Below are 72,089 nucleotides of genomic sequence, written 5' to 3' on the forward strand. Positions count from 1 at the left end.
AAACAGAGATGGCCAATAATAACCAGCCCTCATGATCTTCATTGTAGTTGTCCTTGCTGAGAAATGACCACCATCAGGACCATCATGAAGTTCTTTGATCATTCTTTCAGCCTGGTCTATATCAAGGCATCTTAATAGGGCTCCATTAAAATCTTTTCTAAAGAGGACAGCATCAACTATGACAAATGGAATTGATTGTAATCTATACTATCTCCTTTTAGTTCTATCTAATCCTTGAGGGTATCCATTGCCTAATTAGAAATTCATCATATCATCCATCCAACTCCTTGGGTCGCTATTTCTTACCTCTTTTCTCTCTGTCAGTATCATAGTAGCTTCTTCATCAAGTTCTTAAGATGATAACATCTGTTTACACAACCCCCTCCCTCCTACGAGCTTGGTAATCTAAATGTCAATATCATATTCCATCACTTTAGTAATCTAGCTAGCTCTTTTCTCACTAATATCTTTGCTCCAAAGGAAATACTTCACACTGGCATGGGGTACTAACAAATGAATCTTGTTATGAGACAGGAGGTGTCTAAATTTCTTTAAAGCTCCGATGACTGCAAGGGCTTGCTTCTCTACATAGCTATATTTATCTTCATACTCTTTAAGCCCTTCACTAAAGAAAGCTATGGGCTTCTCTTCATTCTTGTCATTTGTTTGAGTCAAGACAACAGAGATACTTGACTCACCACCTAAAGTATAAAGAATGAAATCCTTCTCAAAGTTTGGATTAATAAGAGTAGGGGCCGAGGCTATGGCTATCTTGATTTCTTCAAAACTTTCCTTCCCTTCCTTGGTCCATGCAAAGACCATAGCTTTCTTGAGCATAGTTGTAAGAGGTTTCACCATGGTAGCAAGATTTGGAATAAATCTTCTCACAAAATTTATCTTGCCTAGGAAACTTTGCAGCCCTTTCTTGTGTTTAGCAAGAGAGAGGGCAAGTATTACTTTTTTCCTCTCTAGATCAATGGTTAAGCCATCCTTAGATACAATATGTCCTAATAATTTTCCTTGGTTAGTGGCAAAGACACACTTGGTTGGATTAAGGGAAACCCCAAACTCCCTGCATCTTAAGAATACCTGTCTTAGATGATCAAAATGATCTTTTACATCCTTTGAATACAAAGTGATATCATCAAGGTAAACTAAGACAAACTTGTCAATCAATCCATCACCTTCTAAAATGTAGCACCTACATTGGTTAGCCCAAATGGCATCTTACAATAAGCATAGGTACCACATTTAGTGGTAAATGTAGTCTTGTACCTATCAGACTCTTAAACCAGCACTTAATTGTAGCCATAAAATCCATCAAGAAATGAAAATCTCTCTGAACCACTGACCTTGGAAAAAATCTGCTCCATAGAAGGGAGAGGATGGTGATCTTTAAGGGAAGCTTGCTTAAGGTCCCTAAAGTCCACACACAATCTAATTTCTCTATTCTTCTTCCTAACAGGGACAAGGTTTGCTACCCATGATGAGTGCTTGATGGGAAAAAATATATTGGCCTCAATCAACTTGGATAGCTCTTTTCTCATTAGGGGTTCAATCTTAGGATTCACTAGTCTCTTTTTTTGTCTTACTGGTTTTACATCATTAATTAAATCTATGGTATGTTGAAAAAACCTTGGGTCAAAGCCCTTTAAGTCATCATATGTCCAAGAAAATACATCATTAAATTCTTGACATAGATGAATAAAATTTTCTTTTTCAATTTTAGAACATACCTTACCCATGTTCAAGGATTTTCCATCAACAACCATGACTGGAGTGTAGTCATCTTCATTAGTAGCTAGGTTCATGGCCCTACCTCTTGCTTGGTCATCAAGATTAAAAAAATTCTCTAATGTAATGAGACCCTTAGGCAATTTTTTAGAACTGAGATGAATGATCTGATCACCATACTGATCCTATAGTCTCAACTAGTTCCTACCTGAAAACTCTACTTCATTCTGTAAGAAGCTGATGATTTGCTCATCAGATTCAAACACTTGCCAATGGATGTTGTTATCAAGGATAGTAGGCCTTACTACCACTCTGATTTGTTGCTTCTTCACCTCTTCAAGATTCTCTGGCACATCATAAGATGCACCTATTGCTACAAGTCTATCAACATGTCTGTTTTCTTTTCTAGGGATGCTTTGAATATTAAATGCATTGAAACCTTCAAGAAAATCCCAACCCTATTTTTATAAGACTTGAGAAAACCATTCTTGGTGGTATTTTGATTTCTCACTTAATTAACCACCAACTCACTATCTCCATACACCCTTAAGGCTTGGATTCATCTTTTTTGAGCAAGTAGGAGACCTTGAATAAAGGATTCATACTCGGCTACATTATTAGTGCAACTAAATTGGAGCCTAAAGGAGAAGTAGTACCTTACTTGTGCAAGAGAAATCAACATCACACTAGCCCCTGATCCAATCTTATTCCTTGATCCATCAAAGTACATACTCCATATCCCACTCATATCTTCTTTAGTCTCCACAAGATTGGGAACTAGAGCATCTTTCTCCAATATACAATATGTACTGAGACCTATCTCAAGGGTTTCTGGCATAAGATCAAATTGATATACGTTAGCCGACTCATCCAAGAAAAAATTAGGTATCTTTGCTAGGGAAGTGGTGGGCTCATTCACTATGTCATTCTCATCCATCTCTAGAATAGGGAAATTCATGTTGATTGGGTTGGGGGTGTAAGATTCAGTATGATGGAGGGCTTGAGGCTCTACTCTAATTGAAGCATTGGCTCCATATCTCATTTTAAAAGACATATATGACCAATCAGAAGATATGAAACCACCTATTTGGGCCATGAAGTCCCTTGACAAATAGATGGCAAAATATGGCTTAACCTCAGCAATAGAGATATCTTGGGTTATAGTACAACTAGGGTATGCATGTAAGGCCATCTCCACATTCCTAAGAATCCCTACAGTCTTGATAGTACTACCATCCAACTATAATAAATCCCTAACAATGGGCTCATATTTCATTCCTAAAGCATCAGCAACACACCTAGGCATCACTGAATTGCTAGCCCCTAAATCAATCATGCAATTATGGACTAGTTTGCCCCCTATAATTAGAGCAAGCATAAAATGGAGGATGTCTAACATTTTTACTTATTTCTACCTCCCTTGATGGTTGTACTAGGCTTGTGGCATTTTCCATACTAAGTGTCTAATCCTTTGGTTCAATTCTTTCCAATTCTTGCTGCAGTAGCCTCTTTTGCATGGGTATACCAGCAATAGCATCCCACATGGAGATATTCACATTTGACTTCTTCATTTTCTCTACCACACTAAATGACATAGCAGGTGTTTTGGTAGAAGCTTTGGGAGCTGCAATTGTATGAGGTTGAGATGGAATAACCTGAGGATCGCTTGTATCTTTTTTGCCATGATTTTGCCTTTACTATTGAAAGGTATTTGATTGATTATTTGTTGCTTGCTCATGAGATATCGCATTTGAAGTTGAGGCCTAATTGGGAGGAGGAGGGAAAACATCTTCCATAGCTCTTCTTTTGCTTCTAGTGTTATGAGCAATGCAATCCTGGTTTACATTGCAATGCTCCTCCATCTAATGATTCATAAAAGAGAAATTGCCTTGTCTTTGCATATCTAAGGCATCCTTAAATTGGTCCTCCCTATATGATGGTTGTATTGTAGGCTCTTGGATGGTCAAAGCTAAATAACATTCATCCTTTTGACACATACAATAGGCATAGGAGTAGTTATAGGAGGGACAAAAAACTTGATCTTGAGCCATATTGTTTTGAGGGACTCTGGACTTACTTTGGTTTACATTTGAGGTTCAAGCATGGCCACCCTACCTACTCTGATCAAAAGAATTGCTCCAATGATTAGGATTTGGAGGCCTACCACTGCTTGGAGTTTGATATTGCAATTGATGAGGCTTACTACCTTGAGCTCATTGTCTTTCTAAAGTCACCATCTTATTACTTACTTTCTGCATCATAGAGGAGTTATCCTCCAGCTTCTTCCCATAATCTTGCAATCTTTTCTCTAGGTTCTTTTCTCTTTTATCCATGTTCTACATCAGAGATTGCATCATCTCTTTGATTTCACCTATCCCATTTGAAGATGTGCAAGCTTGAGGGACTAGGACAAGGGGTTGTGATGTAGAAGTTGTGAGAAGAGGAGCCATTGTTGGTTGATGATTTGGAACATCTGGGAAGAAAGGAATAGGAGGCCTTGGAGCTAGCTTACCTCCTTGTACTAGGATGTTCTCTGATTTTATTGCTATGTCATAAGCATTAGGCAAGGTATCTCCTCCCATAGTTTGGATTGTAGTGGAAATATCACTGTTAAAAGCTCTAAGGTAATGCAAGAAGGCATTACCAGGGGTAGGCTTCACTGAAGTAGGTATTCTATCCCATGTCTTTTGAAATCTATAATTAAAATCAGTCATACATTCATGGGGGGCTCTTTTTATAGTAGTCAACTACTCTATAAGTGACAAATAATCACTTTTATCAAAATGTTTGCATAGTCCTGCTCCTAATCCATCCCAATCTATTATAGAACCATGAGCTAAACCTCTATAGCATTGTAGTGATTTTCCTTTCAAGGAAAAGGCTAGGAGCCTAACTGCAACATCATCCTTTGTAATACCATGGGTATTGCAGACATTTGCAACCTCTTGAATGTGTTTTGAGGGAGAGATATAAGTTTCACCAGTAAACTCTTGTATACTTTTGAGGGTAGCTATTGGTATTTCATGTATTTGGGCTAATAAGAGAGGGCTCCCACCATTAAAGGTGGCAAAACTATGAGCTCTAGGCAACACCATATAGACAAGTGATCTATTCATATGTATTCATGGTAGTCTAGGCTAAGATCTAATAGCAAGAGGAGTAGAGATAGATCTTGTAGGTGTATTTGTTACTATTGCACTCCTAACTGGTGATAAATATATTCTAGTCTTCCTTCTTCTAGGGTTTGAAAATGAAATCTCTTGATACTGAAACTTACCTCTAGAAGATTCCCTTGTTTCAGCTTTGGGCACGAATCACTGCAACTTTAGTCTAGAACCAAATATGTATTTGAAGCTCAGAGTCACCAAGAACTTGAAGGATGAGCCTCTTAAAGGCTTAAACATTGAAGCCAGTACTATCTCCTCGGTATTGATCTTGAAATCTTCCCTTTTGACACCAGTAGGCTTGAAATTTTTTGAAAAGTGTCCCACTGGGTGTGCCAAAAACTGTTGACACTTAGGTTTGCACCCTTGTCCAAAGCCTATGCATGAGGACAACCTAGTGAAACATGGAAACAACCTTCAAGCTATGGGACTTGAACTATGAGGTTGAGTCTCCGAAGAAGGACAACTTCCTCTTACAATCAGGCTGCACCTAACTACTCTTGGAGAGGAAAAGGGAGAAAGAGAGCATGAAAGAAAATCTACCTAATCTAATCTAAAGAGGTGATGCACCAAAATAGAGTGTTCATACCAATCTCTACCCATATATGCACTTTTGAACTAGAATGAAACTAAGGATATACACATTCAGACTTGCTTTAATCTAATAATCATATGCAAATTAGAAGACCAAGATGAATGACACAAGGAAGGAGAGATTCACTTATATTATCATTCATAGGCCAAGGAGATACAGTCATGCAGATCATAGATCTCTACAAAACACCAGTAAGAGGCAAAGAGTTCTTGCACTTTCATACCAATGGTTGAAAGAGATAAGACAGAAAATCATGTAGTTTAGAGGCACAGGGGAATTTATACTAAGAATCTGCAGAGAAGTAACATAGAAAATAGAGAAAAGTCAACCCCTTCAAATTTTTTAGAAGTTTCCTTTATAGCTCAGGCATAACTAAGATTTTCTCCAACTGGAGTTACTCCCCAACCACTACATTGAAGTCCTATAGAGAACAATCATGGGGATTCAGAAGAAAACCTAATCTGAATATAGCTTTTTGGTACCATGAAATCTAATTTTTTAACTAAGATAGGGCCTCAAAAAGATAGAAATGACACCATAACTATGCTCTGACCAGGTAGATAGGTTGGATTGGGGGGGGGTAGAGTGTTCCTCTTTGTTTCATATTTACTCCAGGGTGGTTGGAATTGATCATGAAGATCAGATTCGTGTAAAACCTCAATTTCTTATCATTTTTGGTGCATGAATTAGCAGAGTCAACGAGTCAGCCAAACACTGTAAGTGAAACAAGCAATGTGGACCAATCAGTTCATTTCTCTTTTCCACCCACAAGGTCTTCCTGAGGTTGACCAATCTTTCTTTACTAACTATGCCACCTTGCAACCCTGACTACGATAGTCACATTAACTGTTGGTCACTAACCTTTACTGCCTCCATCGGACCCACTGGGACACGTGTCACCGAGGTGCTATGTCACTATGCATATCCTCTGAGCAATTTTCCATAGCAAGATAGCACCTACCATGGATCCAGACTAATCTGATGATCATGAAGACTTGTTGTATTACTGCGCTCTACCCTTAAAACTTTTGGGCCCACGAACCAACATCAGCACACTTGGCATCTGACTCGGCCCAATCTGGTATGATCCCTATAGTTTCATAACACTTGGTCCCACACTTCCATGCATCGTTGAGGTGCTATGTCATGATGGGTAATATCCTTGCAACTTTCCATTGTGAGATAGTGCCCACCATTGATTTTCTAAGATCTGGTGGCAAGAAACAAAATTGTACAACTGCACATCGAGTTGGCTGAGTGGACCAATGAAATATCACCACTGTATTATGACCCACGTGACAACTTCTACCTAAGTGAGCCATAATATTACTTTGGAGAAGGGCAGGCCCATAACATCATCTGTGTCATGCATCACTGAGGTGCTATGTCTTTATGGATAATATCCTCGTAGCTTTCCATAGCAAGATAGCAGCCACTATTGATCCAGATTGATCCAAGGGTGAGGAAACCTTCATGCATTTGAAAGGGGCGTGGGTCCAGGTAACTGCTGACGTTAAAAGATTTTCACAATTGGCGATGAATCAAAATCCTCCTTCGATCGCAGTCACTTTCCCACATTGCTTGAGGTCCCACCATGTTCTTTTACCAGTTGGGCACTATGTCGCTAAAGGCGAGAAGAACAAATTTCTTGATAGCACCATGGCGCCCTCCGGTGCCATCACTTTGCTGCCCTCATGATAACCTTGGTCTTGCAAATTTTGAACCCACCTACCACGTGGCGAGAAGGTGCTATGTCGCTATGGCAAAGGACCATGCAACTTTTCATAGTGAGATAATGCCAACTGTAGATATCTTTTGATATGATGATGGAGAAGCTGCGAGCCTACAGAAATGAACCTAGGAAATAAGGAATATCATAAGGTTCCATCGTTTAATTTTTTTGATATTCTTGGGATGTTTAAAATAACATTAAACCGAGAAGTGACCGTTGGGCAGGCAAATATTTAATATTCAAATATTTGGTGGGGGGCACAATATGTAACAGTAACCTTAGAGTTGGCTCATGTGATGATACTTTCCCACATGCATATTAGGTTCCCTATGTGTCTTTATTTCCTCTAGGATTAGATGTTACTTGTGTACTTGGTACCTTTGAGATAGATTTCTATCATAGTTTCCTTGCCTATGATTGTTTTATGATTATCTTTGTTTGGATTATACATTATCTCTCCTACATAGTGGGAGTGGAAGCATGATTAGCCTCAAATTTGTGGATGTTGGATGCTCATTGGTGTAGTTGTACTATTTATCAATATTATTCATACATTGGAGACTTCTATTCAAATGATCTATATATGTCTACATGTATCTTGTATTTGGATGTAATTGTATCTATTCACGCATACCATGAAACATGTGTAGTGGATGTTATTTAGTAGATGTGTTATGTTAGATGTATTTATAATTTTTCTTATGAGATGATGTATATTTTATTTCTCAATGATCATGAACATGTACTTGAAACTTAAACTGATTATTATATAAACTTCTTAAATGTGACTCAACATGAAGGAACCCTTGAATAATGGAAAATTTTATTTGTAATTACTTATGTGTACTTGATATGTATGTGTATATTGCTTGTGCATTGTTATTTTGATGTTGTTTAAATTATTTATTAAAAAAATAGATCAATAAACTTTGTAATATATTAGATTTATTTCTTTTGGATTCCCAAGTGGGGTAGTACATTTGGTATTAGAGCTCAAGTTTCTACATTGGGAGCTTTCTAGTTGTCAACTAGTTAAATTGAAATGAAACTTAAACAACTTTATGTATCTATTATAATATGAACACTTTGAACTTCAAACTCATTTTCTTGAAACATAGAAAAGGAAAAACTTGAATGACTCATGAGTTGGATTTCAAACAAATTTTCTTGTGATTGTGATTTATGGTGGTGTGCCTTTGTTTACTTTATGAGCATTTTTTTCTTGCTTAAGTGTTTGCAGTGGAGTCTTATCCCCCTACACAAGGGAAATGGTCCAATGGGACCTGCATAGTGAGTTCTAGAGTTTTATCTTTCTTGTAGGTTTCTAAGAGTAAGTCTAAGTCTAGGGGGTGGATGTAATGCCTACCCCTAGTTTTCTTTTCATCTTGTTTTGCCAAACTCTTTTAGGCTAGTTTTATGGTTATGTTTTATGATTGTGGTACTTGGTTACCAGATTTGATTAGATGTTATTTCATATTCAGTTGGCATATTTGATGAACTATTTGATACTTAGTTATTTCATGTGTTCATGATTATTCAATGATGATACATGAATGTTTATATAGTGATTTCATTTATTTCATGATGATAGTTAGATAGAATCCATACTTGCATGTGTATGGTGTACTTGTATGTTTTACTTTATGATTAGGATTATGATGTGGTTGAGGGAGGGAGTTGTAATCACCTACTAATCGAGATCTACATGATGCACCACTTCCTACCATTTCCTATTTAATTTAGATTATATGTGTATATACATGCTTGAATTTTATGCTAATTATAAATACCAAGCATAGATTTCCTTGAATTGCTAGGATAAGCATGCCCTATCATAGTATCTCAATGATAAAAGAGGGGAGATAATTCTTGAGTCCAAATTCTAACCCTAAGCCATTTGTCCTAGAAAGTAGGACAAGTATCTGAGTTATTTACCTTTCCAAATTTGTCAAGTGATGTGTATTCATGATTTTGACCTTGGAGTTTAAATATTTTCCTTGTCTTTCAGTTGAGTTTTTATATTTAATCTTGTGGGTCAGTTGTGATTTTCAATTATAATTAAATCAAATTAAAAGATAATTTAATGATTTAATTTGATCAAAATTTTATAAAGAAAAATCAATATTTAAAATGATGTACTTAATTGAGAAATTAATTAAATAAAAAAATTAAATTTAAAGATTTAATTAAAGTTCTAATTTTGGCATAATCATATTTATTTAATTTAATAATAATATATTTAGAGTTTCATTTTTATAATAAACTCTAAATATTATTATTAGTTAAATTAATAATATTTTATTAAAAAAATCTTGTGATTAAATAAGAGAGAGAAAGGAAATGACTTAATAAAGTTATTTTAATTAAATTGCAAAAAGGTTGCACATGAAAATTAAAATATAACAAAATAATTAAGAAAAAAGTTTTGTGTGATTGAAAAATAGAAGCACTAATTGGAAAAAGCTCTTTATTAAAGAATTAGAGCTCATTTCTCCACAGACAAGTTTGGACGAGCCAATTTACAAGAAGAGGTTTTTGAAAGAAAAGGAAATTTCTTGTGAGTTTTGTGCATTCAATTGTTTAGCATCATATCTAGGTAGGATCTTGTGGGTTTTGTGCCATAGTTTCATTCTTTTGAACTCTATGTCTTCTCCTTATTTGTAGTGGATTGTTTTCAAAATTTAATTGGGTTGATACCCTTATTTGTGAATTTGTTTTTTTTCTTTTTGAAAACATTTGTACACAAATTTGAGATTGGAAACCTTGTTTGATGAATTTGGAGATTCATATTTGTAAATGTTAAAATTAGGATGAGGGTTTGGAAAAGATTACCACAAGTTAAATTGACAAATTTGATGGGTTGTGCTTATTTTTGCATCAAATCTATATATAATTGAAATTGCAAAATTTATTGAGAGGGCATTGTTTTTGTTTGTTTTAATATTAGGCAAAAAAAAAAATTTAAATAAAATAAATGAATATTGAAATTTGTGATTTTACATGGAAGGGTGTCATTTTTAATGTTTTTATAAAAAATATTTTTTTAAAAATATAGTGAGGAAGGGCCATGACCTCCCCCCCTCATAACTGCCAAGGTAGCTCAGTTGTGATAACAATGAGCACTACCAAAGCTATTGATGTCGATGAGGCAATGGAAGTTGCCAAAGCAGCGGTTGCCCTAGGCAGCCGACTAATTAGCGGCCTCCCCTTTTGGGGAATGCATTTGAAACACATGTTTTACTTGCAGTTTATATTTTTATATTTTGATTTTTTTATTATATTATTAATAATATTAATAGTATTGAATGTTATTAATATTAATATTATTATTGTTGTTGTTGTTGTTATTAATAATTTTTATATTGTTAAATTTAATGATTATTTTTATTATTAAATAATATATTTATATATTATTTTATTAGTAATTTAATTATTACTATTCATTTGATAATAGTTAATAATTTTTTTAATAATAATAATTAATTATAAGGTTGTTGTAAATATATTTTATAAAATTAAAATTGAATTAATAATGTATTTTCATTCTCAGTTCTTTCCTACCAGTGCCCATTTGAACAGAGTATAACCTGATGTAATCTTTTATTATATTAATAAAATTTATCATGGCCTTAGCCGTTTACCAATAAAAAAAAATATTAAAAAATAGTGTATTTTCATAATTATATTTTTAGAAAAAATATTTCCTATTTGAAATTTGTTAAGTATTTGAGGTTCTTTTGGTCTCAAAGACCCTAGCAAATCGAAGACTTGAATTAGTGAGAATGTGAACCCTGGTTATAATCGAAAAACCCTATCAAACTATAAGACTAAAAACAAAATGAAAATGCGAACCCTGTTTGTAAATCAAAATCATGTGTTTTCAAAGCCAAACAAAATTATGAAACTACACTGCTATGTTGTAGGTTTTTTTTGTGTGTTGGGTTTTGAGTTTGACATAGCATTTTGACTAGTCAAGATGTCTACCAGAGGCTTGGGGGTTTTGTTCTATAATGATGTTATGTATACAATCATTTATACTTGATCATGGTGATGTGTCACATAATTTCTATGATTAGTTTGATTAGATGTTTGTAGTGCTTTCTAGTTTCTTGTGTAGAATTGAGGTAAATGGTGGGACTTTTTTGGTATAACCTTTAAGTCTTTGATCAATTATCTTCTAATGATTTCCACTTGCTTGTATAGGACTTAGGTGACTATTGTGTTTTATCTCTTGGTGCTTTCTAGTTGCTTGCATAGGACTAAAGTGATTTTTGCAATTTGTCTTTAGGTGCTTTCCAATTGCTTGTAAAGGACTAACCTGATTAGTGTGTTTCAGCTATAGGTGCTTTCCAACCACTTGTAAAGGATTGAGGTAAAAACTATGATTTTAAGAGTTGTACTTTTTATGAGCCTAGGGTATGTAATATGTGTGTATTTTGGGAAGTGGATTGCAATGGAGGCCAAAGCCCTAAGTGGTTGCCTAGGTAACCCATTGTAAGTTGTTTGAATAAGTCATAACATTTCATTAAATGGGTTTAAAATAAACTAATAAGAGTTAGTATTTTTTCTCGCCCATGCCTCGAGTGCTAGTACAGGCTAGGATGGGAGTAGAGAGGATTCTTGGTTGTGACCTTGCTTCATTAGTATACCTTGTCTATATAAAAGGATACTAGTGTTGCATAGAGAAACTAGAGGCTAGAGTCTAGAGAGGCTGCCAAGGTAACCTTAGAGTTGGCTCATGCAATGACACTTGCCCACTTACATAGTAGATTTCCTATGGTTCTTGTTTCCTCTAGGATTTGATGATACTTGTGTCTTGGTACCTTTGAGATATATTTCTATTAGGATTTCCTTGACCTAGATGTTGGTTATGATTTGTGTATTGATATTTCTTTAGGACTTGAGATTATCTCCTTGACATGGTGGGAGTGGGCCATTTAGGTTCTATAAGGTTGGTTGGTAGTGCATTTTTCTTATACCATTAAGATCCAACAATTGGATGTTGTTACTAGATGTACTTATGCAGTTGTCCATTTCTTTTTGATGTTGTATTTCTATTGGATAGTATTATTCTATTTTATTTTATTTGATTTATTAGAGATCTTATAAAATGATGTATTGTATTGATGATGTATATTCTTTGATCTTTTCATACCTTATGACTTGTATAGTGGATGATTATTCATTCTAGTTATGCCAAGTGGCATCCTTTGTAATTGAATATTATTTATTGGGTTTTTACTTGTGATTATTCAATGATGTAGATTTTTTTTATGTATTAGATTTAATATTAATAAACTTTTACATGTGATTTAATGTCATGGAACACTTAAGAGATGTAATCTATTTTGGATGGTTGTAGATATGTGAATTAATGCTTCGACTATGTTATCTGTTTATGTTATTATCTTTAAAAAAATGTTTAGAAAATTTAGTAAAAATTTAGGTTAATTTCTTTTAGGTTCCTTGGCAAGGTGTTACAAGTGAGGCATCTCTCATCGAGGAGTTAGAGCTCTTGCAAACAAGCAACTTGATATTCTTCTTCAAACATCAAATTCTTGAGAGAGATTCTAAGGGAAGAGAGCTCAATTTCAATGAGTAATAGAGCCTCAAAGCCATAAACAATAAAAAATGGAGTGGATCTTGTGGGATTATGGATGGAGGTGTGATAGGCCCAAAGAGTGGGAGAAATTTGGAGGTCTTAGTCATGGCCAATGGAATTAATTATTTCCTTAAGGATTTTCAAAATGGTTTTAATGGTGGCTTCATCTTTACCATTGAATTAAAGGAAGTATTTGGTTGAGAAATGTTGGGTGACTCCAAATTTCCTACACAATGTGATGACCTTCTAATTTTTGAAAGGAGACCCATTATCAGTCATGATGTCTTGGGGGATTTTGAAATGAGAGATGATGTAGTTCAAGATGAACTTGATAGCCTTGACCCACTTTGTGAAGTACTTGGTGGTGGCAATAATATAGTTGTGGCCATTTGTAGAATTTGGATATATTTGACTAATAAGATTGAAACCCTACTAGGAAAAGGGCCATGGTGTGATGGTAGGCTAAAGGTCTTGGATGGGAGCATGTATCAAATCTTCATGTTACTAACAACGAACACATCACTTCATAAAATGATAGGCATCAACTTCTATAGTAGGCCAATAACAACCCATTCTAAGGAGTATTTTTCTAATGTAAGTCCACTGGAATGGACCCCATATATTCCTTGGTGAATCTCTTCTAACATCATTCTGGTTTCATCTAAATTGAGACATCAGAGGAGGGTTGCATCAAAGTGTTTTCATAAAAGTGTGTCACCTATGATAGTGTAGTGGGTAGTGCAATGGATGAAGGTTTTACTTTGGTTTCTAGAAAGGGATATGGGGATTGTTTTATGATGAAGGTAGGCACAAATGTGAGAGTACCATGGAGACTCAAGACTAACCAATCTCACACACTAGCTCTGATTTATATTTCTTGTAAGTAGGAATAAAAATATTCTCAACAAGAAATTCACACTTGGGACTGTATTTAGGCATAGCGATCATGGAGGCTATGGTATTCATGGCATTTGGTGCTTTATTATTTGTCCTTCGTATCTATTGGAAGACTGTCATAGTGAAATATTGTTTAAGTTCTACTATTTGGTGATATGGTAAGAAAATTTCATCCTTTGTTTGATATTCATCTATAACTTGTCTAATAACCAACTGGGAGTCTCCAAAGACTAGTAGGCTCTTGATATTCGATCAAATAGCTTGATGTATCTTTGTTATTAGTCCTTCATATTCATCTATATTATTTGTGTAAGAGAATGAAATTTTGTAAGACTTAGGAATAAGGTATCCTTGTAGTGTAACAAATAAGATACCTACCCCCAATCCTTTATGTCTGAAAGAGCCATTGAAATAGAGCTTCTACTACATAGTTGGGGTAACCATCATAATTGTGTCATCTAGAAATTCTACTATGATAGGATGGTCTCCTTGAAGAGGATATTTTGCAAGTTGGTCAACAATGGCTTGTCCCTTTATGGCCTTGCAATCTACATAGACAAATTCAAATTCACTTAGAATCAAGACCCATTTCGTAGCATGACTATTGAGGGAAGCTTTTGATAGCATATATTTTAGAGGATATATCTTAGCAATGAGGTACATAGTATGATTGAGGATGTAATGGCATAGTTTCTATGTGCAAAAAAACTACCACCAAGCAAGCTCTCTCAATAAAAGTGTAGTTCAACTCATAGCCAACTAGAGTTTGACTAAGACAGTGAATAGCTTCCTCATTGCCATTATCATCTAGTTGTGATAAAAGAGAACCCAGTGCAACTATAGTAGCATAAATGTAGAGAATTAATGGTAGACCCATGATTGGAAGAACTAGCATTGGTGGATTAGTTGGTATGCCTTAACTTGTTCAAATTCTTTCTAACATAGGTGATCCCATTGAAACTTGGTTTCTTTTTGAAACAAGGGTTGGAGTGGATGGACTTTATTTTCTAATTGGGACACGAACCATCTAGTGGATTGTAATCACCCTTGAAAGATGTAGAGTTGTTTCAATGTAGTAGATGAGGCATTTCCATGATGGCTTTTACTTTTGTAGGGTCTACCTCAATGCCTCTTCTTGACACTATATAACCTAACAACTTTACTTGATTAGACACCAAAAATACACAAATTAGGGTTAAGGAAAACTTTGTATTTCTCCAACCATTCAAATATTGTGGTAAGAACAACAATGTGTGAATTGCATGTCTTGGATTTTCCTAGGATGTCATCAACATAGTCCTTCATTATTACATGTAGAAGATCATGGAAGATTGTGGACAGTAGGTGTTGATAGGCCATACCAGCATTTTGTAAGCCAAAAGACATGACTTGATAACAGAAAGTTCCCCATGGGGTAGTAAATGTCATTTTCTATTGATCTTCTTTTATAATTCTAATCTAATTATAGCCAAAGAAACCATCCATTAGAGACAAAATTTCATGTCCAATAGTCAAATCCACTATAATGTTTATGTTTGGTAGTGGAAAATTATCCCTAGGACATGCAAGATTCAAGTCTTGAAAATTTGAAAATATGCAGATGCCCCTAGAGGCTTTCCCTATAGGAATAATGTTGGAAACACACTCAAGATAATCAACACGTTGTATAAAATTCTCTTCTAACATTGTTTGTAGTTCTACTTTTACCAAGAGTGCTACCTTAGGATGCATCTTGCATAGCTTTTACTGAATAGGTCTAATCTTTGAATCCACTACTAGTTGATGTAAAACTAAGTTTGAGTCTATGCTAGGCATGTCTTTGTGTGTCCATGTGAAATTAATTTTTCCTTTCTATAGGAACTAAGTCATGACTTCTTGTTTTTCCATACTTAGGGTAGTCACAATGTAGGTGATTTATGAATTATCCATAGTACTCAAGTTAACTTTAATTGTGTCTTCATTCAATATAGATGACTTTTCTAGTGGTAGATTTATGAATGGAAAGTCAACCTCTCCCTCTTCTAGCACCTCTAAGAGGTTCTCACCAGAAGATGCATCCTTTATTTTATCTTTTCCTTCATCCAACACTAGTAAATTTAGGCCTAAATTTTGATGCGAAAAGGTTGAAATTTCAACAAGAGTAGGTCAATAAGGTGACCAAGCTTGTTGTTAGTCTTTTTTGGTCGATTTTTCACCACATACATTTTGCATTGAAATTTTGACTTCATAACGGTGGACTTACTGATGCAAATTTTGTTGATTTCCCTAGTCCAACCTGAATTGTTATTTCCTCATTTGTGGGTATTGCTGGTCGAAATTTTGATGTAAACCTACACTAATTTGGCATCTAAATTGTGACCAAAACCCCTTACTTTTCTACATCGGTGCCATACAAGCAACGTCAAAGGTGACCAATTTGGTGTTGAAATTGCAACCAAAACACCTTACCTTTCTACACATTTGCGTAAAAATTGAGACCAAGATATGTAGAAATTTTGATGAGCTATCCTAGTTATTGTAAAATCTTTTCTCTCATAAAAGCCTTATAAACTGCACAAAACTTGATTCTAAAGCGTAATTGCTCGGTGCATGAGAGTTAGGGTATCATGCACATTTCTACCTCCACACCATTTTTTTGTTCGTCACATGATTTATTTCATACAAAAAAATGGGGAGGAAGAAATGTGCACAATATCCTGAGTCTCCACCGAGCAATTATGCTCTACAACTCAAATTTTGTGCAATTTAGAAGGCTTCTATGAGAGCAAAGCCTTCACAATAATTGGCACAGCACATCTAAATTTTGGTTCCTATGGGGAAGAATAAAATTAGGAAAGAATTATTTATTAGGAATGAAATCCAATAATTTCATCTATTTTCCAAATAGATAAACATGACAAAAAAAATTATAGTCCCAATCACATCATCATAAGAATACATTTATAACTATAACTATAACTATGTCTAAAACCAACATAATTTACAAATATCCAAAATTCAAATATTATCCCTTGATGTTTTATTTAATTTAAAGTTTTAATTGAACTATGTTATTGCCCTGGATGTAATACCAAACTGTCATTAGGCTAAAGACTGCAACAAGATTTACGATTTACAAATGCAAGGAGAACTACCCAACCAAAGTAGAAAATGACATGAAAAGTTAACAATCTATCAATTAACAATCTAGATGAAATATTTCTAGCAATTAAACTGTATGTTATAGAAACAAAAATTTTCCTTAAAATTGGCACCTCACCAATTGTTCATTTGCATCTGTAATGGCTTCACAAAAGTTGAAAGCTTACGATTTGTCAAGAACACAAAAGGTACTTGTAGTTCAGCTACATCAATAAAACTAAAGTAGTTTATTTGCATGGTGAGGGCAAGAGACTATCAATATTAATTGTGGAGTTGCAGATAGGTAAGTGATAAACATAAAAAGGTAGTACAAGATTTTAATAGCAATTGTGACCTTCATAGTTTTTCTCAATAGTTTTGGGTCATTAAATTGGATAGAAAATTGATAGTAAAATGTGAAAGAGAACACACATAATGTCACATCAAAATAAGTTTGCATCCTACATATGAGTATGCATCAAAACTAAATTTTTACCTCCTTAATCTATCTATATCAATAAATAAATAAGACATTTTTTTAATACAAAATTCTTGAACCCTATTCCACTGTAATCTTTCAAACCTACAAAATTAAAAAAAAGCCATAAGAACTAAAATAAAAGGATTTATTTCTAACAAACTATCACAAATGCTTTGTATATACCTTACGACATGATACAAGCTATTTCACAAGCAACGCTTACATTCCAATTTTTTTCTCATTTACTAGAGTGATGATAAACTATATGCAAAGTAGAAATAGTGCAGCATAATAGATGATTAGTATCTACAACTTTTAATACTAAAAATTATAAAGAATATAATACTCACAAGTGTCACTGCCTAAGAGAATACAACCCAAGTTTATCATGATCTCTGCAGCATTCATTGCATTGGGAATATCCTACTTATTTGCAAACACCAGTTTCATTGCATCTCATAGTTCATCTTGCAAGAACAAGAAACTTAAATGATAAAACAATTTCTACGGATAACATGAAAATAATTGTTAAAAGAATGAGGCCAATTTTACACTATTATTAATAACCAAATTTGCCATGAGAAAGACATGAAATCTTCTTGATCCATTTTTCTGGACAATATTTTTTAGGACAATTTCTAGCAAATAACAATTACATGTGGTAATCACAATACTGCGTAGGGGAAATATGTGGATAGATTACCTAACCCAATGATGAAGAACATGCATTGATAAAACTGGAAAAAAAAAACCATTTTATGGTTTCTTGTATTATAAGAAAGCTTGTAGATTAATGAAGAGCATAGAAGCATAATCCCTCACTATGAATGTGAGCATCATTAAGTTTCTAGATATCTTGATATCTATTTGTAGAGAAATGAGAGCACAAATTTGGTAACTAAAGTTGAGAAATGTATGTTTTGGTTTTTAGAATCATTTGCAAGAGAGATTACTCATAAGTTAACTAGATAAAAGAGTCTAATAACTAAAAATGGCTGATCTAGTTATGGTAGTGAAATATGTAAATAGTAAGTACAAGATATCAGTAAATTTTGATGTTTATTTTTTGATGGATAAGAGGTCGAAGCTAAGATTAATTATTATTATATGTTTTATTAATTACTATTATTATTATTTATTAAATTCTGGTAGATTTGAACCCAAAATCATAAGAGGCTCACAATTTTATCCTTGTGTTGTAGGTTCTTGCCTAAGTTATGAAAATGGTATATCCATGTACATGACCATATGTTTATTTTCTCTAACAAATGCTAGCTAATAGAAAAAATTAGTATGCTAAATCCTTCTTTCATGAAGTTATTGTTGGATATTACAATAATTATAACAATAAGTAATGTTGATATAATGTGCCAATAGATACAACAAGCAAATATAAAACAATAATAAATTGTGAAACCATTATATATCTGAATGATATAAGTTTTAAGTAATATCATAGTAAGGCATGACACAAATTCTCAAATATAAATAATAGTCAACTATCATTTTACTTAGATCCCTATGAAAATGTAGCACTGAAATACAATATACATTGGAGTTAGGAATTTGGTTGACAACCAAAATCAATTGAATTGAAATAAGAAACTTCACCAAAGAATCAACTAAATATGTATCTTTAAGCATATTTTTCTACTCAAAATGTTACAACTTCTTCCTTCTTGACCTTAAACTTGTGACATTTTCTACTTTTACGAGGGGAAACATGATCTCTACAACTATTAGTTCTAAATGGCTTCCACGTTAGGTGTATAGGGTCTTTGAACTAGATAGTTAAAATACACAACCGTGCTAAAGACCATGGAAATAGAGGATAGCATGGAAAATATCAAACAACAAGTTGGATGATGATGAAGACTACAGTGAAGGTAAAAGATCCCAGACATCATCAATTAATACCAAACTACTAAATGGAGTATTCAAACTTGAAAAGATAAGACACACCTTACAACTAAATGAAACTCTAGAAGCTACCATCAAATGGCATGGCATTGAATAATTACAAATAAATGAATACAACACAGAGAAGCTACTAGATATAGTATTTCTATTCATTTTTCAAAAAAAAGAGTGCAGTAGGTATGCAACCAGGACTAAAGAAAGTGCAATTTCACACCATTTGCCATGTTCTAATATGATGATAATAGATGCCCAATACCCTAATCTAACAATGTTGTATTGTCACCCAAAATAGAAAAGTAAATGATAATAGATGCCCAATATCCTCTTTCATTTTGCACTCTTCCCTTAAATCAATATTTAATTCCAGCAATATATCATAGGAAAATGTTTTTTTTGTTATTGAAATTTGTTGGTCATTAACTCCTACCATGGTATATGCTTTAGAAATTGCACCTACACATGCAATCCTTATATGTGTCTAATTTCTCACAAATAAAAACCATTTTTAATATTTTTTGATGTTATCTTTATTATGTAAGACTTCCATTAAGCACAAGTGCTTCTTGGAAAAATAGTTATACAAGGCTTTCTGCATTCAAGAATCAAAACAATAAAAGAACTTGAAAGCATGATTTTATTAGGAACTTAGCCACTTACTCGTCAATGAACAAGTAAAAATATAAAAAAAAGTAGCTTTGGCTTCTCCTTTCATAGCTTATCCAATCATCATTTTCCTAGTACCCTAAGAGCAATTTAAATGTACTTTATTGTAAATAAAAATGAATTTTTGACATATAAAGAATAGAGAATAAATCAGACTGACTTATAGGAGGGCCAAATAAGAGGAGCCCTTTGCCTAGAGAGTGACAACCTTGAAAGATATCAGGTCACAACAGAGGCCATATGACCATTTTTGTCACACACTTTTTGGCATGCTCTAGCCCAGCTTCAGTGTAATTTTGGGAAAATAAATATTAATGTTAATGGGTACATAGAAATAAAGATGAATAATATTATCATCAATTCATTCAACCATATTAAATTTACCAATATCATCCCACTGAACATTGGGATCCTAGTCCATTATCTCATTGCTAACATGCTCTATCAGACATGATTCCAAGTTATGCAGCTTATTAGGAAGCTCACCATCAGGACCAACAAGCATTTCTAAACTGAAAATATTGGACAGAAAAGAAACAACCATTAGCATGCTTCAGACCAAATCTGCTAGAGATGGTTATTTATTTAGTTAAAATCAAAATTAACTGATCCTATTCAAAAAAAATGGCTATGAGTTATTGTCAAATTATCTTTAGATTTGCAATACTTATCTTAGCACAAGATATTTTTATAACCAAATAGTTTGAAGGATTGTGACCAGAGCAAAAAGCCCAAGAAACCAAGGTTACCAAAGACAACCAAAGGTAGTTTGTTATGGAATATGCATGTGGATAGAGTATTTCCCAACCTGTCTAAACATTTGAGTTGCAAAAAGATGTTGATTATATACTTTACACTACAAAAAAATAGTATACACAGACCAGGTTGAATAGGCACTATAGCAACATATTTAGAAATAGTCAAACATCCAAATCACCATTAAAGAAAGGAATCATACATGAATAACTCCACTGCCATCTTAAGATGAAACATTGTTGTCTCATCTTTTGGCTTAGAAGAATTGCTATCATTTCCTAACCACAAAATTATTGTAGTATTCAACTATGTTCTTCATAGCCTATAAAAGCTGACTAAGGTTGCAACGTTTATAATGACTACAGACAAAAATATAAATTAAAACAAGCAATGTTATCATCAATATTTTTAAATGTAGAATGAAATGGTTTTAAGTATGCATTTCTACCACATGAAAATGATGTTGAGATATAGACCTATGCAATCCAATCTCCCAACGAATAGACAGTACCACTTATAGCCATCTTTGCCAAAATAGGATTTGTCATAAAGTGATGTTAGAATAGTTACTAAAATAGTAATAAATTATGTTGTTATAGTAAAAGAATACTTTAGCTTAAGAAAAAAAACTATACAATATTAAAACATGACATCATGCTTTAAAAACTAAAAAGGTACCTATAATGAAGAACTTCATTTTCACTTGTTAATTGGTTGTCACTATTAATGATAACTTTATTTTAAAGTTTGAGCTTCACTTGGTTTCAAGAATAGTTAAATATTCTCTACTTAACAAGGCCAACCATGTGAAGGTGGAAGCTCATTTGGCCCCTCCCCACCCCCTCCACCCCCCAACCCTAACATCACTCTAAATTCCCCATTAACATTTAATAACATTCAATTCATCCATTTTTGAAATATAACATTCAATCATTATAATCACATCATGACATTCATTAACACATAAAATTCATAAACACACAACATTCATGAATAATTCATTAACACGCAACATTCAAGAGTAATTCATTCATGAATAATTCATTAACACAGTATTCATTAACACCCAACATTAATGAATAATATTCATTAACAATATTCAAAAGTCATTCATGAATAATCATATCTTTTTTTCTTTCTTGTGATTTCTTTTTTTCATAAAATTTCTAAGAGGAATATCAATGTCCTTGTGATCTCCCTCCTCTACTAGTTCTAACACGTGTCTCCTCCTCATCCATTTAGGAACATCATGAGGCCACTGCACCAAAGGGGGGTCCACTAAAATAACAAGTACTTCATGAGTTAAATTCGCACCATTTTATATTAGTGAATTACAAGTTTTTATTTAAGTAAAAGAACTATAAATCAAAAAATTAATTTAAAAGCACAAAACATAGATTTTATTTACCTGAATGTGTGACATGATCTACCTACTGACCAGTCTGAACATCCTCTAACACTCATTCAACACGACATGATTCTATATCCTCAACGCAAAAAGGTTACACCAAGTTCAATTAAAGATGTTAAATTGTATTAATAATTACATAATTAGTTTTAAATAACAAATGAGCACCTCCATAGATAGTATGATGCACATCAGGGGCTTCATGATGCTGCGTATGATCTGTGTCATGGTTAATAGGCTGCATTGCAATGTCATGCACATTATTATCAAATAAATTGTTTCTCAAGTATTCAATTTCTAATATATTTTTTGGCATATTTACCTGTACACATGATGTAGGAGACTGTTCGGTTGGGGCAATGGAAGCTTACCATAGGTGTTTAGCCACTGCTACATAGCCTTGCTTGAAGGCAATTTTTTTGTGTTCTTGTGTGGCCTCTAGGTTAAAATCAGCACCCTGCATTTTTTTATTAATTAAAAAAATTATTTTCATTTTATAAATAATTTTTCTTTGCAATTCATTTATTGCTACTTAAAATGCGTGCTTTAATTTTTGAATATCCCCTAGAGCCAAGTTTGTGCTGCCCGACCTTTTGCAGCCTTGTCTTTGTTCCCTTTGATGTGTCCTGCAACCTATGAAAATTTTGAAATATGTTAGATGATATAGATATAAAGATCAGTACTAATTAGTGGATTATTATATATTGGTTTCAAGGATTTAGCATAAAGTAGCATGTTCCACCAAAAATATGAAAAAAGGGAAGAAATTATAGCATCATAACTTTAATTGACATGTGTAATCAAGCTATTTATCCATGGAGTTCATGATGTATAGGGTATAATTTTTGGAACAATGTCTAATAAACAAATAAAAAAAATTGATCCAATCTCTTGCAATTGCATGACTTGTAGATTCTGGGAAGTGAACCACTACAAAGGATAAGTATCTTTTGAGAGCTCAAATCCTACAATACACTCAGAAACACAATCGTTGGATTTCAATTACTTATAAGATTGTGGTTTAATTTAGGAAGTCTTGGAGGTTTCTATTTGTATTGTGATGATTGAATAAGATCTTGCCATAGTCAAACCACCACTTTGGTGTTCCCATCTCCATGGACAACGAAGATAGATGGAGATACCAAATAAAAGGCAAGGTATTATCACCTAAGAAAGCTTCAAATGTGTAAATTACTAATCCTTTAGAAGAGGAAGACCAAGTATCCAAAGACAGAGTTGCCTTCATAGAAATGTTGCAAGAAAGAAAGGGCAATCTCAAAACTTCAACAATAATCTCAATGTAGCAATAAGAATTATGATATGTTACTGCATGTGGGAGAGGAGCAACAATGCAGATAAATGCTAGAGTAGTTGTGAAGGAGCTTCATAGAGTCTCAATCAATGATTAAATAGTAGAAAAATAGAGGTTTTACCATTAATATAGCAGGTCTAGATTCATTTGTGATGCCTGGGAGGGCTGACAGAGGTGTGACACTGCTAAAACACTTGAAAGTGGAATGTTTTAGCATTAAACCCAGTTGCAAATTTTTTGCAAGATGCTGGTGCCACATGCAGATGTTTATATGTGGTAAATTTTTCCATGAAATGATTGGGCTAAGAGGTTGGGGAGAAAAACATATTTTGATTGAATTAAGGAATATTCATCAAAGGGTTTTTACAGTATGGTTTATGAGAACATAAACTAAAATAAACAAACATATAAATAGAAAATTAACAACTACCATCTACATATCATTTCTCATCTTGATAACGAATTTGATAGATCACAAAAAGTAAACCAAAACATTCATGGCAAAATCATATTTTGTTATTTTTTGATAACATTTTTGCCACCATATGGATTACAAACAATGTTAGTCCTTCTCTTGCCATTTGTCCTAATGATGAATCATAGAATTTGATCCAAAATGTAGGCAACAAAAAATCTAGATGGTTTAATACAAAAGGGAAAAAATCTTGAAATCGTAAGGACTCTAGAAACTTCACAAATTTGATATTAACTCTCACCCATTATTTATCTTCGTTGCACATAACTATATGATTGGTAGACCATCAATCAGACAATATGCATCTTAGTAGATATCAGGTACCAGTGTAGTTGGACAAAATACATCTTAGATACCTACAAGTACAATACTAGTTTAACATCCTATAACTTAACTACACCATACTATTAGGAGAGTGCTCAGTTGTCATTAACTTGTGTTTCTAGCATTGAACGTGATGCTTATTACTTTTAGGAGAGTGACCATTAGTAAAATTCTTGCAAAGTTTTCCAAAAAAAGTGTACTTGTCATTACACTAACTAAATATCATTTATCACCTATACTGCTAACACATACAACTATGGTACATATAGTTGAGCATTACTATATTTTCAAGACATAATATAGCTATATGTGAAGTTATAAGCGCACTATTTATATCTTATGTAGGATTTATTCCTAGATTGAGATGTATACAATTGTATATGGGCATTCTATATGCAATCAACCACCATAGTTTATTAGATGCCCAAATTTTAGAGAGCATTCATAATAGGGTGAAAGCAATTATGTCAGCATATGAATTACATACCTTTCATCAATAGATAGATTGAATTGAGCTAGTTGAAATTGTTGATACTAAAGTTGAACCCTAAATTTTCTCATTAATGTACTAGTAGTTAATACTATTGCATACCTTTCTAGATTTTCTGGTGTAATTTCTTTTGGATGTTCCCCTTTCTCCTTTGCATCCAAAATGAACTCATTCCAGTCCCTCACTAAAACAAAGGGAGGACGCTCGTACTTTGGGTTTAGGATGAGACTCTTTCTATATGTGTCCCTCACAACCTTAAGATGTCTCGAAGCTTTTTGTAACAATTTATTATGATAAAAAATATTACTACCAAACTCATGCTCTATATCTTTGATGAGCTCATCTTTTAATTTTTTATCTTGGTAGTTCCACCTTTTAAGAAAAAACACAAAATTGTTAGATATAGCTAGTATAAGAAAAGACCCAAATGAAAGGAAAATGTTGCACCAATTAATGATATGAAAAAAAATAGTGGGATAAAATTAGTTCAGTTATGATGTTCCACCTTTTACGTATGGTGGGCCCGAATCTTCTCAGCGTGAGGTCATAAAGCCTCCTATAAAATGTATCGTTTCCTACAAAAAATGTCATGGGATAATTAATAGTAAGAACCATTAAAATGAATCATGCGAAGAATACTTTTCATAGTGAATAACAAATACATAAAATGAGATACATTTCATCTTTTTAGTGATCTATTTCAGGGTTGGAGGATCAACTTGACTAAAATTGACCAAAAAAGAAGTTTGGAAAAAATTTTAAAATGTCTAAAACTAGTCAAACTCTACCAAGGTTCTGTTGCTGATGTTTTGAAACTAAAAAATGTACTGTGACTATATTAATTAGTATACCTTGAAAACAAATATAGTTCATAATACATATAACTTGTCATGACCTTCATTTTTTGTCATTCTTAATTGATGTTGTCACTGATCATACCTGGGATATTATGGAAAACAAATATTGCTAAAATAGGTAGTGAAGTTGAAAGTGAGCACTCTAAAACTCTAACAAGCAATAGCAATGATGTGGGAAATCATTGAAAACTGAACATTGAATATGAAAGAAGACTCCCACTTTTGGTTCTTTGTAGAAAAATTGGTTAGTATCTTCTACTGAAAGCATGAAATTTCAATGTACCAAATTACTAAACTAGGAAATTACTGGTATAAACACATTGATAATTTAGATGATCCTACCAAACCCCTAATAAAAAGGAATTCTAGAATAATTAAACAACTTGTACAATACGACATACTAAAGAAGGTCATGAGGCATCACTTCACATCAAAAGCCCTTGCATTCACCACTTCCTATCATGTTTACATCTTGCAAGAAAATCCTTATTACAATATAAAAAATAATTATTTAAAGTACCTAGAATATTAGGACATTTCAAAGGCATTGATTCATCATCGTCAATCAACAACAATGTTTGCATAGCTCTCATGCTAGAAACATGGGTAGCTCCAAGAAATGATAGTGAATTATCACCAATACATGCACTATGATCCACATTTGGCGGCATACCAAATGGTGCATCTCCTACCACAAAAAAAATAATACACTATGTGATGCACCCAAGATTAAAGTACATATTATTAACTCATAATTAACACAAAACCAAATATAGAAAAACAAGGATTTACTAGCTGGACATACCCTTATTGCCAACATTGCAGTCAACAATCTCGTATGGGCATATGTCAACCTTATAGGAGTCTCCTGCACTGGATGACTTGAACAATACATTGTTAGCAAAAGACATTTTAAAATAATAAAAGTAAAGATTTAAGAAGTTTTGAATGTTTGAAATAGAAAATTCCTTCTAACTTGTCAACTAAAAGATTATTTTACCAGTGGCAGTCGAAGCTCTGCTACTACCGGCCTCACTGCATTGTCCTTGACCAAGTTGTGGATCAATTGCTAAAAAATCCTGTATAACAAAAATTTAGTAGTTAAAGTTTCTTACAACTCTTTAAAAAATTGCATCAATAAAGTATTTTTGCACATATTACATATTTTACTTCACAACATAAAAGATTATAAAATATAAATCTTTATTGAACTTTTTTTATAACTAAAGATTCATTGGAGCTTACTTCATAATGATGAGCTTGCACTCTCAAATCTGATAGCCTCTTCATCATCTCTTCAGATTCCATATTTGCCTCATCCAAAATTTTCATTACTTCTAAATTAATTTTTTAAATTTTTTTCTTCAACATTTTTGTTAAATTGGGAGTTTTAGTAATATCCTCATTAGAAGGCGTAGCTAGTGGCTCGGTACTTATTGCTGGTGCTTTACCCTTATCCTGAACATCAAATTGTGAGAGGAATATCAGTAAAACTATCATAAAAACTCAAAAACTGTAAATAAAATAACATAATAATATAAAAATTTTCAAGTATCTAATTTGTACAATTTCAAAAAGGTTTACCCTCACTGAAGAAGGGGTGGGAGTAGCATCCTGGTGAACTCTATCATCTGTTGGATCCATATTGTCTTGTCACAAAGATTAAACATAAAAAATTTAGCTAACTAAAAGCAATGGACAACAAAAAAAACTTATTACCAAAATGGGAAATAGTACTTATAGCCCTGATGATAGTAACTTTTTTTGTATCTATTTGATTTAAATGGTAATCAATCAACAGTTCTTCCCTTGCACTTATTGATTTTATTGCACAAACAAAGACTTCATTCCCCTCTCGCACCTCAAATATGCAATTAGGTTGCTTACTAGTTGAAGAAGGCCACATACTATTTATAAAACCTACAGTATTACCTATTGCTTTTGGTGTCCCATCAATGTACATAGAAAATCTTTTACTTTCATCATTTTCTTTTCGTTGTATACAATTAGCTGATACCCCATACCTATGCATACTTTTTTTATATCGAACAATCTGCATCCAATCATTGTAATTGTAACATGGACCGACATACTTGAACAATTTCACAACTTTTTTGTAACATACCTTTATCCCTTTAATGGAAAATAGGCCCAAACCATGTAATGAGGATGGGGCAATGCGATATATCCTCTCATTAACACAAAAATCTATGTTAATTGGAGGTAGCTCATTGGGTGCCTATTCTTTCTCAATGTGTGTGTACCGAAAGGGCACCTTGATGTTGCTTTTGGTCTCATCATCATAAGAACATGACCCCCCATTAGCAAGGAAAAATTGCATGCATTTATCAAATATTTTTCTATTCCTTTGACCTCTAATTGATCTCCCTATTTTAGTCGTACTACATGTAAATCTTTCATCTACCATTTCCTCATTTCCCTCATTCAATGTAGATAGATCTGACAAGTACCTATTTGGTGGGTCCTGCAATCCATCAAATGGAAAGTGATAGTGACAAATATAAAATTTAGTAAGTTGAAAGTGATTATACAATTATATTTCTATACGGACCTTCTTTTTTTGTATATACATTATATGATTATATAATATTTCTATTTATATCATAGTGCTCAATGATAAACAAGAAGAATATAAGAAAATTATGTCTATTTATTGACTTATACCTGCTGATCCATGTCACTATGCACAATCCACACCAAACGGGTCAAATTTCTTGCATATGTTAATCATTTAGCTTAAGTTAGCTGAAAATTACATGATACACATAAACATGAACAAATTTACCTTACATATGGAATGCAAGATCATCAACAGAAGGGGTGACGATGTACCTATAGTCAATTGACTATTTGCAAAAAGGGTGACAATTAGACACAATATAAACATTGGTAATTATAAATAACATATGTTGTAATCATTAGAAATGAACACAATAAATATGTAATTAAATTTCTTGAATATGTTAATCATTTACCTTAAGTTAGCTAAAAATTATATCATACACGTTTGCTACAAATAACTTAGAAGACAACATGAACAATAGGCAACATCATAAACATGAACAAATTTCCCTTATATATGGAATGCAAGATCATCAACAGAAGGTGTGACAATGTTTGTAGTCATTGATTATCTTCTTCTTCTTCTTCTTCATCATCATCATCATCATCATCATCATTGCCATCATCACTATCATCATCGCCATCATCATCACCATCATCACCATCATCATCACCATCATCACCATCGACATCATCATCATCATCACCATCACCATCACCATCATCACCATCACGATCACCATCATTACCATCACCATCATCATCATCACCATCATTGTCATCACCATCATCTTGATCTTCATCATCTTCTTCTTCCATAACATTATAATTTATTGGTCTTCCTCTTAGATGATGTCTAACAACAAATGACCAACCCTATTTATGTGGAACCTCTAAGTAAAACACTTGCTCGCATTGGCTTGGAAGAACATAGGGCTTATCTCCAACTGGCTCAAACGACCTTGTATTGATCATTGTAAATCCATTATCATGTTGAATAACCATTCTATCTAGATCATTTTGATTTAGTTATAACCTATACCATTTGACAATGAATAGAACTACTTTGAAGGTGTTAAATTCACACTCAATTATATCATCCAAAATGCCATAGTATTGATTTTGAGATTGTTGAAGATGCATGTCATTTCTAGATGATATATTGGTGACCTTGAAAATTGCACTTATCCTAGAATCACAAGTTTTCTTTGTGTCATCCAATGATCTAATTTCTAGAATCTAGGACTATTACAGAGAATGTTAACCAATTACATAAAGTTAATTTTAAGGCTTGAATAAAGAAAATTAACATAATTGCAATTAAGAAAAACACAAAATGAAATGACAGAAAGAGAGATAGGGAGACAACACATTTGATTTCAGAGTTTGTTTGGTTAGGACTACATCTTCGAGTCTAGCTCCAATAGGGGACTGATCCAATTAACTCCAATAAATCAATACAAGTGATTTGTGATGATTCCCTTCAAGCACATGCAGCAAAATTCCTCTGTGTGCAGGAAAAATCATTAAGTCTCCAGATACAAAAATTCTCTCTCATCCTTTGCATAATTTCTCCCTTAATTTTCATGCCTTGAAAAGGCCCCAACCCCTCTTTTTATACAAAATATTTTCCTAAAATAGGGCAAAAACAAAAAAATCTAATAATAGGCCTTCACAATAGTCCACCTTCAGAATTAGGCCTTAGTCATTTTAGAAATTTGTCATTATCCTCTTTTGGAGAGTTAGTTTCCAACAAATCCCCTTAATTGGGCAAGAGGAATTGGCATTGGTTTAAAGTTAAATAAAATCCATGCCACTTATTGTTAAAGCCACTCATGTAGCGTGATGGTGAAAGAAGATTTTGTGACAGCGGAGGTCGATGGTTCCAACCCCCACACCGACCTCTAGCCTTTAACTAAACTTAGCACTATTTCAAACCATGTAATAAACATTTGTCTAACATGTTTTAAAGGCCACCAACGGTGTGACTACCACCAGCTAGATTTTAGATGTCAGTGGTCATGGGTTCAAATCCCGACACCGTTAATAATATTTTTCTTTTAATTTATTTATTTTCCACCTCATCATCTCAAACTTCAATCGGGCATATCTTTCACATATGGGCTCCATTTTTAACCAACTGAATGTCACTGGAAAGCTCTCGATGAGATCTTCAATTTGAAATCCATTGTTGACCACTTTTGAGATTTTTTTATACCTTTTGATGACCTCTGTCCCTGGTTTGACCAAACTTTGACTAGCTATAACTTTTGCATATGAACCCCTTTTTCATCTATTTGAATTGCATTGGATCCAAAATTCTGAGAACTTTAAATTAGCATTGATATATTGGAGTTTTGGGGATACTTCAATTTTTGATGAAAATATCCCCTGGATCATCCAACCTTTTTATGCAAAATTTTTGGTCATGATAGTACATAGCTTTGTGGTGCTTGACCTAGAATTTTTGAAGTGTGTGTAAATTATTTGCATTGTGAGTTGATACAAAACATAAGTCAAGTTATGATCATTAATAAATTTTTACGTACCTCTCCACCTCTTAAATCCTTTACTAGATCAACTACCATCGGCATAACATTAGAATCTCCATTATGATGAGCTTCTATAACCAATGAAGCAACACCTTCCCATGTTAATGAGTAACCATTTTGTTGACATCGTTCAATCCATTCCATCATCCAATCAAGATTTTTCACAATATACAAATGTATTTCATCCCACTCTCGACCACTTGTTTCAAAAAAATACACCAATTAAAAATAACTTATATTGAAGATTTATAAGAATTAATTAACTAAAATAATATCTTAGATTTACCTCTCACTTTCCTTGATCTACCTTTTCCCATCAAGTACTCCCCTTCAAATTTGTTAATTGATTTGGGATACCAAATATGATCTACATGGATCTTTGCTCCAAACTTAGGAAGATATTCACTAATGTACACCATGGTCTGGTATACCATATATCCCTCCACCATAGAACCCTCAGGATGTGCAGTCTATCGAACCAAGCCTTTAAAAAATTTCAAGTGCCTCTCAACCATCCACATTGACCTGGTTGGTATAGGTCCACACAATTCAATCTCCTCAACTTGATTAATGAGGTAGTGTTCTTGTGCATTGAAAAAACTTGGAGGTAGACACTTTTTCATTTCACACATCAAAAGAGGAATTTTTCTCTTCCAATATTTTATATCTTCTTTATTGATTTCTTTAGATTAAAACCACCTCATGACTTTTCCAAGATCATATATAACCTATTTGACATTGTTGGCGAAGTGGTGTGGGAGAGTTAGAGGTAGAATGTACTACAATATTTGTAAAATGATCTTGTCAATATTTTATAAAAGAATGTAGTTGAAACTACATGCAGTATATAAATATATAGTGAATACAAAATAACATGAATTACCTTGATAAATGTATGCTAATCATGTGTTTTCAACCCTAGCCCAGATTCACTTTTATTTGATATGAGATTGTTTATGTTCATAGAAAATCTCGTGGGAAATCATATTTTTTTATGACTTCTTTTATAGAATTGCTCTATTGCTCTGACAATAACCAACTAAGGGCACTTGTATCAATCTGGTCTCCATTTTTATTTGATCAAATGTCATTTTTGATTGCATGGTTGGATTCTTCAATGTCACTACAATTTTTGACAATTTGATCTTTGTCACGCCTTCGATCCAAGATTTTCCATAATGTCTCTGCTACATTCTTTCCAATATGCATAAGATCAAACAAATGCACAATTGGGAGTTACTTGTAGTATGGAAACCTAGTAAATTGCATAGGATAAATTTTTAGTCCTTTTGGAAGTTGGTCATTGATGCCTTGACGACCTTCACAAGCATCAATCACGTCATCAGTAAACAAAACACAATATTGAAATATAAATTTGAAATAAAAACCATCAAATGGAATGACATTACCTTGAAAATTTATTTTATCATATACCAACTTCCATAGGTGAGGTGTCATTCTCTATGGCTTTGATGTATTCTCTTCTAGACCATTGAAAAGATGTTTTTTAGTAATTTGGTACTTATGATTTCTATGTAGAAAGTGTCTATTCTCATCGAACACCTACTTTCTTAAACTTTTTGAATGATGAGATTTCGTCTTTGGACCACAAACTAGACATGCAAAATTTTCCCTTTGTCTGAAGACCTACAAGATCATGTATAATTGGATTAAATGTGTTAACTTTGACATACCAAAAAAGAGGTGTCAAGAAGAGAACATACCACAAAAATGTGTTAGCCCAAGGGCATCGTGTATTGTCCATACAAGCATTGCATAAAATTGAAATTGTCTTTGTCCTATTGGTCTACAGATGTCATACACAGTAACCCCATTCCATAACACCACCAACTCATTAATAAGGGGTTCAATATATACATTGATATCTTTAACTTTGTACTTACCTAGTTGAATGAACAAAAACATTACATAATTATTATGAACATTTGATGGATTAGTAATAATAAATTAATTTAGATGACCACTAAATCAAAAAATATTTGGAACAAGCAGTGTCAACATTATGTGCTCTCTCTTTACAGACAACCAAGAAGGAATGTTATTATTGATAACAAAAATAGGCCACACCAAGTAAGTAGATCTCATCTCTTCAAAAGGATTGACACCGTCTGCTACCAATGAAAGTTTGAGATTACAAGGTTTTTCTTTAAAGTGTGGCCATTTTTCCTCTATTTCCTTAAATGCCAATTCATCTACAGGCATTCGCATAATGTCATCTTGACTTCTATTGTGTGCATGGTAATCCATAAATTGTGCCAAGCTATTGCAACTAAATAATCATTGTAGACGTGGAATAATGGGAATATGCCGAAGAACCTTGTGAGGCACCTTTTTTGTTAATCAATCTGATCGTTCGAACATGCATGTATTGTTTGATACTCCATTCCAATATCTTTCATGATGGCAGATAATTCTCGATATGAGTGAGGTAGAATGTTTGATGGTGGTAACAAACACTCACCTATCAACCTATGACCAAAAATATAATTTGTTAATTTAAAGAATATTAATTGCTACACGAACCCAATGTTAATTGTGAGGGAACTACAAGTAAAATAATGAAATAAGATGGCATACCTTAACATACGTGTCATTGCTATGTTGGATAAACCATGCATAACCTTCAAGTTCACCAATAGCAATATAATAGAAACAAGAGTTGTTTTGGAGCCTTCATATAGGGACTGGTGTGCCTTCTCAAGTAAAGGTACATCAAGCTCTGTGTCAACATCATCATCATCATCATGATATTGATCATCGTGATCATTTTGATTATCATGATCTTCATCATCCTGGTCTTCTTCCATGGTATCGTTACCTTCTACTTCAATGTTCACACCTCCATGTTCCCTCGTTTGGAAATTCGCATTCTCTAAATTTTCATGGTCCATAACATGAAACTTAGGGATGTTGACCTATATGAACATGATGACCTTATATTAACCATGACCATGATGTCATCATCAAATCATGTCCTATGTAATTTATAAACTATTAAAATACATACCAATGGGCGATATTCATTTCCCCCTTCAATGTGACCATGTTGCCTACAATGTTGCTTAGCTGCTGTGATTAGATATCTTCAAGTCTTCAAGCCCTTTCACATTTTACAAGTACAATAATGTTTTCCATCACCTTTTATTTTTAAGTTACACCATAGTCTAGAATTTGTCTCCCTATTTTTTTGTGTTTTGATATCATCAGATATGGTCTTTCTTGAATGGAATGACTCATTGGTGGAAGAAGGATGATTTGTTTGCAACCTACAAATGGAGTAGTAAGAGGAAGACACATATAGAAAGGAGTTAGGCCTATGAACCAAGTAGGAGTTAGGACATGCTAGAATGGGGTTAGCTCATGATATTTTGGAATCTTGAAGAACCTGGTAAAGGGTATCTGGAAAGGTGAAAATAAACAAGTATTTTTACATCTACAAAGGAGGAATCAAGACCATTATAAATAATGAAGAAGAAACTTAAATCCATACAACTTCACCTCTATTTACAATTTGACCTTTCTGCATGTGAAATATGACAATATACAAAATTTCTAGTCACATTTTCACTTAAAAAAGAACACCAGATATACCTTTGCTACAATATCTTCTTCAGATTCTTCGCTATTAGATTCTTCAGAACTGCAAGCTCCTATGTAGAAAAAGATGAGATGTACTAAATAATTTTTGATGGGCAATATTTAAACAAATCAACTATCAAAAAAACAATGTATGAAATTCAGTTGGTAAAATTGTCCTTCACTTACACTGTCAACTCAAAACCAACTTGTATTGAGAATAGTTGATCAAACTCAGATCACCTCAACGTGAAAATTCATTTAAGATATGGTGATTAAAAGTTAGGTTTTTTTCTCAAAATTACTGCAACTCAGACGACCAAATCTTTGTTGATTAGTTTAACATAGATTGGTGAATAGAAAATTCATAATAAAAATCTGATTTTTTTCCACACTTGTTCAAACCATATAATAAATGACAAAAACTAAATTGTATACGAGTCACTCCAAATCCTTAGCTTTTAATATGCTTCATAGATGAGATTGCATAATATGATTTGAACAAGATGTGGAAAAAGATGAAATGACATAGATATAAGAATTCTCACACCATGAGTGAAGCACCAATTGCATAAAGCTTTATTGCAAAAAAATTGTCAATATTATTTACATTGTACATACTTTTTTATATAATGCTTCAATTCCTAAACTAAGAAACTATAGCTAGTGTTCTAACCATGCATAAAAATAAAATTATAGTACAGATGTATGAAATTATATAAATAACTACTCCTATAATAGTTTATAACTACTATGCACATATTTTTATCCATTTGCAAAGTCCATCTAGGTGTTACAACTCAAAATTCTATCAAATAATAGAAGAAAATGGATTGCACAACAAAAATTGTTCTCCAACTTGAGCTCAGTTTGATCTTCTAAAAATATCTTTCAACATGTGCCCATGAAGCCTCTAATTGAATGCAACTAATTGAATTACTAGCACAAACAAAATGCACATAAACAAGAAGAAGCAAATACAGAATGCAAATGATGGACCTAGAACTCCTTGATTTTTTGATTTTTTTTATATCCCCATATCATCATAAGCTCCCTTCCCCTGTTGATCAACTCTCTTAGCTTAGGGAAGAAAGTTGAAACACATCCCAAAACTATAGTAATTTTCCACACAAATAGCTATCCATGTACTGATACATTTTGAAGAGATTTCTTTATTAAATGATTAGTACTCTTCAATAGAATCTTATTATTACTCTTAATTAAGTTGTAATCAATGTTCTTATATTGTGAAGGGTGAAGTATTGGCGAGAGTTGTATCTAGACTTTGTGATATACTAAGAAGTACAATATTTTATCTAATTAGAGTGGACTTGATGTTGGCTTAATTTTTTAATAGAATAAGGATTATTATAGTTCTTAATCATCTTCTAAGTTCATTTTATTCATTGATAATACTAGGAAAATGATTATCTAAGGAGATTTCTAAATATCTATCTCTTGAACATGCAAAGAAAGTACTCTGCCTACTTGCTTGGGTGGAATGAGCATAAAGATTTGTATCAACCCAACTTGCTTAGGTCATGATGGTAGATTTGGAAAATACAAATGTAACATAAATTTGAAGATCTCAAAGGATGGGTAAGCAACAAGCCTAGTTTATTTGAGATACAATCATCAAAGAGATAATTTGAATCAAGGAGCTTGAGAGGGAGGAAGAGATTGGTGTGAATTTTAAGATAGATTTGTCTTATAAAAGGTTGTAGATTTAAATGAGACTATCTTGGATGAGTATTAAAGGATTTTGATGTGTGAAATTTCATATTGTCTTGTGATTGATTTCTTGTAAGTAGAGGAGATGATATTTAGAGGTTGTTCATGTCTAGAGATCTTAGATATCTCTGTGGCAACAAGAATCAAGGACAAGTTAGATGTAGAAGTTGAGATTTCAATTAAGATGATTATGGTCTTACAAATCCAAGTATCTTAATATTAATATTTTTCAAGTAGCCTAGCCCAATGAGAATTGGTAGCTCTTCAAGCTCAAGACACTCACCAATACACATGTTTATTAACTTTGTAAGATTTCCACTCCATTCACTGCAACTTTTTTGTGCCAAAAACAAGAAAAATTTATCCATGTCCATAAGAAGGGGAACCCTACTAAAGGTCATTAATCTAGGTGACAGTGGTTTTTTCTTTTTCTAGACATCTGGTTGTCCCATTCCTAGAGTAGTGGAAATACCATTAGGATACCAAGGCAACCCTAGTGTGGTTGAGGGAGGGTCAAAATGCCAAGACACCCTTTGGCATTCCATAATGGAGAAGTCTCCAGAGAAACATTCCTGAATTATGGGTATGTCCCATTTTTTTTCCTTTTTGATGGGTGGAGCAGGAATGTTTTGTCCCCATCTTCAAGCTACAAAAATTATAGACATATGGTTTTCGTAATTCATAATGCTGAAATGCATGGAATCAATTCAAGAAGTTACACATTTCAGCTCCGAAAATGTTCCCATTACTCAAGAGAGGCTGGAAACTTACAAGAAAGACTATATCTATCTTAACATGTTGACATTAATAGCATAATAGTACAATAAAGGCTAAAAATTTCTACCTAATTGCTACATGTGATTTATCTTTGGAATTATTATATTATATGAAGATAAGTTCTAAGGGAATAGATTCAATATTTAAAAAGTCAATCTTCAAAATAATACTGAATGGCAATCCATTGTCTTACAGGTGTCTTTGCTGAGGGCACATTCAAAGCTTCCATGCTGCCACATAGATATCGATGTTCAAGATTACAGCCCTAAAGATGTACATTCACCTTCCAAGCTTCATCCTTCTATGAATTTAATACATTCTATGTACCATCAAAGGCTTGTAAATCAGAAAAGCTGTGGAAAAACAACACCATTAGGCATTTATATTCTATGGGTCTTAAATAACCCACCTCTTTGCTCTGATTTTTCATTTTGTTCTCTTTTTTCTTGGTCTCTTATGAAACTTTCACTGTTTTCTAAAACTCCCTCTTCTTATTAAGATGGATGAGCAACGATATGAAGAAATGTAATTTGTGATGAAGGGGGGGAATTAGGAAAATAAATGGGAATTCTTTAGATCCTCCCAATATTGGGCATTAATGTTTCTCACCTTTTTCAGAATTGGCAGTTGCAAACATTGCTTTGAAAACTTTGCCTGTGTAGTTAAGCTAGATAGATGGATGCTTGCCAATAGAGTATCAATTGTCTACATTGAATTTGTGGACACATAACTACCATAAATTTAATTAGTCATGCTAGGTATCTAGACAAATCTTAATCTCTCTTCAAATTTTTGAAGGACCCTAAAGGGCAAAAGAGTGTTTGAGCTTCAATTTGAAGCTGTGTAGATAAATAGTAAGAAAAATAGGCAGCAATCTGTGTACCCATCTCATTCCCAATTTGGTGAAATTTTATTCCTTAGATGCTCATATTTATTTACTTAAATTGTTACTAACCCTAAATGACCTAATTATATTGTTAAATGTTCCTTTAGGAAATAATAATTTTTTACCTTTTAATTTTTTACTTTGGCCATGAGTTTTTTCTAAACTTTTTGTGATTAGTTATTTTTAAATATACTATCATGAATCTATTACCTCTAGTTTTCTAACTTTGTATTGAAGAATGCATCTTATATATAATGGACGGTTAAGAAAAGGTGGTTCATAATACCAAAAATCATGACAACGTATACTACAACCCAAGACTAGCTGAGACAAACAACAACATGAACAAGGAAAATTCATGAAACTCACTTTGCTGAATACATTCAAGTTAGCAAGACTTGTTGTAGATAACAAAACAATCATTATAGGTATGCTTAGTGAGGCTTGAAGTTACAATATTTCCACTTTAATTTATCATCACTATCTGTAGTTGATAATAATCTCGTTTATTATTCATTTCTTAACCATAATGAATGTCTTTCTAATGCTCTAAACAAGTTCATAGCTTAGTGATTTCTATATCTTATCTTCTTTGACTGACATTTAAAAAACTACACAAAAGCTACTCAAAACTTCAACAGTAAACCACCTAGCATCACAACTTTAATGTCCGGTATTACAAGATCTAAATTCCCAAACGTAAGATCAAGCATTTTCTCAAAGAGAAGTTGTATTTCATGGAGAAACTACCCAAAATAGTTCCAAAAATACATCAATAACATTCTCCACACCTAAACAAGAATTTTCTCATCTAAATAGAGATCAAAATCAAAGTAAAATGAAACTCACATATCATTGAAGCTAATGCAAAAATGTTGTTAGCCATGATCATGATGATGGAAAAGATGAAGCAACTTTCCGAAGATGAATTATAAGTACACAACACCCAAATTAACAAAATCTTGCAATCTACCAAAATAATTGGTAATAAAACACAAGAAAGATGCTCAGGAAGAATGCAGTGATGCATATTTATAACATCCAAAATGTGGATAAGTTAGTAGATACAACGTGCTAGCCCTACCCAAATCACACATAACTCCATTGATTCCTCCACATAAAAAAGCATTGTTTATTTATTATGTTTGACGTCCATTTTTCATCTTATTGTGCAACACTTAGAGAAACACTCTAAGATTTAAAAAAAAAAGTGAGACCTATATGATAGCAGAAACATATATACACACACTCAAACCCACGAACCTATTTTGAAAAAGAGTGCTACCATGTAAGCACACAACTAGACATAGAATAAGAATTTGGCAAATGAAGAAGAAATTGCAGCAGGAATGAATGGAATTTGAATTGTAGCATGAATTCTCTATGGGAAGAGGTAGTAGCAGCTACATCTTGTAATGCTTTGAAGGTAGTTTCTACCTGATTCTAGGCTAGGAAAGGGTTTGCATCTTGGTCAAACTCAAGATAGATAGGAAGTTTTAAGCATTTCAGTGAACGAATCCCTAGCCAAGTGTCCATATTCACAATCCAAACATTTAAATTATGCATCCTCATAATCTTTAAATAGGACTTGAATAAGATTACTCACATATCCCAATGTTCAGTCCAAAAGAAAATCTTTAAATAAGACATACTAAACTTTTACCTATTACAATGATCGCACACAATGCCGAGTCCTCTCTTTTGGAAACCCCCTTGAAAATCCATGCCCTCATGCGAGCAAAATGCTGGAAGTGAAGGAGTTGAAGTTCCCTTGGATTGATGTAGGTGGAACCATATCAAATCTCTAGACATACCATTAATTTGCACTTCTCTTGAATACTCTAGAACCCTCGACACCAAATGAAATGTGATATATTTTTGCCCTTTTTTGTTTTATTTTATGTAGCGGTGTGCATTGCAATTGCGATGAAAATAATTGGTCACAATTGCAACCAACAAAGGCATGTTATAAAAAAAAAAACAAAAATTTTCTTTATAAATTGACCAACCAACCTATTTAAAATACTTAGTCAAAAATTTTGGTCAAAAATTAGGGTAAAATGCACTAGTGCAAGAGTGCCCCAAAAGAGTTTTCACTAGAGGATGTTTCTTATATTTTTTCATTTTTATTTTCTTTTTAACTTTTAAAACTAAGAGAGATGACTTGGCTACCAAAGTAGGCTTCCTCATTTTATTGGATCTCATACTCATAATCATGGAGATTCTTGAGGCCAAAAAGAGCCATCACTACTTCATCAGAGGTACAAATATCAAGAGTTGGTGGTGCATCTTGAAGGTTCCAATCTATCATGTCAAGGTTAGTGAAAGGTAGGTTGGTGGATGAGAGTTTGGGTATGGTGATGGCATGGAAATAGGTATCTAGGTCATTTGTAACTTATTAGAAAGGTACTTTGAAGAATTCCTCCTCTGCAATTTTAAAATTAGGTTCAACCATCCAATAGTTGTCAGCAAAGGATACCTTCAATTTAATGGAGCCCAAACCTCACCGTTTAGGATAGCTAGTATCCTCAAGGGGTTTTATGATTCCATATTTGTTAGGTCCAAGGCTTGTGTCATGATATCCCATGTTCTCAATGATGGGAGGAGCCTTGACATACTTATCTTTATGGAATTCTTCAGGATCATCTTTACCATCATAATATAGCCAATCCAAGATATTAGACTCCATGTGTTTATCAAGAAGAGAACCCCAATTTTCAAAGGTTATTTTATTAACATGCATAGTGTTATTATTTGTAGAGGTAGGTGTTTTGGAAGGTTTACCAAAGGATTGGGGAGAGAGTGATAGTTGTCCAATGCACAAGGTATTCTCAAACTTATACTCTCACATTCCTTGATCATTGCAATATTAACCTTGATGGCTTTAACCTTTTCTTCTCCTTTATGGGAACTAGAATAAATATTGGGTGACTTTGGTATTGATCTTACAATGGTCTTGACATTTGAGTGTCAACACACTTAACCAACTCCACCGTATATTTTGAGTACACTATGTATGCCAATTGAGTTATAGTAGTTTCTGAGTCAAAATCTTAACAAGTGTCGAGCAAGTAATAGATGTTGAGCAGTATACAGGTGTTGAGTCATAGTTCAAACCAAGCAAGATAGAGTATAGTATGTGCCAAGTGATTCAAGAATATTCATGTGCCAAGAAACACAGAGTGTAATAGGTGTCAAGCAATCCAAAAATGTAACATGTGCCAAGCACTAGTAATATAGTATGTGTCAAGTAAGATAGAATCAATATATGAGTTTGTGCCCTCACAAACTCATATATAAACCATTTTTGGAGCTGACATAGAGAGATTTTGAAAAGGAAAATAGATAAGGACAAATCATTTACATTCCATATGTGATTTGCATGCAACTAATCAGAAAAATGGAGAAGGCACACAACCAATGAGAAAAATGCAAGGTATGAGAAAAAATTTGAGATTCAATGTGGATCATAGATCCATACCTAACCCTAACTCTTCACAATCTTTAAAATGAGGTTGAAAACTCCATTAGGTATGTGAATGAGAATAGTGTATGGAGAGAATACAGCTAAATTTTAGTGTGAAGAAGGAAAGACTTAGAGGAACATAGCGACATTTTCATATTTAGTTGATTAGAACAACACAAGGGACAAGGGACAAGATCATAGATTAGATCTTAGAGGATCAAGATCAGATGAGAGTAGATCAAGTGTTTGAATCTAGCAATTAGAGATTACATACTATCAGGTTCATTTTTCTAATACTTTCTTGCCATTGTATTAGATGTTGAAATCCTATATTGATAGGTTAGCTTAAAAACTAGGTAGGAAAACCTTTGGAGAAGGTGATTGAAAATCCTATGTATTAGGTGGGTTTAACAACCTATTGTAAATCCGTTAATAGGGTGATACTTCTTGTAGAGTGTTTGTAAATCCTTTAATTGGGTGACTATTGACATAGTGTAAGGCCTTTAACAGGCAGGCCTTTAACAAGGTAGACCATCAAAAGTGGTTGAACATATTGCTATAGTAATTTTTGTGGGTGTCATCCCCACCCCAGTTTTACCTTCTCATTCCTAGAGATTTTTTGGGTTACCAAATCTCTTATGCCATGTGTTGATGCATGCTTTCATTTCATGTTTGTTTATATGTTTAAATGCATGTACTTTACTTTTAGTTATGTGTTAATGTGGGTTTAAAAGGATAAAAACTAATTACTTCTGATTCACCCCCACCCTCTCAAAAGTACTCTTTCCATTTCAACATTCCAACAATTGGTATCAGAGCTCTAGTTCTCACAAGGAGAAGCCTAACAACTTAGAGAAAAAGATTAGAAGATGGAAGTTTTCAAACTTGGGAAGATTATTGACAATCAAGTGATTGATGTGCACCTAGCTCTACACAAAGTAGAAGAAGCTAGAGAGGAATTAAGAAAATCCTTGAAAAGAAGAAAGGAGATAGCCATAGCTGAAAATGACATACACTACAAGGAGATTGATACCACACAAGTGTTTTCCAGTGGAGATTCCAAGGAATTTGATGCAGAAACAATAGAACTAATGGAGAAAAATAGAGCACAATTTGGAGAAATTAGATTACTTAAGCTTGAACAAGAATAACAAGCCTTAATGCTTTGTGAAGTAATTGAACAAAAGAAAAGAGCTATTTAAGACAAGGCCATGATAGAAGATGACAAGATAAATCTCACCAATAGATTGAAGGAGAAGACAATTGAATTTGAAAAGATCTCAAACATGCAGCTAGACACCTTAAGTCAAATGATGAATGCTCATCATGAACTAAAAATGAAGGAAATTGAGATTTTCACTCTAAAGTTGCAGAATGAATTAAAGAAAGAAAAGGAGATAGCAAAAAGCTACAACGAACCCAATGAGGCTATCAAGTACTTTGAACAATTACTAAAATCACCAAGGGCTAGTAATGATACTTCAGGACTTGATTACACTAGCACTAAACAAGGAGAATCATCCAAGACTACAATAAAAAGGACCAACAAAGGTAAGAACACTAAACCCACTTTTCATTTCTATAATAAAAAGGGGCACACTACTAATGTTTGCAGGAGTAGAAACACCAATCAGCAGGACATGTCCAAAAACAATTGTTATTGTCACAAGTGTAACATGCAATGACACTCAACACAAGATTGTAGAACCAAGACCATGAGGACATCAAGATTTGATGATCACTGCTACAACTACAAAAAATATGGACATAGAGCTTTTGAGTATAGATCAAAGCCTATGTGGACACCTAATTAGCCTACAAGGAAAAACAACTATGCACACCACTATACTTGGGATTACAATACTAGGCAAAGTTGTCACTATTGTCAAGAGTATGGACACATTCTAGAGAATTGCATAAGGACACATTTTAGAGGAAGTTACAGTGGGTGGTTAAGCCAAACCACATGTTTTAGTTGCTTGAAGATAGGACATGTTAGCAGGAATTTCCCAACAAAGGCCAAGGCACCCAAATTAGAAGTCAACAATGGTAAAGAAAAAGTTGATGTGGAACATATTAGGGCAGAAATGAAAAAGACATGGCAAAGAAGAGATGGATCAAGTATATCCCATGGAGAGATCACTTCACCTAAGAGGTCAAGTGATCACATTTCATCCAATTAAGCACAAGATAGGTACATGGGGCTGATATATATAAAGATGTATTATACATCAGCCCAAAAGAACAAAGAAGTGCTGCCAAGAAGAAATCTGCATGATAAAAGATGTGAAGTTAAAAATTGAAAATCTTGTAGAAGATGCTGAGCTACCCTTGGATGCTGAGTGAAACTCTAGTATATGCTGAGCTGGAAAGTCTAGTTAATGCCAAATGAGATATGGAAGTTGAGTAAATGAATAACAAGGAAGCCAAGTTATACTAAAACTTGCAAGTACTGAGTGTATAGCTATTCATACTAAGCATTTAATGTTAGGTTTGGAAAGATATAAGATCAATTTTTTCTACTTTTCACATCATATGAACATAGAGCAAGAACAAAAAGAGTGCAGGAGTGATCATACATGAATCTTGAAGCCATCAACATTGACCTCAATAGCAATTTAGCATAAGGTATTTATTAAGTGTTGAGCTATGTAATATTAAAATTTTTAATAGTAAACCCTAGTTTAGTACAATTGCTTCTAGTTTAAAGAACCTCAAAGGAAAGGAGAGACATGAGGTCTAGTTAGATAGTAATGAGGTCAAATAGCCTAAGTTTAGGCCAATCCCCAAAGTTGCCTATAAAAATGACCCTACTAGTGCATTGCCAATTATCCCACCAAATGTTTTTATGATACAAGATGTAAGAAAGTGTTATAACTGCAAAATAGGAGTAGTGGGTGATCTTGAAATATTTCAAGCCTATGAAAAATTGTGTGAAAACAAAATTTTGAAGGACGAATTTCAAATAATCAAAAGAAAGGGATTGACAAATACCTTAGTATACCCTATAGGTTTCAAAACCAAATGGATACAGATTGTTTTAAGAAGAATTCATAATGGATGCTTGTGGCTAGAGACAAGACCTGTAAAAATTATAAAAAGGATAATACATAGGGTTATAGGTTTTCCAACCCTAGAATGGCCCAAAACCTTGCGAAGTGACTCCAAAGAGGTAATTGAAAAGAACATAGGGGCTAAATGGAATAAAAGAGGCATGTCAATTAACACGATCACATATCCTCTTCTAAACTTTGATGTGAGAGTCATTTCTCACAAGTTCTACCTATTCAACAAATTAAATAGTGTACCATGTATTGCTATGGATGTAGCCTATAAGCTTATGAAGAGAGATCACACATGATCTATCAGAAAATTTTGCAGCAAATAAATGAAAATATGGGAGCAATAAGAAGATCAAAAGGTGTCCAATGTAAGTTTGGTTTAGTTCTTATGTGCATATTATTTTATGTCATGGAAGAGTTTCCATCTATTGGAAAAGTGAACTAGAACACTACCAAAACTACAATTACACAAATCAATGAGTTCATTGATCAGATGGGTGATAATTTTTAGGCACAAATGACAAGTTACTTTCAAGATTTTAAGAAATCCATGAAGCAAAGGGTTAGAATACCAATTTCCCTAGCGGAAAAACACATCAATGAAATATGTTTTTTGGTTAACATTGACAATACCTATATCTAGGCAGCAAGACCAAGAGTAAGATGGCTAAGGCCATTTGATTAAAAACTTGATGTAGATGAAGCCTCAATAGAAATCACAACACTACTTGTAGAAGAGATTGATAAGGATGCTCCTCACTTTGGGACTTATGATGTTGTTAAGTCCAAAGTTGAGACTGAATTGAAAATAGCCTCTGTCATCAAGAAGAAGGATAAAGTGGTAAGAAAAATAAAGAAGACATTTGGGGAAAGCATTGAAGGTGAAGTAGGTGAAGAAGAAGTAGAAGAAGTAGAAGGAGATAGTGAGGAAGAAGGTGAGAAAGGGTAAGAGCCAAAAGAATTGACACATGGCCTAAGAGAGGACAATGAAGGTGCTGAGAAAGAAGAAATTGAGGAAGCACCTACTAAAGCCAAAGCCACCAAAAGGAAAGCCAAAACTCAATCTTCAACTCAGCCCAAGCCTAAGAAGGTAACTAAGCCAGCACAAGCCTAGCCTACACCAGCAACAAGGGCTACTACAAGGGCATCCACACAAAAGGCAAAGGAAAAATCAAAAGATAAGAAGAAGGCTAGTGAATAGCCTAGTAAAGAACCAAAGAAGAGAAGAAAGTATGTGGCACAGCTAGACACTAATGAAGAGGAGAAAATAGAGTCAAATGACAATAGCCAATTTAGAGTGGTAAGTCATCCCTCCAAGTCTTCCATTGATGAGTTATGTGTAAATATTAGAAAAGAAAACTTGAATGGTTTAAAGACTATAGAATTTAATAAGCTTAACAAAAAAGAGTAAAATAAAATAAAGGAATCGGTGTATGCAATGATAGCTGAATACAAACACACACCTTCAGAGTTAGATAATACAATACTCAAGGAGCTATACAAGATAGTTGAAGATAAGTGGAATTTTTGTTTACAAATGGAAAAGGAGATAGGAGAATCAATGCTAGCTAGAGTGCTACTAGACTTGACTAAAGGTCAAATCGCTAAGGTAAATAAAAGGCATAATAGAAAATTTTCTCCTAAATATAGAGCATTTTGCATCAATTCCAAAATAAGATAGAGGATGTTGTAAATAAATCCACAAAATTGTGGAAGTTAGTATACAAGAAAATTGATGATGTATTTGATGAGGAATATAAGGTAGAGGCCAGCTCTAAGAGAAAAGAAGCAAAAGAGACAACAGAGAAAGTGGAAGAGAAGACAGATGAAGAGGAGAAGAAAGGTGAAGATGGAAGAGTAGAAGAGAAAGTAAATAAGGAGGAAGAAGGAGAGAATATAGCTAAAGGAGACGAAAAGGAATTATATGAACAGGAAGAATAAAGTGTGCAAGACACACATATGCCACCTCCTAGCCCTCCTCATGCCACTATCACACCTACAAAGACCATAAAAATAAAGGATTTTATTGACACTTCATGTCAAAACATCAATCCTTTAACTGTAGAGGATCTCTCAAAGATCCTTGATCAATCTACATAAAAGATCACCTATGTACAAATCCAGTGTTGATGAGCTGAACAAGGCAGTAGCAAATCCAAAAGAAGTCAAGGTGCAAACACAAGAACCACCTTCAACCTTTGATGCTACTAAACTCCTACTACTTCCACCACCATCTCCACCAAAAGTAGTAAGGGATGCACTTTAAATGCTGAGTGTAGCAATAGGGGAAGATATAGGAAAACAAGAACAGTCAACAAGTCCACCCCCAAAAATTATTAGTGATAAAGGGAAATCAGAAGAAAAGAAGGATGAAACAAGAGATGAGGAGCAAGCTACAATATAGACATTGGTTGAATTACAAAAAATTGGTACTCCCACTCAGACTCTTTAGAAGCTAAGCACTGATATGATATCAATATAAGTTCAAACACTAGGCTCAAGCTCTAGAAAGGTAGCTAGGATACTTCACTATGGAGATCCTAAACTTGATGAAGAGATCATCATTCCATCCTATGAATCTAGCACCCTCACCATAGAAAAAATAAATGAAATACAATGTGCACTAGATAGGAGAAAGAGAAAAGAAGTATTGAGAAGAGAATATAAGTATAGGCAACCATTGAATGAGATAAAGGACATCTTCATGGATGCCTTCAGCTTGTAGTCACCAGATGAAACAAGGCCTATAATAGAACAACTATCAGATATAGTTGAATAGGTGACTAATGTAGACCATGATACAAATGTAAATTTAATGGAAAGGCCAGAAATAAAATTCTAGGGAAAAGTAAATGAGAAAATATCAAGCAATAAAGCATTAGGACAAGTTGAATTAGCTAAGCTAGAAAGAGTAAAAATTGTACTTGGGAACACTTTCTCATTGTACAAAACTATGTGATTTTTCCAACTTCACACAAGAGACTAGACAAAGAATAATGAGCTTGGAAAGAAATCTCAAGATTTCTAGCATGCAACTCCCAAAAAATCTAGCTTAAAGTGAGAAGCATTTTTCACAGATGCTTCACACAAAGGGAATTAGTTGTATTATCATCAAAGGAGGCAAACATAAAGGAAAAATTGATGCAAATCTAATCCTCCATAACCCTACACTTAGAGGTCCTCCACAAGGAGCAAGCATACATAGAAATAGTCCTAAAGAAAGATCCAAATCTTTCTACCCTAGATGGACTTGTACACCTAGCTGTAGAGACTACCATCTAGCACAAGTCACTGGACATTGCATTGGAAAATTGGGATGCAACTTTGAAGATACTTCTGGAGGTAAATAGTACATTTTTGGCTAAGTATGGTATTACTCCTTAGAACCCTTTGACATCAATGTCAAAAAGGGGGAGATATATACATTAGGGGCGATATATGGAGATATGTATAGATATATGGAGAATACCAAATTTTGATAAATATGGTTACATTCTTTCATTCATTTTGAGAACAAAGTGGAATGTCTATAGATAGACAAAAAGGGGGAGACAAGGAATAAGACAAAGTGAGGGGGAGATGCAAAATTTTGATAAGCATGTAGAAAATAGATTTGAAATAGGGAACTCATATAGATCAGATATAGTATACAGGCATAGGGAATAGGAATAGGACAAAGGATAGAGAGAATCAGGCACATTAGCATAGAATTTTAGTTTCAAGAATGGACTAGGCATAATCAATTTATGGGGAGTCATAACGTATATTGTTGCTCACAAAATTTTGAACAATTTTTGAAATTTTACATGTATGCTAAGCAAGAATAAAGAATATACTCAATTAGATCAGCTCATTAATGCATAGTTAAGTGTTTTTGACACTCATGTCAAAGAGGGAGATTTTTGATCTTAGAATGGTCTTGACATTCAAGTGTCAACACACTTAACCAACTCCACCATATATGTCAAGTACACTATGTATACCAAGTGAGTTATAGTAGTTGCCAAGTCAGAATCTTAACAGGTGCCAAGCAAGTAATAGATGTTGAGCAGTATATAGGTGCTGAGTCACAGTTCATGCTGAGCAAGACAAAGTATAATATGTGCCAAGTGATTCAAGAATATTCATGTGTCAAGAAACACAGAGTGTAATAGGTGTCGAGCAATCCATAAATGTAACATGTGTTGAGCACCAGTAATATGGTATGTGCCAAGTAACATAGAATCAACATATGAGTTTGTGCCCTCATAAACTCAGATGTAAACCATTTTTGGAGTTGACATAGAGAGATTTCAAAAAGGAAAAAGGATAAGGATGAATCATTTACATTCACTATGTGATCTATATGCAACCAATCTAAAAAATGGAGAAGGCGTGCAATCAATGAGAAAAATGCAAGGTATGAGTAGGAATTTGAGATTCAATGGATCATAGATCCATAACTAACCCTAAGTCTTCACAATCTTTAAAAGGAGGTCAAAAACTCCATTAGGTATGTGAATGAGAATAGTTTATGGGGAGAATATAGCTGAATTTCAATGTGAAGAAGAAAAGACTTAGAGGAACAGAGTAGCATTTTCATATCCAATAGATTAGAATAGCACAAGGGACAAGGGACAAGATTAGAGATCAGATCTTAGAGGATCAAGATCAGAAGAGAGTAGATCAAGTGCCTAAATCTAGCAATTAGAGATTACATACTATCAGGTTCATTATTCTATTACTTTCTTGCCATTGTATTAGATGCTAAAATCCTATATTGATAGGCTAGCTTAATAGCTAGGTAGGAAAATCATTGGAGAAGGTGATTGAAAATCCTATGTATGATGTGGGTTTAACAACCTATTGTAAATCCTTTAATAGGGTGACACTTCTTGTAAAGTGTTTGTAAATCCTCTAATCAACTCACTATTGACACAGTGTAAAGCCTTGAAAAGGGTAGGCCATCAGAAGTGGTTAAACATATTGCTGCAATAATTTTTGTGGGTGTCATCCCCACCCTAGTTTTACCTTCTTATTCCTAGAGGTTTTCTAGGTTATCAAATCTCTTGTGTCATGTATTGATGCATGCATTCATTTCATTTTTGTTTATATGTTTACATGCATGTACTTTACTTTTAGTTATGTGTTAATGAAGGTTTAAAAGGATAAAAACTAGTTACTTTTGATTCACCCCCCCTCTTAGAAGTACTCTTTCCATTTGAACATTCCAAAATTTGGAATCATTGTGGACAGTGTTTTAGTTATGGTGAGAGATGTAGGTATAACCTTAAAAAACTCACTGATCAGACAAAAATTTATTTGGGCACCTTCCAATCTCTTACAGAAAGAAAAAGGAAAAGGATCTCCTAGAATTATGACCTATCTTCCCTGGTGGGAAGTTTTAAGCACTAATGATAAGTAGATGGGAATGCTTTGAGTGTATGTATCCATGGTCTTCTGAGCAAGATGTTATATGGTAAGTTCAAAACTAGGACAGGAAATTTAGTGTTGATGATAGTTGATTTGACATATAGTGTTAGCATGATAACCTCTTTTGATTCTCTTTCTCTCTCATCATATGCTTTAGTGGTTATCCATTTTTAATGTCTAGGAGGTCTTTTGGAAGCCCCAAGAAGTAGATAATGTTCAATGTACATAGGTTTAAACTAGATCTATTATCTAAAAGGACTCATTTTATTTTGTGTCATTGTATAAAGAGTTCAATGTGGAGTGACAAATTATGGTGGTGATTAGGACCTCAAGAATATTTATCTATGAAGAAAAGGTGTTGTTGTGTGGAAAGATTTTTTATTATGGTAGTGAATTTAGATGCATTGATGTTTTCAAGGATACAAGACTCTAAAAGAGAAGTCTCAAGGATTTCTTTGTGAATAGGTGAGGTGGTGAGAAGCTCTAGAATTGATATTTGTGTAGTAGTCTTTCCTAACTGAGACTAGACATCATAGCAAGAAGTGGATCTCTACAAAGTGGATGGAGTAGCATGCACATGTGGAACTAACAGATTGGTGCCTGATTGGAAATGGAAGCTTGCAAAGTAATTCTTCCCCATTGAATGGTTTCCCCATGATCATCTACTTGCAATACAAGAGTGTTTTCATAGGTGTCTACCTCTTCAATGCATCCACACATGGACTCAAAGCCATATATATCATTTGTTTCTATTTTTCCACACAAGGAGTCAAAGTCTAATATGCCATTAGTAGAATAGTCCTAATGTAGTGCATTAGGTGTGGGAGCTCAGTTGATATTGTTTGTGATGTCATTTCCATTATTGTTGTTATTGTTGTGATTAGTAAACAAATTTTGAAAGATCTTCAATTTAGTGTTTTCAGAGGCTAGTCCTCCCTTGACCTCAATTTCCCCATCACCAACAAGGTTTTGAATGAAGATTTTGAGCTTGATACACTTCTTAGTGTCATGTCCTTTGATGCAATGATGATTGTAGTATTCATTATCTCTATACCACTTGGGTTTGAGTTAATTTTCATTGAAAGGTCTTGTGTCAGGAAAAACATCAAATTCTATTCCACTATTTTCTATAATATAGCATCTAAGAGTTTGTGAAAGCTATTGAACTTTCTATTTTAGTCATAGTCATGATTGTAATTGTTGTTATGAGGTAAGAACTATGTTTGATTGCAAGGTCATTGGTTGTTCTAATTGTCGTTTTGATTTTTATTCTAAGTGTCATGATTTGAATTTATTTTGTTTTGATGATGATAGATGGTGTTGTTATTATTTTTGCCTTGAAGATTTTGCATACTCTTGACATCAGTGACACCATCATGCATAAAGCATTTTTTTGGACTAGAATTTTGGTTCCCATTGTGGTTTGTTTTATTAGTTGATGATAACAAGCTATAATTTTTAATGGAACCCTTTTCTAAGAATCTATTTTTAAGGTTCTTTCCTTTCTTCACTAATGTTTCAAAGTGTTCAGGACAAACCATCCTCATTTGGAAATACATCTCAATAATTGAATTTTTTATGAATATGTCTACAAGGTGCGAGTCTTCAATTTTGTAGGGCATGCAGTTTGCAAGGTCTCATCATCTTTGTATAAAATGAGAAAATATTTCATCATTTCTTTGGTTTGTGTTGCACAAATCACTAAAGGAAGCATGATTTTCAATATTGTATGATTATTGTGCTACAAATTTTCATGTCAAATCATTGAAGGAAGTGATGGATCCTCTGGGTAAGTTCATTAGTCATTCAAGTGTAGGGCATTCAAGACTTCATGTGAAAAGTCTCTTAAGGTAATCCTCACTATAGGAAACTTCTTGACATAAGACATAAAAATCTTTGAGATGTGTGATGGGACATGTTTCTCCTATGTATTTGTCAAATTTGTGAATCTCAAATTTTGGCAGAAATGGTATCATGTTGATGGATCTATCAAAAAGAAATGTGAAAATTTCCTCAAAAGAGAAATCGTTCATCCCTTTGTTTCTCATGTTGTGGGAAAAACTCTAGAGTTTATGTAACTATTATTCTAGATCTTGGTTGGTTGTGAATTGATGGTTGTGAATTGATGTTGAATCCACCTCCAAAGTTGTATGAGTTTCCAAATGGATTTTAGGGTGAAGGTGGATTATGAGGTAGTGGAGGTGATGGTGACCACTTTGACCAATGTATTGGTATACTGATGTTGAAAGAGGAACATATGTTTTCAACATTTTTTTGGCATGTGTAGACAAGAGGATTGCATTGGTTGTGTTGTGATTGCTAATTATTAGATGGCTACTTTCCCAATGTTTAAGCGTTCTATAGTTGGACCCATCAGGCTTGACTATAGAACACCAATATGTGTAGTTGTGTTGGGCATAGCACTAATGATTTGTTGAATGTGTTATGTACTTAATTGGAATGTGGGTTTGTCTAGAGTTGATGTAGGTGTAGAACTAGTTCCTCACTATAGGTTCCTTTCCTTTGCTAGATATTTGTGCTATGGTAGGATTTGGCAAAATTGAAGCACCATCTTTGGTGATTTGTCTAAGAGAAGTGCTCTTATCAAAATTCATAGGGATATTAACACCATCCTTGATAAGGTTCAAGAAGATCTCAGTTTTTTTTTCCCGAATAGTTTTTTCCAACATTTATAAGTTGTATAGGTCTGCAAGAAACACTTGAACATCATTAGGAATGTTATAATTTTGAATGGGGTGTTCATCTTAGTAGGCTTCTTCCTGATTATGTGCATTACTGCCTATTGTCTAATCAATATAACACCTTTTTAGTTACAGGATTGGACATCCCTTACTACCAAAGTACTATATTGATCTTCATTAAATGTCAATTCGAGAGCGTGAACTTGAGATGATGTCTACAAAGTATATGCTCTAGTTTTGCTAAAATTCACTACTACCTTGAATGAAATAACCATTAAGGAAATCTAGTTCATCCAAAAGAAAGACAATGATCAAATACTTAGAAGGAAATTCTAATTATTTAACCATACATCTATGCACCTACTATTGCAGGAATAGTGACTGATTCTATTTCTAGCGGTTGGAGGAACAACAGTTATAATCTTAACTTAGAAAATTGAGTGTAACTCCTACTTACTAAAGTAAACTCCACCTTGCACATGGGACCCCATGGAAGAATGAAGGGAAGATAAACTCAAATAAAATTGTAGAAACTCAGCAAAGTCATGTATTCATTCAAATATGCAGTGTTAAAATAACTTGAAAAAAACAACAAGATGTCTATCAACTCTGTCTGTCTACTCACTACCTTAATCTCATAGATACAGATGAGGTGTTATTTAAAAGGAAAGAAAAATAAAAAATTCCTATAATTACGACTTCCTCATGAAGGAAAGTTAGTTACAACTTAAGACTACAAGCATGCAATTGTAAAGACATTAGTTATCCCTTAAATTCCCCACAAATATAGATCATAGCAAATGCTAGATCTGCTCTTTTATCTGACTTTAAAAAGCTTTTAGGCATCTAGGTATCGTGCGTTGCATGTTTAACCAATCACATTGATGCTCACTTCCTTGCTCAGCCACTTTATCAAGTATCACTTTGTTATTCATTAAAATAGGTTCCTTCTAACTTTTCCACCAAGTCTCCAACTACAATGGTGTCATAACGCTTCTCTTTAATACCATCAATGCTTTAGTGCTATTCCTTCATAGTTTATTTTTATTAACTCCCACTCAGCTTGTATTCTTGTGATCAACATTTAATACACACAAGACTTCCCGCAAACATTTATTTACATTTATTAGTTTATAAAGAAAAGGCATTAATTATTCAACTAACAATTTTTGCAATCTCTTCAACTACAAGAAGATCTACCCACATCAAACATTCATGAAGAAAGATTTTTACCACAAAATGAACCCCTTTTTAGATATAACTCCAATTATTATTTTTATACCCTATGTCCATACTTTATACATCAAAAGTTCAAAACATTTATACTAAAAGATGATAAAGTTCAATATGTTATAGACAAATGTTCACAAAAAGGGCCAAAAAGACTTCTATTTCTTCATGTCATCACCTATAGTGATGTTTTGAAAGGGATTCTTAAGTTCATGTATGTGTGTTAAGCTAGGCATAAAAAAAATCTACTAGGGGAAAATGTATTCCCCAATAAGGTTGATCAAGGAGGGAAAGGATTTTCCATCTCTTATTGTCAAGTAGTGATTTTGATAAATGAGACATGGGATTAAATGTGAATCTATCAGATTGTGTGTGTACCATACAATTTCAACCAAAATGATGGGTGAAAGCTTGTGGAAGGAGAAATGTGAGACAAAAACTAAACCTTATATGAGAAAAGGGGAAATACATCAAGGGTTGTGTGATTTGTTATGGTGTTTAAGATGACTAGAGCATAAGACCACCTAAAATTGAACAAGAGACCTTGCTAATTTTGTAAACCAAGTATGATATAGGATAATGGTATCATTCTCCTACTAAATATGAAAAAATGATCTTTAGGAAATATAGGACATAAATAAAGGACGCAATATTTGTAGATGGACTTGTGATCACAAATGAGTGAGTGCAACTATAGTACCTGCCCCTAGTTCACATTTTTGCTATCATTGTCGAACTCTTTTAGGGCTAGTTTTGTGTTGATGATTAATAGTAGCATTGTTTTGAGATTATCAAATATTGTTTTTACATTTAGTTTATTATATGATGAGATTACTTGGTACTTTATAGTTCATGTATGTATGATGATTATTTTAGTGTTTGCAATTGTTGATGATAATTAGTTAGATGATTTATTATCATATGTGTTTTCTTATGGATACTTTCCCCATACTTGCATGTGTATGGTGTGTGTGTTTTTTTTCTTTCTGTATGGTATTTCTGATGTGGTTAAGAAAGGGAGTCGCAGTCATTTGCTAGTCGAGATCTATACGATGCACCACTTCCTGCCATTGCCCGTTTAGCTTAGTATATATTGTGCTTGTACATGAATGAATTTTATGCAGATTTTAGGTACCGGGTATCAACTTCCCTGAATTTTCAAGATGAGCATACCCTATCACATTATCTCAATGGTAAGAGAGGGGAGATAAAATTCTCAAGTCCAAATCCCAACCTTTTAAGCCATTTGTCCTAATTGAAAATTAGGACAAGTATCTGAGTCAGGTACCCTTCGAATACGTCAAATGATGTAATTCGTGATATTAACCCTTTTGGTTTGATTTTGTAAGTGTTTTGCTGTGATGGGTTTTCGTATTTTACTTTATGAGTCTTTAGTGAATTTTCTATTAATTAAGTCTAATTAAAATATTTAATTAATGATGTAATTAAATGAAAAATTAATATGATATTTTAATATTTATTTTTATTTAATTCATTGGGAAATTAATTAAATAAAAATAATTAAATTTAAAGACAAAAGTTATAAGTTTAAATTTGGAACGTGATAATATTTATTTAATTTAATAATAATATATTTAGAGTTCATTTTTAAGTAAATGCTAAATAATAATATTATTTAAGTTAATAAATATTTTATCAATTAAGTTTCAAAAAAATAAATTTAAAAGTGGAAAAGATATTAAAATTATTAAAATATTCTAGATTGCATGATGTGTGCATGTGATATGTGTGTGTGTGTGTGTAAAGATAAAACAAGTGGATTCAATAAAGTGAGTGCATGAGATTTAAAATTAATAAATTAATTTAAAAAGGAGTCAAATTAATATTAAATAAAGAAATTTAATAAATTAATGTGCATTATTTAGTCACATAGGAGTATGCGAACTCTTCTAAGTTGTCATGTTGACAACACAGGAGTTTGCACTCTAATTATGCACATGTTGTCTACACTTAGGAGTTAGCATATTATTTGAGCACATGGTGTCTACAACATTCTAGACACCTCATCATCTTTATCTTCTTATCATGGAAGTTATGCGCTTAGTTGTCATGCTTATCTCCTAGTTATTTCTAGACACATTCTAGATGCATCTTAGAGGGCTTTAAATATAGGCTCTCCTAGTGTGTATGGACAAGCTTACATACATTCAAGAAGCTCATTTGCTTCTACATGCTCATATGCTTCTACAAGCACTTCTAGTCACTTGGGGGTTTCGGTTGGTTTGATTCTTGGAGGAATGATGAATGTTGGAGAAGGAAGGGATTTTTTTATGGACTTCTGAGGCATAGCAAATTAGCATTAGTATCCAGGTGCACTCATGATTTTCACATATTCCATTTGCATTCTTTCTCTTCCTGTCTTCATTGTGTCTGTTATATGTGCGTGAATATACTCCATGAACAAATCTTCAATCTTAAAATTGGAATCTAGATATGTATGTTAATTTTTATTTGGTTGCAAAGAAACTTTAGGAAACCCTAGTTTTATTTATGAAAGAAATTCATCACAAAATGCCCTATCGCTACCCCTTACATAGACCCAAACTCAATCATTCATAACTTTTTATCTAAACCAAATTTATTCGATCGCTCTAGTCAGATTCAATGCAACTTGGCCCTCTCTAACATATTTCAAATTTGGCTCGATCCAACGGTTCGTTAGCGAGATATGGCCCCCATACTAAGATTTTTTTATTCAATGATAGTCATTCCTCTATTTTCCATACCCAGGAGTTCTTTGTGATTAAACTTCACAAAAATAATCTATCAAAGCATGGAATGAATTAAAAACTAAACCAACATAGATCTAAGACATTTATAATCAAGATTTGGAAATTTATTTGGGTTTGGGTTTGAATAAAAGTAGAATCTTATTAATATGCATTAGTTTTATATGATTTATTATCTAATCTAATTAAATTTAATTTAATTAAGATTAGTTAATAGTAGAAGCAGTGTAATTAATTATTAGTCAATTTAAGTAAATAGATTTTTAAATGAGAAAATATTAAAAGAAAAGAGATATTAATAAGTGGAATTAAATAATTGAATTATTAATGAGATTAATTTTATCTAAAATCAATGAGAATTATTTTAAATAAATGATTGTCCTTAAATTGTTTAAAGGAAATTGTAAACTAATTATTTGAAAGTTGATAAGTATTATTTTTATTATTTGAATAATGGGAGACGCTTCTTGGAATTATTAGTAACATTAATTTTTAGTGAAATAATGCAAATGATTTTATCTAAAAGACAATGGGAACTAGTTCAATGATTTAAATAAGTAAATAATTATCTTATGATTATTTTAGAGAATTGTTTTAAAATAATGGAGGGATAATTCTATGCTTTATTCAAGGAAATACATGGGTTCACTTGTAGAAGAATCTTATACTCTTGAAATATACTTGAAACAAAATCAGAAACCTCATATTTGACTTAACCATGTGATTTCGAAAGAAAACTAAAACATGTGTTTATATCTTGTTTCTCTATGCTATATGTGTTTTGGGGTTTTGAGGTTTGTCCTAGCTTTGACCAATCTTAGGTTGTTACTGGAGGCTCAGGGGTTACGTGAATGTGATGGCATGTTGATGTTATTTGATCTTGATCTTTCTAAACCCAACCATGGTAATGTAATGGTATGTTCTATGAGATGTTTGTATTTACTAATTGTTATTACTTTCCAATCTTCTTGTGTGACACTGAGGTGTATGTATTTGAGACACTTGACTTAACCATTTTTGAGTCATCGATAAATTATCCTTAGGTGACATTTTAGTCACCTTAATGGGACTAAAGTGTTTGTTTTGATCTTGATGATGTCATGTTGTGACATGTTTTGACTTGACCGTTTTTGGATTCTTCGATCAGTATAACTTTGAGATACTTTTTGGTTGCTTGTTGATAGCCAATGGATGTTGTGATTATCAGTGATACCTTTAGTTTCCAATAGAGAACTATTGCGGTCATGATTATCTATGGATGCTTTTCTTTTGCTCATGGAGATTTGATGTTCTTATTGTGGATTATCTTTTGGTATTTTTTTCTAGTCACTTGTATAGGGCTGAGGTGATTTTGTGATTTTTGATTCCATGAGCTTAGGGTAGCTTATCTACTTATAGTGTCGAGAAGTGGCTTGCAATGGGGGCTGGGGCCCTAAGTGGCTGCTAGGGTAACTCATTGTAAGTTGTTTTAATAAGTGAAAATATTTACACTAAATGGGGATTAAATGAACCTAATAAGATAATTGTATGTTCTCGCCCATGCCTTGAGTGCTAGTATAGACTAGGATGGGAGTAGAGAGAACGCTTGGTTGTGACCTTGCATTTCGTAGTATGCCTTGTCAATATGAGAGAATACTAGTGGCCGCACAGGGATCACTAGGGGGCCGAGGCCTATTAAGAGACTGCTAAGGTAACTCCAGCATGACCCATGTGATGACACTTTCCCGCTTGCATAGTAGATTTCCTACATGTCTTTCTGTGCCTCTAGGATTAGATGTCATTTTGTGATTGGAACCTTTGAGTTAGTATACTTTTAGGATTCCTAGACTTAGAGAGTTTTTGTGCTATGTGATTTTGATAACCTATTTGGGACTTGAGATTATCTCCTCAGCACGGTGGGAGTGGACCATTTAGGTTCCATGCAGTTAGGTGGTAGTGCTATTTCACTCTTATCATTTAAGATCCTTCCGAGACACTATGGCTGAAGTATTCTTTGTTGGTATTTATCTTCATTCAGTTCTTGGATCTTATGATGGATGTTATTTACTAGTATGTTTCTTTATATTGATGATTAGCATGTGATAGATGATGTTAGCTACTTTGTAGAATCATCTTATGTTTTAATCTTGCATGTTAGATATCTTTATGTTGTAGCATGCTAGATTACATTCTACATATGATGTATTATGTTTTAGGAGTGACATCCTTACCATGATAATGCTGATGATCTCTCTAGTGACTTGGGATATTACACATAGGGGATGGCTAGAGCCCACGATGGTCTAATGATGCTATTGATAGTTGGGAGGAATCGCGCACATAGATTAGTTGTCTTTTATGATGTATGGATATCTTTTATGATGGTTGTTATATCTTTATTGTTGGATGGATGTATCATGTATGTTATTGGCTTCATTTACTTTATTGTAATTGTATCATGGATTCGATGAGGATGATGTATCTTTATTTTTAACATATGTATATTCTTTTAAGCCTTTCATACCCTATGACATGTATAGTGGATGATTGAGCATTCTGAATAGGTATTTCAAACAAATGTATAATATGGACATTGGACTTTCTATTTATTCTTTCATGTGGATGTGGTAGTTGTTAGTCTTAGTTTTAGCTAAATTAAATGTGACTCTACGTCTTGGGATCCTTAAGGAATGAAACTTGTTATGTATGTCATGTTTACTTTCACTTGAATTGTTGCTATTGCTTCTGCTATCATGTGAATTATGTAGATGGATTTACTTTCATGTTTCAAAAAAAAAAATGCTACCAAACTTAGTGAAATTTTAAGTTAATTCTTTGGATCCTTTGGCGAGGAATTACATTTGGTATCAGAGCTTGAGTTTCAACATTGGGAGCTCTGGTTATAATGGAACACCACTAGTGTTAACTAGTTGAACAAAATAAGGACTTTGAACTATCTTGTGTATCTCTTTCAAACTTGAAACTAGTTGAACTGAAAACTCAAACTGTTAGTTGCATATTTTTCATACTTCAACACTTAGGTTTCAAAACTGAAACTATACTAAAACCTAAACATGAGCAAAACTAAAAATTGAAGCTTATTATGTTTTCAAAACATGTATCTTTTATCTATGTTTTAAGGTAGTATGTCTTTGATTATCATTGCAAGCATTATGTAGCTCTTGTTTAGAATGTATTAGGGGATCTATTTCATTATTTAAAGAATGAATGTTGGATCAATATGGTTTTTGATTAATCATTAAACTAGAATCATATTGCTTTAAGTGTGTTGTAGTGTCATCTGTGGAATCATATTCCCCTATAGAAGGGAAACCATTCAATGGGACCCGCATAGTGAGTTCTTCAGTATTATCATTCATGTAGGCTTCCAGGAGTAAACCTTATTTAAGGGGGGGTGGATGTAGTGCTTGCCCCTAGTTCGCATTTTTGCTATCATTGTTGAACTCTTTAAGGGCTAGTTTTATGTTGATAATTAATAGTGGCATTGTTTTGAGATTATCAGATATTGTTTTTACATTTAGTTTATTATATGATGAGATTTCTTGGTACTTTATAGTTCATGTATGTATCATGATTATTTTAGTGTTTGTAGTTGTTGATGATAATTAGTTAGATGATTTATTATCATATGTGTTTTCTTATAGATACTTACCACATACTTGCATGTGTATGGTGTGTGTGTTTGTTTTCTTTCTATATGATGTTTCTGATGTGGTTAAGAAAGGGAGTCATAGTCACCTGCTAGTCGGGATCTACACGATGCACCACTTCTTGCCATTGCCTGTTTAGCTTAGTATATATTGTGCTTCTACATGCGTGGATTTTATGCAAGTTACAGGTATTGGGTATCGACTTCCCTAAATTGCCAAGATGAGTGTACCCTATCGCATTATCTCAATGGTAAGAGAGCTAAGATAAAATTCTCAAGTCCAAATCCCAACCTTTTAAGCCATTTGTCCTAATTGAAAATTAGGACAAGTATTTGAGTCGGGTACCCTTCGAATACGTCAAATGACATAATTCATGATATTAACCCTTTTGTTTTGATTTTGTATGTGTTTTGCTACGATGAGTTTTTGTATTTTACTTTATGAGTCTTTAGTGTATTTTCTATTAATTAAGTCTAATTAAAATATTTAATTAATGATGTAATTAAATGAAAAATTAATATGATATTTTAATATTTATTTTTATTTGATTAATTGAAAAATTAATTAAATAAAAATAATTAAATTTAAAGATAAAAGTTATAAGTTTAAATTTGGAACGTGATAATATTTATTTAATTTAATAATAATATATTTAGAGTTCATTTTTAAGTAAATGCTACATAATATTATTATTTAAGTTAATAAATATTTTATCAGTTAAGTTTCAAAAAAATAAATTCAAAAGTGAAAAAGATTATAAAATTATTAAAATATTCTAGATTGCATGATGTGTGCATGTGATATATATATATATATATATGCATATATATATATATATATATATATATATATATATATATATACATATATATACATATATATATATATACACATATATATATATATATATACACACACACACATATATATATATATATATAACAAGTGAATTTAATAAAGTGAGTGCATGAGATTTAAAATTAATAAATTAATTTTAAAAAGAGTCAAATGAATATTAAATAAAGAAATTTAATAATTTAATGTGCATTATTTATTCACATAGGAGTATGCAAACTCTTGTAAGTTGTCATGTTAACAACACAAGAGTTTGCACTCTAATTAAACATGTGTTGTCTACACTTAGGAGTTAGCATATTATTTGAGCACATGGTGTCTACAACATTCTAGACACCTCATCATCTTTATCTTCTTATCATGGAAGTTATGTGCTTAGTTGTCATGCTTATCTCCTAGTTCTTTCTAGACACATTCTAGATGCATCTTAGAGAGTTTTAAATAGAAACTCTCCTAGTATGTATGGACAAGCTTACATGCATTCGAGAAGCTCATATGCTTCTACAAGCACTTCTAGTCACTTGGAGGTTTTAGTTGGTTTGATTCTTGGAGGAATGACGAATGTTGGAGAAGGAAGGGATTTTTCTATGGACTTCTGAGGCATAGAAAATTAGCATCAGTATCTAGGTGCACTCCTGATTTTCAAATATTCCATTTGCACTCTTTCTCTTCCTGTCTTCATCGTGTTTGTTATATGTGTTTGAATATACTCCATGAACAAATCTTCAATCTTGAAATTGGAATCTAGATATGTATGTTAATTTTTATTTGGTTGCAAAGAAACATTTAGAAAACCTAGTTTTATTTATGAAGTAAATTCATCACAAACTGCCCTGTCGCTACCCCTTAATAGACCCAAACTCAAACATTCATAACTTTTTATCTAAACCAAATTTATTCAATCGCTCTGATCAGATTTGGTGCAACTTGGTGCTCTCTAACATATTTTAAATTTGGCTCGATCCAATAGTTCATTAGGGAGATATAGCCCCTGTACTGGGACTATTTTATTCAATGACAATCATTCCTCCATTTTCCATACCCAGGAGTTCTTTGTGCTTAAACTTCACAAAAATAATCTATCAAAGCATGAAATGAATTAAAAACTAAACCAACATAGATCTAAGGAATTTATAATCAAGATTTGGAAATTGATTAGGGTTTGGGTTTGAATAAAAGTAGAATCTTATTAATATGCATTAGTTTTATATGATTTATTATCTAATCTAATTAAATTTAATTAAATTAAGATTAGTTAATAGTACAAGAAGTGTAATTAATTATTAGTCAATTTAAGTAAATGGATTTTTAAATGAGAGAAAATTAAAAGAAAAGAGATATTAATAAGTGGAATTAAATAATTAAATTATTAATGAGATTGATTTTACTTAAAATCAATGAGGATTATTTTAAATAAATGATTGTCCTTAAAGTGTTTAAAGAAAATTGTAAACTAATTATTTGAAAGTTGATAAGTATTATTTTTATTATTTGAATAATGGGAGACGCTTCTTGGAATTATTGGTAACATTGATTTTTAGTGAAATAATGCAAATGATTTTATCTAAAAGACAATGGGAACTAGTTCAATGATTTAAATAAGTAAATAATTATCTTATGATTATTTTAGAGAATTATTTTAAAATAATGGAGGGATAATTCTATGCTTTATTCAAGGAAATACATGGATTCACTTGTAGAAGAATCTTATACTCTTGAAATATACTTGAAACAAAATCGAAAACCTCATATTTGACTTAACCATGTGATTTTGAAAGAAAACTAAAACATGTGTTTATATCTTGTTTCTCTATGCTATATGTGTTTTGGGGTTTTGGGGTTTGTCCTAGCTTTGACCAATCTTAGGTTGTTACTAGAGGCTCGGGGCTTATGTGAATGTGATGGCATGTTGATGTTATTTGATCTCAATCTTTCTAAACCCAACCATGGTAATGTGATGGTATGTTCTATGAGATGTTTGTATTTACTGATTGTTATTGTTTTCCAGTCTTCTTGTGTGAAGCTGAGGTGTATGCATTTGAGACACTTGACTTAACCATTTTTGAGTCATTGATCAATTATCCTTAGGTTACTTTTCAATCGCCTTAATGGGACTAAAGTGTTTGTTTTGATCTTGATGATGTCATGTTGTGACATGTTTTGACTCGACCATTTTTGGAGTCTTCGATCAGTATAACTTTGAGATACTTTTTGGTTGCTTGTTGATAACCAATGGATGTTGTGATTATCAGTGATACCTTTAGTTGCCAATAGAGAACTATTGTGGTCATGATTATCTATGGATGTTTTTCTTTTGCTCATGGAGATTTGATATTCTTATTGTGGATTATCTTTTGGTATTTTTTCCAGTTGCTTGTATAGGGCTAAGGTGATTTTGTGATTTATGATTCCATGAGCTTAGGGTAGGTTATCTACTTGTAGTGTTGAGAAGTGGCTTTCAATGAGGGCCATAGCCCTAAGTGGCTGCCAGGGTAACTCATTGTCAGTTGTTTTAATAAGTGAAAACATTTACACTAAATGAAGATTAAATGAACCTAATAAGATAATTGTATGTTCTCGCTCATGCCTTGAGTGCTAGTACAGACTACGATGGGAGTAGAGAGAACACTTGGTTGCGACCTTGCATTCCATAGTATGCCTTGTTAGTATGAGAGGATACTAGTGGCCACATAGGGATCACTAGGGGGCCAGGGTCTATTGAGAGGCTGCTAGGGTAACTATAGTGTGATCCATGCAATGACACTTTTCCGCTTGCATAGTAGGTTTCCTACATGTCTTTGTGTGCCTCTGGGATTAGATGTCGTTTTGTGATTGAAACCTTTGAGTTAGTATAATTTTAGGATTCCTAGACTTAGAGAGTTTTTGTGCTATGTGATTTTGATAACCTGTTTGGGACTTGAGATTATCTCCTCAATGCAATGGGAGTGGAGCATTTAGGTTCCATGTAGTTGGCTGGTAGTGCTATTTCACTCTTATCATTTGAGATCCGTCTAAGACATCATGGCTGAAGTATTCTTTGTTGGTATTTATCTTCATTCAATTCTTGGATCTTATGATGGATGTTATTTACTAGTATGTTTCTTTGTATTGATGATTAGCATGTGATAGATGATGTTATCTACTTTGTAGAATCATCTTGTGTTTTAATCTTGCATGTTAGATTTCTTTATGTTGTAGCATGCTAGATTTTTTTCTACATATGATGTAGTATGTTTTAGGAGTAACATCCTTACTATGATAATGCCGATGATCTCTTCAATGACTTGGGATGTTACACGCAGGGGATGGCTAGGACCCACAATGGTCTAATGATGCTATTGATGGTTGGGAGGAACCGCACACTTATATTAGTTGTCTTTTATGATGTATGGATATCTTTTATGATGGTTGTTATATCTTTATTGCTAGATGAATGTATCATGTATGTTATTGGCTTCATTTACTTTATTGTAATTGTATCATAGATTTGATGAGGATGATGTATCTTTATTTTTAACATATGTATATTCTTTTAAGCCTTTCATACCTTGTGACATGTATAGTGGATGATTGAGCTTTCCGAATAGGCATTTCGAACAAATGTATAATATGGACATTGGACTTTCTATTTATTCTTTCATGTGGATGTGGTAGTTGTTAGTCTTAGTTTTAACTAAATTAAATGTGAATCTATGTCTTGGGATCCTTAAGGAATGAAACCTACTATGTATGTCATGTTTAATTTCACTTGATTTGTTGCTATTGCTTCCACCATCATGTGAATGATGTAGATGGATTTACTTTCATGTTTCAAAAAAAAAATGCTACCAAGATTAGTGAAATTTTAGGTTAATTTTTTTGATTCTTTGGCAAGGCATTGCAACAATTATGAAAAATGTTTTCTTATGGATAAAGGTCTAGCGTTGTAATGTCAGATGTCTTTCTACCTAGAATTGAATTTGAAAATTGTTGGCTCTTGGTGTTTGATTTTTGAATAGAAGGTTGTGACAAAGATGTTTTTTGACTTAAGGATTAAGGTTCAAATGATCATGCTCTCCAGAGGATATTTTGCAAATGGAAGACTAAAAGCTTTGAAAATGATGAGACAAGAATATATTGATGTAGAAAATGAGGGTGATATAGTCACTATCTTGGGTAACTAATCTTCTCTCTCTAGAAATAGAAATCTTGGGTTTACTCTTGGAAAATGGACCATTCTTAAAGTTTGGTATTGAAAAAAAATCTGTCATAATGATCTTGTCTATCCTCTTCCTTTTTTATGTCTTTGATGACATATTAGAATTGTTTATCATTGTGTACTACGTTCTTTCTTTTCTTGTAGGTAAATGGTTTGGATAACTTCACCTTCTTATGTTTGACTTTTTCAAACATGATAGGAACAAAATAAACCCCAACTATAATACCAAGCACAAGAATTTCACAAAAATGTTGTGAAGATAAGAAAGAAAAGACCCAATGAATCTCAAATGTTGGACCAAGTACATGGACTATGCAAATAAAATTGTAGGCCAAGAGGACCTACTCACAAAGATTTTTCTCGCTGAATGTTTAGTGCACCGTTTCGATTTGTTTGGACCTATTTGATTTTTTTATTGGTTTTGGATTTTGAACACTCAAGCATGCCAAACACATCAACAATCCTATTAAGGCTTTAACTAGGATGTACAAAGATCAACTAGAAGGTGTCTTTTATATACACAAGGTATGTCAAGCCCAAATATGTAGATGAAAGAAAATAATGCCACACAATTATGATGAGATGGTAACGAAAATCTCCACCTTTACTTCCCAAAGGTATAAATTTTTTTGGGGCTTAGCCAAGGGTGACAAGATTTTAATTCCAAGAGAGGTGTCTTTGGATTCACCTCCCACTATTTATACTACACTAGAGCACAAGAGTTGAGGTTGTCCCAAGGGGCGATGTAATCCCCAAGCTGACCTCTTAAAAATTAAAAAACAAGACCACTTATTTATTGTGCACTCAAGATCACCCAAAGGTGTGAGAGGAGAGAATACATAAGTGGCCTTAGGTTTTAAAAGATACTTTTTCTTTTCCAATTGAAGCTTATTTTTTCTATCTACTATTGAAACACTCGTATTTAAGCATGTAAAGTTCTTTCCAACTTGACAGCATTGTCAACATATGAAATCTCGTGTCCACATAAGAAATCAATCATTTCTAAATATAATAAAATTGATATGAATAAGAATGAGTTCTTCTAAGTCTTTCAAGATTGAGTGTATTCATTTTAAGCACCAAGTCAAAATATTTCATTGCATTCTTCTTTAACCTTAAGGCATTAAAGAGTGTGCTTTGTTATCCGAGCATCCATTCCAATGAAAATCTTGTCAATTCCTTTAAGGCATTCAAGATTGTATTTAAACATTCATTCCAATGAAAGTGTCTAAATTCATTTAAGGCACTTAAAATTGTGTTTGAACATTTATTCCAATGAAATGTGTGTAAATTCATTTAAGGCATTCAAGATTGTATGAGTAATATTACTTTCAAGTGTATTCAAGAGTTTTCTTGGATTTTGCAAAGTTATTTGCAACATTCACTCAAAGGACAAATGGTTAAACCATACAAGTTCATTTCATTCCTTAATTCTAAAGTCCTCCAAGGTTTGGCTCCTATAATAAAATATGATCTATAATCCTTCTATATCAATTAAATAATGAGGAGTGCAAAGAGTCCTTCAAATATTAGTAAATCTACCAAATATCAAATATTATCGATAGAATACAATCATAGACAATAAAACTTTGAAGATGACAAAATGGTAATGATAGAAGAGAACTGATCAAGATATACCTAATACTTATGCTTATAGAGAAAATATGAAATGTGAGATTCATAGATGAAAAAACACACAAACACCAAAAATTGCATCAACCAAAACATGCAAACACCAAAAAAATCATAGATGCCAAAGACCAAATCAGCAAAGACATCAATACATGAAAATGATAAAACTTACAACCACAACAAAAAATAATGTAGATGATAGAGTCCAAATCTACAAAGATGTCAAAAAATGAAGATGAAAAAACAAATTTTTTAAGGTAAGAGTTATTGAGTTTGTCAATGGAATAGATACCAAGATATAGAGATGATAATACATGGAGATGACAAAATGTCTTTGTAGATGATATTGCATTCACACAAAGACTACAGTGCATGGTTTTTTCAAAAATAACTAAGTTTCTTTATAAAATTTCACTTAGAAAAGGGGCATGGGTGCCACCAAGTGTGCCAAAATGTATATATGAAAAACCTAATCTGTTGGAAGCACGTGTACATAAGAAAATGTTAGTAGCATGTGTATATATCTAAATTTGAATCAAACAAAAGACTACTAACTATCATTGTGTTTCATTACACTAATGAAACCAATAGAAAAGAGTCCCACACAACCTTAGAGAAGCTCAACAAGGACACCCAAATGAGACCTTTTTAGTGTGCTCTCCCCAAACACAACTATTGAATTCCAATATTTGATAAATGACCAATGACATGAAATTATGCTAAATGACTTCAAGAAATGGTTATGGAAGCAACATTTCTTGAAATAATTTAAGGATGTGAATGTGGATATAAATGAGTAAATATAATGATGCAATGCTACATGAAAATGCAAGAATAATGCAAGAAATCAAAAAACTACCAAAGGGTTAACAATAATCTCTAAAAAGCTCTAAACCTAAACTAGCATGATAATAATGCAATGGAGGAGATGAGAAAATTCTTGAGACAAGGGCTCTATTTATAGGCTTGAAGGAGACCTTGAGGAGTTGGAATCTATGTGGCATCCACATAGGTGCCACAAGGGAGACACATGGGCTAAAGGACAAGCCATATATAAGTAAAAAGGAGCCTTTATGATTTGGGTGGCTCAAGATTTTCTCACACATGTATGAGCAACCTTATGGAAAATAGTGGAGGACAAGGATGTAAGAGTCCTTTTTGGAGAATTGAATGAAAGAGGTGCTCCTAGGGATTGAGTTCACACATGTGTAAACAACCACTTAGGGCCAAAATGGGTGTTTAAAAGGGAGCTTAGGATTAATAAAGTGGGTAGGATGGTAGGCTTAGAATGATGAGAATGATGGGTGGTAGGCTAGGTTTTAGGTGGGATTAGGATTAAATCAAATAGGATTAAAGAACTTAATAAACTGGAGGGAATTAAAGAAATTGGGATTTACTTAAAAAGGGATTTATGGAGTACTTTGTATTAAATAAATTTAATACCTCAGGGGAAAGGATTTAAATTAAATTGAAATACATAAGGGGAATGAACCTATTTAATTAAATAAATTTAATTACGTAAGCAGAGGAAAATGAAAAATATAATTAATTATAATGTCAAGGGAAATATAAAATAAATTAATATAGTGTTTGTGACAATTAAGTGTCTACAATTGGCCCTATGGAAAACCTGACCCCTAATCCCACTCCCTAGTAAATTTCTTTCCTAAAGACTAAAAATATGGATACTACTTCTCTTAAGGTGGAAGGGATGTTAGGAAACATCAAAAACTAGCTAGCAATGCTTGAAGGTGTTTTTTGTGAGCTTAAGAAAGAGGTGGACAATTTTAACCAACACATCGAGGACTCCAAAAACATTGTAATCAAGGTCATGCATGTGTACTTTTCCACTCTCTACATGATGTAGGAGAGAATCACTAGCACTTAGGCCAAGAGCGATCATGACTATAAGAAACTATATCCTCAAGGAAGAATGAACTGCTATGCTACTATCCAAGTGGCTAGGAAGAAATGCTAAATCTTAGCTATTATAATTTTTGATAATTTTTACTTTCTGGTTCATAACAACATTGATGGTTTTCAATATATATATATATAAGTATAAGTTTAAAGACTTATATGATGCTATATTAAATACTCTTCACTTTGGTGTGTCCTATATTTTTTATAGAGGTGAGAGTAGGGTTGATATCTTACGTCATTCTGATTGTGATAGTTGTAGTTAATGTGTTATTAATGTACTAGTTCTATCTATTCCATGTGTCAACACTCTCTTGTTGCTTTTATTATCAAAAACACATTGGCACATACAAGAAACCATCATTACATTCAAATATATTCCACACAACCATTCAATAATCATGAACTTTAATCTATGTCAAAAGCACAAGAAAAAGGAAACCTTTTTTTTAAATTCAAGCTCTTTTTGACATAATCACTAAAGATTGCTACTATAATATTTACAAACTTATTAATTATGACCCAATTAATAATTATAAAGATCACTTTCCCATATTTCATAAAAACCCATATTTTTATGACGACACTTTTGAATCCAAATTAGAAAAGGTGTCTCATTTAAAACTCATCAACACCTTTAAACTCTAATCAGACTTCCAATGAAACCAAAGAACCATAATTTCCTAGGTATTGATTTCTATTACCTTTTAATGAGGGATTGGATATGTGCTGGTAGAGAGATCATCTACCACTAGCATTTAATTTCCTATAACTACAAACCCAAACCAACCAAATAATCTTCCACAACATTCCCCTCTCTTTAAGTGTGTTGTATAGTGTATCTCTCTATACCAGTAAGAAGTATTCTAACTAGCCTAATCTTTTAGGGACATGTCTAGGTAATACATGGGGAGGTTGAGGACATCCAAATACTCTTGTAATTGAAAAGTTTTCAAATAAAAACAAACTATCCTAGTCATGGCTAAGTACTTTATCCCCATTTGGGAAAGTAGATGGTCTAATTAACATTCTTACCCCCTTAGGTAATCTTTCATTTATATCCATCAACATATTCATGATTGGAAATAAAAAATCATTATAGAAAGAAATATCACTAGCATAGGGATAAAAATTTTGCTAGAAGTGAGTCCATAATTATATAGGTAGGGTTTCTCCATTCTCCTCAGTGGCCTTGATAAAGTCTAGACTGATGTACCCTATATTCTTCAAAAGGATAATGTGTATCATAGTGAATAATGGAAATAGCTAAAGTTTCCCATGTTTCCCTTCTAAGATACCTCATTTTCTTCATTCATCCTATCAATGATTTATTCCACAAAGTCATAACTTACATTATGATTTGGATCTTGGATATCCAATGTCATGATATATTCATAACCTAGGGCATTCATGGTGCCATCAAATCCTAGTACCTTTCCAATCCCATAGATGGTATATCTAAAATATTTATAGAAGAACTCTAATGACATTAGTTCCCCTACCTTCTTAGGAAATTCCCCCTTTTCCTTCTTTGATTTGGGAATGTGCTCCTCATAACAATTTTAGGTAGAAACTCTTGGAATTCTTGAAGGTCTCATTCATTTTCTCTTTTTCAATTTTCTTTGTGAGAGGTCCTCCTAGGTGAAAGACTTCACCAAATGTCTCCCTATCTAGTCTACATAGGACACTAATATCCTTTCTATGGATGTCCTTATTTGTGGGATTGTAAGACTTCATTAGTGCCTTCACTAAATCAACATCAACTATCACCTCTAGCACTATCAATTTTTCCATATTTCTAATCCATGGGTTATAGATTGGAAATTTTTCATACCTATTCTAATTAAAATATCATAATAACTTATTCCCATTAGTTTTAGGTACAATGGTGTCCTTGCAAAAGGAGTATACATCTCTAAAGACATGGGCATTCAAAGTTTGAGCACGAGAAGACCCTAGGAGAAAATACACCCACTCCTCTACATATACAGTTGCCAATTTTGGTTTTTCCTATTCTATGGCCTATGAAGATTCTTCCATATCGACTTGAGCTATCATATTTCACTCTTTATGTGTCATGTTCACTACAACTAAAGATTTTGAATAATATCTATCAATACTGGTTTTGAGAAAATTGAAAATTTCTATAAATTCTTAGTGCTAAAACTTTTGTCTCTAAACTTATGCAAAATATTGTATCTCAAGAATCTATCATACCAACTTATTAATGGAGGGAATGCAATAAAGGGGCATTTATGTCTCTTAATGTCATTGTGTGTAAGAAATCTCAAAATCTACAAAGGTGCAAAGAGCTGACATGTACAGTAGGCCTTTTAATTCTTTTATACACTTTTGACAGGACATAACCTTTAAAGTCATAATGAGGCCTTTAAGAGTCATTTCTCACTTAACATTTCTTCCTCATGACCTAGCGACCACAACATTTTTACTTATTTCTTTCACTTTGTAGACTACCCTTTTTTTTTTGGCAACTAATCATGCAACCAAGCGATCACGGGTTCTAACCCTTTACTTAATTTCAATCACATGGTTGCTACCTCATTTTTACATTTGTACTCAACATTAGCAACCTCATAATCACCTTTGATTTATGAAGCCATCACCTCACACACAATTACATGTTTTAAACCCTACAGCTGAGCGATCATCACATTTAGCTTTGAATTCAACTACATCATATGGTCGACATCAAATTTCCCTCTATATTTACTACTATGCAACCAAGTGATCAAGCCTTTCTAAACATCCTCATCAGGTCACTAACTTAACAACTCTTATCCTTTTTTATGGTATGATTGGGTGAAAAATCATTATATGTATCTTCATAACAATGATCATCGGGCTGCGACTTACTTCCTTTATTGGTTAGCTAACATTGTGACTACATGATTTAACATCTCTTTAACCCTTTTTCCTAGTCATGGTTAAAAAAATCAATTCTTTAGCTTACCTCACAACCATGCAAAAAAAAAAATCCTTTTGAAAGTGGGCCATCAACATGTGTCATACTATCATTATATTACTATGATTAAAATACCTCCAAATTCTTATAATGATAAAGTGGCAAGCCTTGATTATCTTTAATCTAATGGTCCTAAAATATTTTATTTTGCTATCCACTCTAGTATCCTTGACCAATCAAAAATTACTTTTATGCCACATCACTAGGTTCATTCCATATGGTGCCATTTCACACCTTTGCAACCTTAACCAATGGTCTCAATATAACTCTAGTGATCCTATGATTGAAGAACATTCACAAGCTCTTAGGCATCATCATATAGTTATAGCCAAAAATTTATGTAACATATTACGAAGGTAACTACAAGATCAAATCTATCTCAACTACTTCACTTTGTTGTAGTCAAGGAAAAACTTAACCACCAATCTACTATGACTTAGCAATTAAAGGGGAAAACTTTCTTCACTGGGTCATTCCATTTGTTGTTATAGTTTGATAAGGAACCTTGACCCTACGACTAACTATAGTTGCATGGTCATAGATTTAAAAGCCATGAGCCCTTATCAAAAATAA

This window comes from Cupressus sempervirens, chromosome 7 (genome assembly GCF_028749045.1).
Source record: "Cupressus sempervirens isolate cs-2001-9-10 chromosome 7, ASM2874904v1, whole genome shotgun sequence".
NCBI classification, from domain to species: domain Eukaryota; kingdom Viridiplantae; phylum Streptophyta; class Pinopsida; order Cupressales; family Cupressaceae; genus Cupressus; species Cupressus sempervirens.